At 35.2% G+C, this 72,089-nt stretch overlaps 1 protein-coding gene across 2 annotated transcripts; it reads right to left on the reverse strand.

Moving 5' to 3' along the window:
• Positions 1-15,364: 15,364 nt before the first annotated feature.
• LOC108456732 (probable acyl-activating enzyme 16, chloroplastic) lies at positions 15,365-32,546 on the reverse strand. 2 transcript variants are annotated; one of them, XM_017755357.2, is made up of 19 exons: positions 32,158-32,546; positions 30,874-31,065; positions 30,485-30,599; positions 29,480-29,567; positions 28,690-28,901; positions 28,183-28,301; positions 27,576-27,725; positions 27,299-27,366; positions 20,761-20,866; positions 19,623-19,781; positions 19,365-19,418; positions 19,201-19,281; positions 18,242-18,379; positions 17,501-17,660; positions 16,813-16,892; positions 16,552-16,697; positions 16,156-16,213; positions 15,919-16,062; positions 15,365-15,638 (listed from the first exon to the last, which is right to left on the reverse strand). In XM_017755357.2, exons 1-18 carry the CDS (start codon positions 32,410-32,412, stop codon positions 15,970-15,972), a joined length of 2,274 nt encoding a protein of 757 aa, XP_017610846.1. In that variant the 5' UTR covers positions 32,413-32,546; the 3' UTR covers positions 15,365-15,638; positions 15,919-15,969. The 2 variants fall into 2 exon arrangements, with proteins under 2 accessions (XP_017610846.1, XP_017610847.1); XM_017755358.2 differs by lacking the exon at positions 15,365-15,638 and having other exon boundaries at positions 16,026-16,062; positions 16,143-16,213; positions 32,158-32,540.
• Between the last annotated feature and the right edge of the window lie 39,543 nt (positions 32,547-72,089).

The raw sequence follows: 72,089 nt of genomic DNA on the forward strand, positions 1-72,089 counted from the left end.
AAAATCTAAGTCATTTTTTAAAAGTGAATCATATTAAATTGTTATTAATTTTAAAACATTATTTCTTGCAAAAGCTTTAAAAACATGTTGCGTGAACGTGGTGTTTTGAAAAACGTTTGCATTTTTGAAAACACGCATCCTACTACTAGCAGAAATAAATCAAAATAATTAAAACCCCAATATTAAAGGCTAAAAATTAAATAGGCCTTATTACAAAAACAAGTTACCCAAAATAAAACTACTTATGATTTAAACCCAATAAGAAAGTTCGTGTAGTTGTGTGGCCACCTTTGAGACCCTCACAACACCGACCCGCCTAAGCCTGGGGATTACCTGTACAGATAAACAGATGGGTGAGTTATGAAAACTCAGTGTTTAATCCCATATCAACACCAAAGAGTGAGCATAAATAGTCTGGGCCTAAGCCCAATTCAGTAACAGTTCAATTTTAGTTAAAGCCTTAGCCCATTACAGTATCAGTACCAGTGTGGGCCTGAGCCCATCTCAATGACAGTACAGTACAGTTATGCAATCAATAGATCCTACCCAACCAGCCTCTACACTCTATCTCCGTCCAACCCTACACTTCATGTGGGGATATAATCAACCCAACCATCCCTATACTTCAGGTAGTACTGGTTGCGGCACCAAACAATCTTTGCAACAGAGCTACCAGTACAGTACACTTCCTCCAACCGTAATTAACCCATCCCCATGCAACATGTCATGCATCATGTCATAATATCATTCGTGATCAATATATATATAATGGCATGCTCAAACATAGTCATACATATCATAGGGGCATATCAGTCATTTTACCAGGTAGGGGTATTTCAGTCATTTTACCAATTAGGGGTCTAGGTGCACTTACTGACCCAACAGTAGGTCCACAGTCGTCTCGGGCAACCCGTGCAACCTTTAGCAATCAAACAGTGAAAATGGGCCCATGCCTTTTGGCCCACGAAGCCCAGAAATGGGCTTAGCCGTGTGGATACACAACCTGGCCCAATATTCTCCCACACACCCGTGTGGTTCACCCGAGTGGGGCTCACACGGCCCAATTCAGCCCAAAATGGCCTCGGCCCATGAAATTGCTCATGGATGGCCTTAACGTTCATATGCCCTTTTTTAGGCATTCGGACTACCACACGAGTGAGCGCACACCCGTGTGGTATTGTCGGCACCTATCTCAACTTTTGTCGATTTACGAATAGAGGCAATGTTTTTACACACCTTGTTCTCAAAAACGTGCGAATAGCCCATGAGCACCAAAACCTACATTCAATCAAGTCATTATATTACTCATTTGACAATAGGGTTAACAACCCCTATTAATACTTATTGCAAAACAATTACTAGTACTTGCCTTGATTAATTGAATGTGGCTTAGCCCACTTAAATCGCTGACAAAGACTGATTTCAAGCTCCTTGGCGCAAATCTGCATTATAACCGAATTCTGTTAACTAATATTGTTCATACACATAGTTTGAAACAAATGCAAACCGCTTACCGAAAATGTAAACCAAGATTAGGAGAGTAAAGCAATCGCCTTACGCCCAACATGAAAGCCATAAACCCTCGATATGATGGAGGCAAAATATAGAACACTAACACCCCTATTCGCAAACAAAAATAGAGGGAGATAAAGAATTCGACCCAAGTAACCAAATGAGAAAAGGAGCAAACCGTTACCACAAAAAGAATTAAAAAAAGGAAGAATATGTAGTCGATCAATAGGGAATCGCTTGGGAAAGGGAGAAGAAGGGGAGAATCAACTAATAACCAAGGCTAAAAACAAAAAAAGTTTGAGAGGGATGAAGGAAAAGGTATTCGACCAAAGAGAGAATTGATTGAGAGAGAGGAGAAAAGAAAAGGCAATTGGCTAGCAAGAGAATTAGGGGAGAATAAACTCGAACCAAGCCAAAACAAGAAAACCCGAAATAGTCTTTGCTACAGTAGGTCCCAAGAAGAAAAACGAAAGAACTCGATGTAAAAAGAGTGACATTAGAAGCAAAATTTGGCAACCAGAGTACAAAAGAAAAAGAACCCAAAATGTTCACAAACCAGAAATAGAGTACTCAAACTCACCAAAGCCGAAAGTCTAGAGTGCCACAGTCCAAATTCGGCACACTACTCCCTCTCCCTTCACTTCCCACAATTTTCTCCATAATATCCTCCTAGAATTTAGCTACACAATCCCCCACACCCCTCAAACACTCCAACCGCCCACTAGCATCAGAGTTCCAATGACATTCAACCACTTACACGGCACAGCAGCAAAATAAAACACTTCTTGCGCAAAGCAGGACTCAAACTCAAGAACCTCAGTAACAGTAACACGCCACCTATCCCTTAGACCAGCAGGCCTTTCTGACATAAAATACTCACATTTATTTAAAAGGCCTACTAACTAAAGACAGGGTTAATTCATATTATAACAAAATTTTGCACAAGCCAAGGCTTGAACCCAAGACTTCTCAAACTCTTCCCAGGACACTTAACCACTGAAGCAGACATGCATTTGTGTGTCACAACCATTAAAAAACAAATACTTTAAGATTTTGAGGCATTACATTCAATGTTAATGATGTTGGTTGAGATTAATTGAGTTGAATAGTTATAATTAGATCAAGAAACAAGTAGATCGGTCGATAATCGGGGAAGGGAAAAGTTGTTGAATAATCATCATCGAGTACTGGTAGCTGCTACGAAGATAAGTTCGGAGTCCTTGAACTCAAACTTTGGTTACCTATTTTAATTAGCCTAATTGTATTTGTTATTAAATTATGTTTCAATATATATATGTAATTGAATAATTTCTATTGAATGGATATTTTATGAGATTATATATATGTGTATGATTATGAAATGGATCAATGAGTTATTATTTGCTATTTGAGATAAACGGTTGAAATACGAAAGGTGGTAATGTGAAATTCACAAATGATGCTTGTTATCGTTGGTTTATTCGACTAGCGCTGGACGTAAATGTTTGTTGGTATATCCAACTAGTGCTAGGCACACATCTGATATCATCAGTTTATCTGACTAGTGCTGGGCAGAAATGATTGTCTATTTATCCGACTAGTGCTGAGCACACATTTAATATCGTTGGTTTATCCGACTAGCGCTGGGCCCAACTCATTGTTGCTTTATCTGACTAGTGTTGGGCACACATTTGATACTGTTGGTTTATCTAACTAGGGCTGGGCGCAAAACCTTGTTACGGTCTATCCGCTAGGCACTGGGTGCCATTACCAAATTAATCCATGCTAGTAAATGAAGGTTATTATGAAACGAATATGTATGCTCATGTTGAACTCAATGATAGAAAAAATGGAATGAATATTGCATGATGTGTTTTTATATAGTTACGATTATAGAGTACAATAATAGTTCTAAAATTAATAAATGAATTCATTATTTGATCATTATTCTATGTGTAGGTTAGACACCTATTTTTGACTAACGACTTAGCATCCGGCATCAATCCCAAACTCAAGTTGGTGATTTTTATTTTTGAGTCTTGGTATGTATCTAGGATGTCAATGTTTTGAGTGATGATCTTTTGATTTTAATTAAATTCTAGTGAAAGTTACTTGTGTGGAATGTAGTCTTGTAAGCTTGTGAGTGATGTGTTACCTTAGATAAAATTTTTTATATAGTTGTTTTGGGATATTAATGTAAATGTTATTATATTATAGTTATACTATTAAATTGGTTGGTTTGATATGTATGCAATTGAGGTGGTTTAAGTATAATCTTTAATATAGGCTTAACTATCATTATTGAAATGGTATTATAAATGAATGTTTATCTATATTTGGTCATTTGGTGGATACTTGAGTGTGAATGAAAGGTTTGAGTTATGTATGTACTTATCTTACTTATTTGATTGTTTTAAACTTGTTTGAGGTGCCTTTAAAAGGCATATTGGTTAGGCTTAGGATAGATGTTATTTTGGCATGAAATTGATGTTTTGAATGTGTATTGAAATATAGGATTTGATATAGTTATGATATATCTTGTTGTTGAAGAAATAAGGTCTTGAATTGCATGTTTAAGGGGTTAATTTGCTGCACACAGCTTGTGACATGAGCTATCACTTGATTGTGTGCCATTTAAAAATATAGACGCAAGTTCCAACCGGGTAGACACACAGTTGGGACATGACCGTGTGGTCCAAGTTAGTGAGTTACACGACCTGACACACTGTTTGTGACACAGGCGTATGGATTAAGTCAATGAGTTACACGATTTGGGAACACGAGCATGTGGAATAGCCACACGGGCATGTGTGTCGATCACACGGCAATGTGTTAGGCCACACAGGCTGGCCTATGTTACACGGCCGTGTGACCCTTGTTTAAAAAATTTTTAGTTTACTTTAAAACTTTCTAACTTGTTTCAGTCTGGTCCTTGAATGTTCCAAATATATTTTTGTGACCTTGTATGTTTAAATTAGGATCCGTAACTATGTTTTCACCATGATTAAATATTGGTTTGACTATTGTGTATTGAATTGATTGTAAATGATTCTAAAGTTGATATTTGTTACAATTTGATTGGTAATCTTTCGTAACCCTAATTTAGCAATGGATATGGGTTAAGAGTGCTACATTTAGTGTTATCAAAGCTTTAGGTTTAGCCAATTCTCAAACTAATCAATGACTTATTCGACCAATTTCATGGGGCTTTTGTGTTTTCCTAGATAGATCTTCGTTCTAGAAATTATCATCTTAAGGTTAAAGAGGTCGATATATATAAGATTGGTTTTAGGATTCGTTATTGGCACTATGAGTTCCTAGTCATACCTTTTGGTTTGACGAATGCTCCGGCTGCATTTATAGATCTTATGAACAGGATTTTTCAGTTGTTCTTGGATTAGTTCTTTGTGGTCTTCATCGATGACATTCTGGTATACTCTAAGATTGAAGATGATCATGATGAACATCTTAGGGTAATTCTTCAGATACTCCGTAAGAAATAGCTCTACGCTAAGTTAAGCAAGTGTGAATTCTGGTTAAAGGAGGTAACTTTTCTGGGTCATGTGGTTTCTATTGAGGGGATCCGAGTTGACCCTAAGAAAATCGAGGCTGTGCTTGAGTGGAAACAACTTAGAAATGTTTCTGAGATCTGTAGCTTCCCTGGGCTAGCAGGTTACTATCGAAGATTTGTCGAGGGGTTCTCACTTATCGCAGCTCCTCTGACTAAGTTGTTGTGAAAGCACGCCTCATTTACCTAGACTAATGAGTAGCAATTGAGCTTTGAGAAGCTCAAATCTTTTTGACTCAGGCTTCTATTTTGATACAGCCTGAATCCAGTAAGGAATTCATGGTTTAAAGTGATGTGTCACATGTTGGTTTGGGTTGCATTCTGATACAATATGGTAAGGAAGTGACTTATGTGTCTCGATAACTTAAGACACATGAAGACAACTATCCCATGCATGATTTGGAATTCGCTACGATTGTCTTCGCCTTAAAAATCTAGAGGCATTATCTGTATAGTGGGAAGTATATCATTTACACCGATCACAAGAGCCTCAAATATCTCCTTACTCAAAAAGAGTTAAACCATAGACAATGTAGATGGATTGATTTGCTTAAGGATTACGACAGTACTATCGAGTATCATCCCGGTAAGGGCAACGTGATGGTCGTTGCTCTTAGTCATAAAGAATGCCTAATTTGAGGGCGATGTTTGCTCGCCTAAGTCTGTTTGATGATGGGAGTTTGTTAGTCGAGTTGCAAGTTAAGCTAACTTGGATTGATTAGATTTAGGTTAAATAGTTGGGGGATGATTCTTTGGTTTTACGGTTCTGTCAGGTGGAGGATGGTAATATGTCTAATTTTGGGCTAAATGGTGATGGGGTTTTATGCTTCCGAGGATGGGTCTGTGTTCTTAAAGACTCCGATTTGAGGTAGTCCATTCTGTGGGAAGTGATAGTAGCCCTATGTTATGTATCCTAGTGGAAACAAGATGTATTGTGATTTACATTAGTTACATTGGTGGTCAGGGTTGAAATGAGAGGTAACCGAATTTGTTTCTCGGTGTCTAACGTGCCATAAAATTAAGGCTAAGCACCAGTTACCTTTGGGTTTACTTCAACCCGTTAAGATTCCCCTATAGAAATAGGAACGAGTGACTATGGACTTCGTTAGTGGGTTGACCTTAAAACCCACTAGGAAGGATTCTGTGTTGGTCATCGTGGATCAGTTAACCAAGTCTGCCCACTTTCTCCTGTTAGGAAAAATTACTCCCTTCAGAAGTTGGCCAAGTTATATGTTTTTGAGATTGTGAGACTTCATGGGGTTCCAGTCTCGATTATTTCTGGTAGAGATCCTCACTTCACTTCTCGATTTTGGAGAAAACTTCACAATGCTTTGGGTTTGAGATTATACTTCAGCACTGCGTTCCATCCTCAGACCAATGGTCAATCTAAGAAGGTGATTCAGATACTAGAGGATATGCTTCGGAGTTGTGTGATCAATTTGCGAGGTAGTTGAGAGGAGTTTCTATCATTAGCCGAGTTTGCCTACAATAACAATTTCCAGTATAGTATTCAGATGGCGCCTTATGAGGCTCTGTACGGTCATAAGTGTTGTACTTCATTGTGTTGGACTAAATTAGGTGAGTGACAGGTTTGGGTCCTGAGTTGGTTTTTGAGACTGAGGATAAAGTTAGACTGATTCGAGATCATCTTCGGATAGACAAAAGTTTTATTTAGATTTAAAAAATAGGGATATTGAGTATTCTTTGGGTGATTATGTGTTTTTTAAGGTGAAGATCCTTCGATTTGGACGTAAGGGCAAGTTGGGCCCTAGATTCATTAGGTTGTACCGGATTTTGAAATGTGTAGGACTGGTTACTTATCAGTTAGAGCTACCTCCAGAGTTAGACCATATTCACGATGTGTTTCAGGTTTCTATGTTGAGGCAGTATCGGTTGAACCCATTTTATATTATTTTTGTTGAGGAGATTGAGGTTAGACCGAATCTTATATTCGAGAAGGAGTCGGCTCAGATTCTGGAATGAGACATTAAGGTCTTGAGGAGGAAGTCTATTCTGTTAGTGAAGGTTTTGTGGCAGAATCATGGCACTGAGGAAGACATGTGGGAACCTGAGGACTTGGTTCGACAGAAATATCCCCATCTGTTTGAGTCAGGTAAATTTCGAGGCCAAAATTTCTTTTAGGAGGGGAGAGTTGTAATGCCCTAAAATTTTAGTCTTGATTTGTTGGTTTTTGACATATGATTTGTCTAATGGGGTGGTTATGCATTAGGTATATTTGCTCAAGGTTCTGTGTTCAAGTCTTTGCATGCATAAGGATTATTTTTATTCTTTTTACCAAGTTTGTTGATGAGTTTAGTTTGAACTCTACCTGTGGGAAATTCTGATTAATTAAAAGAAGTTTGGGTTAGTTTTAAGTTAGTTTTTGTTTTAAATAAATAAATTACATTATAAAAAAAATTGGATTTTAATTTTATTTTAATTTTATTTTTTCCTAAACCCATGTTTCACGTTTCTGTTTTTCCCCAAATCCCAAGCCATCAGTTTCAATTTTGTTGCTATTTGGTTTTATTCTTTTTTTCCTTTTTGTTTCTTGTTCTTGAATTTCCTTTGATCTTTTGGGCTGCCACTATTTCATCTGTGGTTCTATTCTGTTCTTTATCAACGATCCTTACTTTCTATTATTGTTGTTTTTGAATCTCGTCAGGTAATTGTTGTACCTTCTATAGTAAGTTCGGTTTTGAAGAGTTTCTTTTCGAATCTTGATGTGGACTTGTTTTTATAGGGTTTGTGTTGGTGTTCCATTCAGTGTTTTATTAGGAGTTAATTTAACTTTGTAGAGTTTCATTCTTAGGTGGGAATTTTGAGGCGCTCACTCTTCCTCCAGCATCGTGATTTTGTGAAGTTGTTGCTCGTTTAACGTTAATAGTTTGGAGGTGTTTTAGCATATTAGAATAGTGGGATTCTTGGTTATTTCGTCTCGCATTACTATAATTAATCCTGCTATATGTCGTATTTAGGTTTGGGGAGTATCATGGTTGAGAAATCAGGTGTGTATCGAAAATGCAAAAAAACAGTAATCAATAAAAGCCAAAAAAGTTCACTGTTAATGCCACATGGACATGTGGTAAGCTGTGTGTGACACATGATTGTGTGACAATCCGTGCGTCAGACCATGTGTGACATACGGCCTGGGCTATATTGGGTCTTATGGACTACATGGGCTAGCCATGTGGGTCATGTGGGCCCAAAATTATGAAATTTTCCCTAGGGCCGTACACGTAGTTTCAATCAACCGTGGGCCTTCCGTAGAGTCGGTATGTGATTAAATGTAAAGAATGAATTTAGGACATTAGTTAATATAATTTTCTACTATCTGTAGGAGTAGTTGAGATGCCAAATGATAAGTAAACCTGAAAATTAATGTTAAGTATACGATTTGTATATGTTATGTTGCGCATATAAAACTGTAGCATGTTTGATTTCTACCTTGAATATTTCTGATATTTGTTATATTATGTATCTGCATCTGGGTTGGGTTGGAAATAACATGCGGAGGAAGTATATCTGTAAAAAGGCGAAAAATTGCTTATTGATCTGGCAGCTTAGCTGTTACTATTCTGTAAAGTGTCTTACCGACACTAAGTGGTGTGTAGGGTTAGATGGGTGTTTTACACCTATATGGTGTGTTGGGATGGTCGGTGATGGTGTGTAGCGGTTGGGGGTATGATTATACATTGTATATGTTCTGCTCCGTTATAAATTTGTTTCTGATAAATCTGTTTGATATGTATCAACTGTTTTAAGTTATTCGTTATACACTGAGTTTCAAAAACTCACTTTTTGTTTGACAGATATTTTCAGGTATTCCTCAAACTTAGATAGATTGGTGCAATTGGAAGATCGATTAATATCATATTTTTCCTAAATTTAGTTTTTTTTTTAATTTTTGGTATTTGAGTTTTGTAAGTTTTGGACTCTCTGGACTCTTTTGGACTTCTTCTTTTTGGGGGTTTTTGAACATATTTTCAGTTTATGCATGATAGTTGTTTAAACGTACTTTCTAAAAATATTAGTTTTTCTATAAATCAATCGATTTTGGAAACAACAAATCGGGTTTTCCAAAACAACAAATCAGTTTTTCCAAAAGAACATCAACCTAAGTGTTTCTGCTGCAAAGTAACTGATTTTAGAAGACGTAAATGTCCATTGTTTCAACTAAAAATCTAATAAAAAATAACTTCTATTATACCAAAGTTTTTAAGTAACAAAAATTGCGTTGTTTTTCAACATTTTTCGGAAAGCTAAATTTTCAACCATTTTACATAACCACTCCATATTTGACCATAACGTCTAGGCCAAGTTTGGGGTGTTACAAGTTCAATTTAGGTGCCGATATGATTGAATAACGTAGTAACGATCGTAATTTATTATGAATTGATCTTTTTTTTGGCTTTGTTTGAGTGGTTGGTGACCTCTATTTTGCATTTTACCAGTTATCTTGTAAATGTTTTTTATTGGTCCCGATTTAGTTTCAAACTTGTTCAAAGGTTTTTGTAAGCTGACTAAAACTCGAATTTGATTGTAATATATTTTTAACATGGAATTAACTTGTATTTATTGATTATTGAGTAATGTTGAATAAATTGCTTGTGAATGTTCCAGTTTACTATTGTAACATCCTATAGCTCGAGTCTGACGATTGGATCGGGTATAGGGTGTTTCAATATATGTTCTAATATATTTATTCACCACAATGCACAAAGATGGCTTTTCAAAGAATGTTGAAAATATGTGTTAGTTAGGAGTCATCTTCTATGATTAAGTATCTTGAACCAATGACATGAAATCTATTTATGGTACGGTTTTTCAATTGTCATTTTGATGAAATAACGTTTCCAACACTAGGTGGAGAAAATATATAGTTGGTGAAAGAAATTAGATGAGATGCATCATTATTATCTCATTTACATCCTTGAACAAATCAATGCGAACTAGAAGTTCAAAAATTAATTTATTTGTAAAATATTGTAAATCAATTGTTAAATGTTTTTACTAACCTTAAAAGAGTTACTAAATACTATATACAAGCTAAAAATACTCCAATTCATATTGACGTCCTTTTAGGACAATCTGCAAGTGAAAAATGAAAGAAACCATAGTGGACCAATCTATTCCAAAGATAAAAATCCTTGTAAAAGGAAACAACAAACATATTGATGGTCATATTATGTAGGCATGTAATACCCTTACCCGTATTCATTGCACAAAAATAGGGTAAAAGGTATTACCGGAGTTTACGATTTTTATTTTTATTTTTATTTTTATTTTTATATTCAATATAGCCCCTTTATAAATATCTAACCTTCCCTGCAATATTAAATCGAGACCAATCCACATCAACCAAACCAATTCAACATATTTTCAAGATAAATTCATGCATATTTATAAGATAACATCATCACATACCCAAAACTAGGTTTGTTAACCATACTAATGGCTAACTTTACATTCATTTCATGTTAACATTTACTTTATTAGCTTATACATGCCATTGATGTCCAAAATAAAGTTTCTTTAAATACCGAAATCCTGAGGTTGATAGTGTGATGTGTCTCCGACCAAATCCGACCTCCGAGTTCTTAACACTACAAAACAGGGGAAAAGGAAACAGGGTAAGCACTTTGTGCTTAGTAAGCTCATGTAAAAAGAATTATACTTACCTAATATTTTCAATACAACAAAAAAAACATTCATATATCCATTCAATACATTATTACCCTAACATGCACAAACTCAACATTCAAGTTAGTACAATAATTTCGATGTACCAATAATATATACTATGATTGATGAGCTCATCAATACATGATTTCCATTTCCTTATATTTTTTTTTTCATATTTATCCCGTTGAATTTCTTGGAGTTTTCGATGGATTTTCAGGGGTACACTTTTAGTGTACATTTTCGGGTCCGTCAATTCATATTCATGTGCGCACATTTCTATTTCAGAGAGCACACTCCCACGAACCTCATCCTTATAGCGGGATTACAAGTCCAGGCTAAATCTCCTGTAATATAAACTCATAGAGTATTGTCGGGATTACCAGTCTAGGCTAAATCACTTGCAATGACAATTACTCTAATTAGTTTGGATCTGAATTACCAGTCCAGGCTAAATTCAGACCCTAATTCGGATTACCCGTCTGAGCTAAATCCATTTTCCACATATTCTTCGGGAGGGCTATATCAGGATAGGATCACCCGTCCGGGCTAGATATTTTTTACTGTCAATTCCTTTTCAGAGATCCATCGAAATTTCCTTTCATTCAACCGGGATTTCTTCCCCTTTTTATCAAATATATCAATGTTTCATAAATTTTCATACAATGAACTTTCAAATCATATTCACATCAATAACATACATTTCAAGCATTTAAGAATATAATTCAAGTTACATGAACTTACATTGATACTTGTTCGTGTACAAAAATCTACTAATGACGAACAAAAATCTACTAATCCTGAACTTTTTCCTTTCCTCGATCTAACTTCGTATTTGAATCTTCTGGATCTAAATAAATAAATTTAATTATCAATTTAATACATTTCATGTTCATATGCAACAATTTCTATCATTTCATTATTATTATTTATAGTTTATTCAAAGCTGTCTATTTGAATCATAGTCACTAAATTATTTATAACTCGAGCTACAGAACTCTAAATTAAGATCCATTAATTTTCCTTGAAACTAGACTCATATATCTTCTTACCATAAAATTTTCAGAATTTTTGGTTTATCCAATAAGTACATTTTATTCTATAAAGTCACCCCTATTCTGTTGTCTGATAGTTCTGACCCTTCTTCATTAAAAATTAATTATCTCTTCATACAGAATTCGGATGATGTTCCCATTTGTTTTTCTTGAAAATAGAATCATTCAGGATTCTAGGCATATAAATTTAAGCCCCTAATTATTTTTATTAAAGTTTTTATGATTTTTCAAAATCAAAACAGGGAAACTCGAATTCATTCTGACCTTGTCTCACAAAATTCATTATACAGATCCATTGCTTACACCGTTTCTTCTATGAGAAACTAGACTCAATAAGCTTTAATTTAATTTTTTTTTCATCTTCTAATTCGATTTCTACAATTTATGGTGATTTTTCAAAGTTAGTCTACTGCTGCTGTCCAATATTGTTTTAGTGCAAGCTGTTTATTACCATTTTTCCCTTAAGCTTTTAATAAATAACAATTTCATCCCTACTCAATTAGCCTTTAAATTGAGCTGATTTTTCTCAATTAACACTTTATTTTATCACCTTAAACTATTTTACAACCTTTAGGAATCAAAAATTCAGCAATAGACTTTAATTCCAAACAGTTTCACAATTAGGTCCTAAAAATCAATTTTTATTGAACTTACCTAATAAAATCATCTCATACACAAATTAAAGCTTTAATTTCATTCTATTTCATCATAAAATTATAACACTCAACCATGGGGACTTTAAATTTCATCCATGAAATCAAAAACTAATGAATTTAATAGTAGGACCTAGTTGTAAAAGTCTTAGAAACACAAAAATTACAAGAAAAAGGCAAGGATTAACTCACTTGGTGCAAAAATTATGGAATACCAGCTTAGAGAACCCTCCTATGGCGTTTTTAGCTACTGGAATTGAAGAGAAATCTAGATATTTCCTATTTTGTCCTAGTTTTATTTAGTTAATTTTGCAATATTCCAATTTTGCCCTTAATTTATCAATTTTCCTGCTGATTTCATGCCCTTGCCGTCCAGCCCAAATAAATTTTGGGTCTAATTTCCTTTTAAATCCTCTCTCATTAGACACTTAAGCTATTTAATCATCCCATCCACTTTTACACCTTTTACAATTTAGTCCTTTTCATTTAATTAACTATCCAAACATTAAAATTTCCTAACGAAATTTTAATACCACATTACTAATATTTCATAAATATTTATAAAATTATTTTCAACTCTGTTTTACGAGATAGAGGTCCCGATACCTTATTTTACCCAATTTCTTCAATAATTTCTTTTTCTTACTAACCACTAAATCGGTAAAATTTTTCTATCAATATTTTCATACGATTTTCCTATCATATCAATTTTCATGCAAAAATATTGAAATAAATTTCTCTTTAAATCGAATTTGTGGTTACGAAACCACTATTCCGATAACTTTGAATTTAGGCCATTACAAGGCAAGCACCCAAGAAGAGACTAAGGATATAACTAATCATAAACCCCAGAAGAAATTAAAAGTATTTAAAAATAGTGATAATGAAGAGAACTCAAAATGTTATTTCACTACAAGAAAAAAATGAAACTAGAAAAATATAGTTGTTAACAACATTTTTGCTTATAATACTACTGTCGAAATAACAATAGAAAATGAGGATCTTGAACTTATGTTGAGAAATGTAGAAATAGAGAATATACATCAACTGAAAAGCCACAATTCAAGCATAATTGAATGGCTTGCAAAAGTGAGGTTTTTTGGACATCTAGTTTAAACACCTAAATGTGCTAAACCTTTAGAATACAAATGGGTGTTTGTGCAAAATGAAATGATTGAAATGAAGTCATATGATATAAAACACAACTTGTAGCACAAGGGTTTTTACAAAATCTTGACATTAATTATGAAGTGACCACCACTTTCATGTGGTGGTTACAGTCATGTTTAAATATCTTAACATTTTGATAGTATGTAAATAACTCGATATACGTTTAATGGATGTTGTTACAAAATATTTATATGGCTCACTGGGTAGTGAAATTTATATGAAAATCCTTGAAGGATTTAAAATACTAATAGAACACAAAGTTCCCTAGGAAAATTACTCAATTAGATTAAAGAAATGTTTATAGATTAAAACAATCTAGTTATATGTGGTGCAATCATCTTATTGGATATTTGCTGACAAAAGGTTATACAAATGATGGTAAAAGTATCATGGAGGCCCCTGTACTAAGAGTCAAATTGTATTTTGCCCCATTTACTCAAAATATGACAAATTAGCCTCTATACATTAGATCAAAGAGCAAATTGATTCTTTTGTTAAAAATTTCATCCATTTATACTATTAAAAATTTGTGTAGTTGACGGGATAACCAAACAGTGACTTGTGGTGTGCTATGTGTATCTCATGTTAACATACATGGACTAGTTTTTAACAATAGAAATTGAAGAAAATTTTAACAAAAAAGATCAATTTGCTCTTTGATCTAATATAAGGACTAATTTACTCATTTTTTGAGTAAAAAAGACAAAAGGCAAACCAACTCCAAGTATAGGGGTCTGTATGATACTTTTACCTACAAATGATTTGATTTGCTCATGGTTTTATGAAAGGATCTAGATTAAAATTCATGATGATTTTTATTTATGTTGACGATTTAAATATTATTAGAACTCCCGTAGAGCTTCAAAATAAATTGTTGAAAAAGAATTTGAGATGAAATATCTTGAAAAAAATACGTTTTACTTTACCTTGTAGGTCGAACATTTAAAAGATGGGATTCACGTCCATTAGTCATCTTCTACAAAAAAGATCTTAAAATTTTTTTACATGGACAAAGAACATCCATTAAGTTTCTAGTGGTTGTAAGATCACACTACATGTGAATGAAAGCCTCTTTCATCCTAGTGAAAATGATGAACTCATTCGTCTTGAAATATCATATCTTAGTGTCATAAATGTTAATTATTTGCAAACAACACAAAACTTGTTTGCAGGTTTTAGTTCTTTTCGAATACATAAAAGTTAGAATATAATGAAACATATATCCATATATCTCAAATGAACAATTGGAATGAGATTACTTTCTTCCAATGGTTCGAAATCTTAACTAGTTGATTATGTAGATATTGAATATTTATTAAATCTACATGAAGGTCAATCGAAAATGAGATATAATTTAGTTGTAGAGGGAAAGATTTAGACTATCTTATACACCATAAAGAAATATGTATAGCTCAATTAAATGGAGGATATATATATATATATATATATATATACTTGTAAAATTAGAAAAGACTATCTTCATTGATTTTACTACTAGAGAAAAATTTATTTATTTATCTATTGTTATACAAAATTTACTTCTACATATAACCTCCAAGTCTTGAAAATAAAAAATACCCCAAACCTTTTAAATAAAAGAAGAAATACGTTTACGTACGTTCGAATCCACAATTTATTTATTACAAAAATAGCAATGTCTCTAATAAAAATTCGATTTAGATATTACGGAATCAACAAATAATCATACCATATATTAAGTACATTTCGCATAAACACCAGTCAGATTATTTAATAATTATAAGATGACAATACTAATTATAGGATGACAATTAATTTATTATTTTCATTATTTTTAGAAAGATACATTTAATACATCTTTCTTTCTGTAAAATCTCAGCTTTATCAGTCAACTAATTACAAATTTAACATTTCAGTAGTTCATCATCAATTTGTCTCCACCACAGATCACAAAGTGTGTACTATTTTGAAACCAAACACCCATTTCTCATTTCATCTTTATAATCCCCTTGCTATTTGCATCAATTTTGAGAATCCCGCCTAAACAGAACACAAAATGAAATCGATTAGACCCACAAAAGTCAAGTAATCAAATCTATGTTGCTCAATCGTGGGTGCAAGTGTCGAATAAGAACAAGTATCGGCACATGTATGTTTAATCTATGTTAAGTATTTCAATTTATTTGAAAGGTAATTTCCTCACACCCATATATATATATATATATATATATATCAAATATAGATGTAGACACAGGTACTTTGCGAAAAATGAAGAATACTAGAGTTCCCTAAAGATGCAGAATTGTTGGGGGGAACTTACATAAGAATGGTCATTGTAGTCTTCATGTATATCATATGTTGTAAAAGGAATTTACTTGTACAGATTGGCTATTTCCTCCTTGTATTTCGCTACAACTTGGTCTCTTCTTATTTTCATGGTTGGGGTCATTAAGCCGCTATCAATCTGCGACAAGGTTTTGGATTTATACTTAAAATCTAACATAATATATGCAGAATTGCAGATCAAGCACATTCATTTCTGACATGTAAGTCTAACCGTAAAAGGTTCATCCACAACAAGGATTGGTCCGACTTGAAATGAACACTCCGAGGTCCTGCATGTTAAGAATCAAGTCAGACAACAGCCTTCCACTCAAACCCCAACGGTTTTGTGATTTGGTCAGAGGGGCAAGTTGCATTGGTAATATTGGAATCTATATCTACGCAGCATGTCATCCAACTCTTCAATTTTTTTAAAGTATTTGCGTCCAACAAATTTGGACATAGTTACAATGATACAATCCTCTAAATATATAAAAAAAACTTATAAAAAGAAAAAAATAAAAAAAACTGAACGTATCATGTTGGACATATACTTGTATCCGACAAAATGACACCAGTAGAGGCTCTTAAATCCTGACAAAAAGATTTAAACTGAATTTGAAAAGGTTACCATTTGCTTAATTCTTCATATAGCAGGCTTGTCATTTTGTCCCTGCCAAGATCTACAGCATCTGGATCTACGATAGAGGATACTTTTGCAGCCTGAAGTACCTCATCTTTGTTTGGGACAATGATAGCTGCAAGGCGTCGTTGGTCCTGGAAGGAAGATGTCAATCAGCAATGACAAGTTCTAAATCAAGTCAAAATACCTAAATAAAAGAAATGCAAAAGCCACAAGCAAACTTCAGAGAAAGAAAGGTGTCCAACTTGCCTGCCCTACGACCACAATCTGTTGAATAAGACTGCTCCTCATGGCAGCTTCTTCAATCTCTAAAGGTTCAACATTTTCACCTATTTTCTCCAAAGAAATATTTTTAGTTAATAAAGGAAAGTACAGTGAACATGTGTGTAACAGAACTCAGAAAAAGAAAAGACTTCAAAGTACAGTTGCAGCATTGGAGTTCGACTTTGTTAACTTCCACAATGTGCTTATCACATAAAGATAAAAGACACAGCACAATCTCTCAACCTATAATCTCCATTAAAAAAACCCATGTCTGACCACATGAATTGAGCCTAGGTGACTTTAATCAGGTATGAAGGATATTGAAATCATGCCATATGCTAAGAAAAGATTTATATCGTTATAATCATATTGAAGGTCGAACTTGAGTATGAGATCGAGGCCCAAGCAGTTAAATCATGGAAAGATCTTTGTCAAAATTATAACTCTATAACTATAGGCTTATAGCAAAGAGATAAATGTGGTCTTACACTAAAAGTGAGAGAAGAGTGCATACAGAAAACCATTTGATACTCTTTAACCGAACTAACCTAAAATGATAAGCATATAGGACCTAAATGACCAAATCAAAACCACAAGGAGATGATTGTTTCACATTTCTAGTAGGAAGGTCGTGCATGCATTGTTATACAAGCTAAGTAGGATATAAGTATACCGGAAGAAAGAACAATGGTGTCCTTGGCACGTCCTTCAAGAACTATCACACCTCCACAACGACGACTTCGCCCGACCGAATGATGAGGTGCAATCCAACCTATATCACCAGTGTCTAGCCAACCATCTTCATCTAGAGCTTGCTTAGTAGCCAAAGGATTCTAATCCAAACCATAACAAAAATACGTCATCCTAGATGTGACAATAACTCATATGCAAGTCATATGACACTGATAAACAATGACAGTTTGATTTGGAATTCCTAGAACAGTATAAGTATTCTATTCTTATGAATTTTTTCCTTTTTAATCTGACAAAAAGGAGCCCTCTCATCCTGAGCAAGATGCAACTTTCCAGCCAGCCCTGCTTAGGATGCTGTCCAATATTGCTATTTTTTTTTTTTTTTCTGAAAACAATATTGGTTTTCATTATGCATAATAAGATTTATGCATGCTATTTAAGAGAAGCAACATTTGAGTACCTAATGCAATTGTTTAAACCCAAGCGACATGAACATTTGATCATAGTTTGGGTACTAAATATATAATTAACCCCATATATATATCTCACTCGTTCTGAATCACTATGGGCTAATGACTAAATTTCTAGATTTTTTTTCCTTCTCTGCGTGAAATATAACTAAAGCAGATAGTAATACTAAATCAGGCTGCATGCTGTAAAAGCTGCACAAGAAATATGTTTTCATTGGTTAAATCTTGACAAATTTTGAGTCACTGTTTACCTTATAGTAACCTTTCATCACCTGTGGCCCCCTAACCTTTACAATGCCTCTGGTGCCAGGCGGGAGAACCTCACCAGTTTTGGAATCTACAACTTTGAATTCAGTGTGTTGAATCGGATGCCCGATTGAACCAATAACCTTCAAAAGTCAAATCTAGAAGATTGTCACATAATGGAATACTCTCAAGAGGTACACTATTTAGACATAAAGAACAGTACATGAATAAGACAAAGATTACATGAAGACAACCTTAAAATTATGGTAAAATGTAAAATAGTGAGAAGAGTTTATGGTCAAAATGGTTGTTCAACTCAGTATAGAAAACGGTAAATGATGTGCAGAAGGTTTAGATACTTAGAATTTTGAAAGAGTTACACAGTTGAACTAAGTAAGATATATTTAACGTGTAACAACAATAAGACAACGACATAGATTAGTAAGTTAATGCAACTAGGCAATTCAACAATTATGTATTTAACAAGGTTTTGCAACCCTTCAGAAAATTGAGAAAGAGATGCTTACGAGGTTGCACCAGGAAAATCCAGGTTTTCGTTCTATTTCAAGAATATTATTCTAAATATGTTTTAGACATGAATGCTTCAAAAAAACAAAAATATGAAGAGTCAGAGAAACAAAACTTCAGATTATCCAATTAATTCCAGTGCAGCTAAAAAGAAAAAGTTCCAAACCGCTAAACTAAGACTTTAATCCAAAAGCACCCCCATAGATCCTTTTCTTTTGATCAAAATTGAGTGATTTACATTTGAAATGACCTCATACACATTTCTTAGACAATGCTATGGGTTTAGCAAAGTCGGTTGCTAGTGTGCAACTACTAATTCTCTTAGAGAACTTCTTTACATTGCTTATAAAAAACCACATGCAATATCACAGGTGGCATGGAATAAAGATAGTATCAATTAAAAATTATACCAGAAGAAAAGGTAGAGGTGCCTTACATTACAGTAAGGTCGTCGACAAGCAACGACAGGGGATGATTCTGTTAAACCATATCCATTCTGCACTGTTACACCAATTGCCTGCTTGTATTTGACTCCATAAATTAAGAGATAATGACTACTAATCTTTTGATTCGAAGAGTTAAAACGTATTAGCATCTAACCTCAAAAAACTTGTCCAGATGCATAGGCAAACTTCCACCCCCATTTACGCCAGCCTGGAGAATGATTGAAAATAGAATCAACAAAAACCTGAACAGATATACTGGAACTGAACAAACAACAATATAGATTCGTCAATTTTTTTTCTCCATCTTTCCTTTTTCTTATTCTTTTTTTAATAGCATATACAGATTCTAACTGGTTGATAAATAATTGAGAAGAAACTTTGATAACAAGTTTATATAGAGAATAGATCAAACCTTTGATATTCCAATAGAAGAGTGAATTTTTTGATAGACAAGCTTCTTTGCTAACACATGCAATGGCCACAATATTGCAGCAATAATTCTTGCCCATAAACAATCTAACATGGATGCAAGATATGAAGGTTGCTCCGTATTCCTTGTTAGGTATAGCCCCTGTTAATGAAGCAAAATCAAAACCCAAAATTGACCATAGACAAGTAACTGAAGAACATTAAAATCCAATGGGTTTTATAGTTAGAGCAGAAAAGGCATTCAGAAGAACTACATCCGTGCACTGAACCTCAGTAAATGTCACATCCAGTACATGATACAAATAGATGATAGTTCTGACTTTCTTTAGTCAGTTTGGTTGTTCCATAGGCTGTTAGACTAGTCACCATATGCTGATATAATACAAGTTGATCTCGATTGGATATGCGAAGACAAGAGACCAACTGGGTGACATCATCACAAAGACTCTAAATGGGACTCTACTTGAATATCTCTATAACATTTATGCTCCTGCTTTAGGGGGAGTGTTACGTAGATATATCGTGACACTAGGAATCAATAGCACATAACCTTCGGGATTGACTCTTAGCTGATTCTTAGGGATTTGATAGATTATTATTTTTAATTTATTACCTCTTGTAACCACTGTAACATGCATAAACAGGCTTGGTCTAAGAGAAATAAGAATGAACAATCTTCCTTACCATCCATGTTTTACTACAAAATAACTTTATTGAAAGACGATAATGCGTAAATAATAATTTTATTAAAAAGGGAGTGGTATTTAAGGGTCTGTTTGGTCTTACTTGAATATATGGCATTAGACCATTGAAAGAATTATGCATATCAGATTAAATGAGCACCTAGTTCCCACTTATCTCAAGTTTTAGGGTGTCTGAAGCCTTGGCTGAATATATCGCATCAGAGAACTGAAAGAATTATCGGTATCAAATTAAATGAGCATCTAAATCCCACTTATCTCAAGTTTTAGGGCTTCATAAAACACAACGAAAGCTATTAAAAAGTGACTCTGCATTAGAAGAAGATAAAGCATAAAAAAGGAATCTGCAGAATTTAACTTTAGTTTCATAAAGTTGTAAGAAGCTAGAAAACATGAGTAAGACTTGCTCAGTATTATCACCTCGTAAATTCTCTTGAATTCCATATATGCCAAGCTGACCCTTATGAATGAAACTGCAATTAATTTACGAATAGTGGAGCTTGTTGAAATCTGCTTTTGAATCCCACTGCAAGGTGATCCAAAAATAAAATAATTAAGGCTGCATTTAGAATCAAATGCTTTCCCTACCAAATAAGTTGAATTGAAGACTCTGTACAGTTGTATAATTATCATTTACGCTTTGTTTAATAAAGTGGAAAGAAAATTAGAAAGATAGTGATGAAATTAGAGATGCATACTCTAGTGTATTGAGGAAAAAACTCTCTCAAAATATGTATTTCTTACAAACAAGTACAACTATATATACATGTAGCATTGAATCAACTAAGGAAATAATATCTCTTAATTAGAATCTCTACACAAAATCAGTTGTAATCTCTAAAGATACTATTCAATGCTATCAAATAATCAAAGATTCTCAACACTCCCCCTCAAGTTGGTGCATAGATGTCTTGTATGCCTAACTTTAAAAGAAGATTATGACTTCGGATGCTAGATAAGATAGACTTAAGGCACCACTGGCTATTTTTTCCTTGATAAAATGACGATCTATTTTGATGTGCTTGGTTCTATCATGTTGTACTGGATTTTGAGCTATGCTGATAGCCGCCTTGTTGTCACAGTACAAGGTTGATCCTTTTTCATTCAACAAATTTAGCTTTTCCAATACCTTTTGCAGCCATAAAAACTCAAAAACACCTCGAGCCATGGCCCTATATTCAGCCTCTGCACTTGATCGAGCCAAAACACTTCGTTTCTTGTTCCTCCAAATGACTAAGTTTCCTCCCACAAGAATACAATATAAGTTTCCTCCCACAAGAATACAATAACCGTTGTAGACCTTCTGTCATCAAGAGAGCCAGCCCAATTTGCATCTATAAATACTTCTATCTTGAGATGACTACTTTTTGATAAGAGAATACATTTACCCGGTGTAAACTTCAAATAGCACGAAATTCGCAATACTGCCTACATATGAGCTTCGCAAGGACCATGCATAAATTGGCTTACCAAATTAACCGCATAGGCTATATCAGGTCGAGTATGAGCGAGATAAATCAAACATCCAACGAGTCTTTGATATCTCCCTTTATCCACTATTTCACAATCCCTACTTGTAATTTGTGATTACTCTCAATAACTGATTCTGCTGGTTTGCAAAATAACATGCCAGTCTTTATCAAAAGATCTAAGACATACTTTCTTTGGGAAATAAAAATTCTCTCTTTCGATCTAGTCACTTCTATTCTGAAGAAATATTGTAACTTTCTCAAGTCTTTGATTTCGAATTCCTAAGCCAATTGTTTCTTAAGTCGGGTCATTTCTTCCTTGTCATCTCTTGTCATAATTATATCATCAACATAAATTATAAGGAGAGTAATCTTACCCTTGTGATGTTTTATAAAGAGGGTATAATCAGCATTACTTTGTTGATAGCCAAACGACATCATGGTCTTACTAAATCTGTCAAACCAGGCTTTGGAAGATTGCTTTAATCCATATAGTGCCTTTTCCAATCTACATACCTTCCCTTTGGTATTTTTATCCTCGAATCCTAGAGGTAAGGGTGTTCAAACTTCGGTTAAAATCGAATTAAACAACCGAACCAAACTAATTAGGTTAATCGGTCGATTAACCGATCTAGTTCGGTCGTAGGTCGGTTAAAAGTTTTTTAGAATATCGGTTAATGGTTAATTCGGTTCGAAATTGGGTAATTAACCGAACTTCATAAATAATATTATATATTATATGTATTAGGCTATTACTAGTTCGGTTAATTCGGTTAATCTAGTCAAATGAACATGATAAATTTATTTATTTTATATGTTTTATACTTGTTTTAACCAAAAAAAAAAACATATAAATTTCAGGTAATTCGGTTAACCAGCTGAATTAACTGAAATATTTCGATTTGGTTAATTTTTTTTGAAAAAAATTGATTCGGTTAATTCGATTAATACTAGTTTAGTCCAGTTAACCAATCAGTTAACCGTTTGAACACTCCTACCTAGAGGAACTTTCATATACCCTTCTTCTTCCAGGTCTCCATGTAAGAAGAAATTCTTTACATTAAATTGTTGTAAGTCCTAGTCGAGATCCGTTGCACATGATAAAAGGATCCTAATTGTGTTCAATTTAGCAATTAGAGCAAATGTTTCTTGATAACCCACTCCATATGTCTGAGTGAATCCTTGCGCTACGAATCTGGCTTTGAGTCTTTCAATTGAACCATCAACCTTACAAACACCCATTTGTAGTCAACCATTTTCTGCCCCTTAAGAAGATTAACCAGTTCCTGCGTCTCATTTTTTGCTAAAGCCCTCATTTCTTCAATCATGGCCTTCTTCCATCTTGGATCAATGATAGCTTTTTTCCAATCCTATGGAACAGACATAAGAGAAAAAGACAAACCAAAAGCTCTATAGGATGGGGATAAGAAATCATAAGAGACAAAGTCAGAGATAAGATGTAAAGTGCAAGTTCTAACACCTCTTTGTCGGGCTATTGGTAATTCCAAATAAGTTGAAAATGGAAGTAAAGAAAACTCACAATGAAGAGTTAAGGAATAAAGCAGATTGTATGATGGCATATTCTTTCTTGGTTTTTCTAGTTTATGTCGTTAAATTAGGCCTATCCAACAACCGTCTACTAGTTTTCTCTTGAACCAAAGTCTCTACTGGAACTAAATTCTCCCTCGGAAGAGTAATAGAAGAAGATGTCATCTCTTCAATGTCAATAACCTCGCCCTGAAGAGATGGTTGTGATGAAGAAAAATAAGGTTCATACTCACGAAATATTACATCCATACTTACATAATACTTTCTAGATGGCGGATGATAACATTTGTAACCCTTCTATGTAGGAAAGTATCCAATGAAAACACATTTGATTACTTGAGGATCTAGTTTGCTCCCATGTCAAAGATGAATGAAGCAAACACAACCAAACACCTTCGGCGAAACTGGATAATCCGTCTTGCCCTTTAAGGTTTCAATGAGACTTTTAAAATCAAGGACCCGAAGAGGCATCCGATTAATAAGATAAGCCATAACCAAAATTGCATCCCCCCAATAAGGTTTTGGGAGAGTCATAGTGAATATAAATGATCTAGCAACCTCCAAAAAAATGCCAATTTTTTCTTTCGGAAACACCATTCTAGGCACTTGTACTTGGACAACTAGTCTAATGCAAAATCCTATATAATTCCAAATAATCATTAAATTTATACTCTGTTCCATTATCAGTTCGCAAAATCTTAACCTTAGCATCAAACTGAGTAGTAATAAATTTATGAAAAGAACGAAAACACGAGAAAACATCACTTTTGGACTGTAATAAAAATACCCATGTCATCCAGGTGCAACAGTCAATAAAAGTAACAAACCAACGATTACCAAATAAAGAAGTAAGGCGAGTAAGGCCCCAAACATCCAAATGAATAATCTCAAAAGGAACAGTACTTCTATTATTTTGCAAAGGATAATTGTTTCTTGTATGCTTAGCAAACTCATAGGCATCACAAACTAAAGAGTCTAACTAAGTTCTTGAAAATAAATTATGAAACATCTTGACAAGAACAATAAATTATGGATGTCCTAACCGTTTATGCCATTTAATTATCTCCCGGTTGACATCTTTAATGTCTCCAAATAATGCTTAAGACATACTGGACAATCGATCCAGAAGATATAAGTCATCACACAATCTATCACTGCCAATCGTCTTCCCTGTCTGGAGGTCCTGAAAGACACAGTGATCGGGAAAGAATTTAAGTTTACAATTTAAGGCTTTAGTGATAGTACTAACAAATAAAAGGTTAACCGGGAATTTAGAGACAGAGAGGATAGAGGATAATGTGATATAGGGAGTACAAACAACAGAACCTATTCTAGAGATGGAGGTAAATGAGCCATCAGCTAGTTGCACACTATCTTTATATGGACAAGTAGTATAGTTAAATAAGCTTTTCTTTGACCCTATCATATGTCTATTTGCACTGGAATCAATAATCCAAGAGTCAAAAGTAGATGGAGCACTTAAAACAATACCTAATTTCGCTTGATTAGACTTGGCAATCGAGGTAGAGTCCAATTGAGACAAGAGGTGTCGAATATGTTGAATCTCGTTCGAGGTAAAACTTCCAGCAAAAGTAGATTTATCCTCTGTTGTTACAGAGTCTGACAAATTTGCCTGAGGCTGAGAATTACCCCTTCGTTTTCCACCACGACCTCAAGTGGGGCGACCATTCAATTTCCAGCATTAATCTTTAGTGTGCCGAGACTTACCACATTAGTCACACATCAAATGATCCTTGGAAGACTTATCAGCCGATGGACCATCCTGGTTAATAATGAGGTCAGCTTTCTCTAAAGGTGGATTATAGAGTACGACGACATGACGACTCTCCTCCTGTTGTACATAGAAGTATGCCACATGGAGAGAAGGGAACGGAGTCTTGCCAAAAACTTGAACCCGAATCTGATCACACTCAGTATTCAACCTAGCCAAGAAATCAAAAACACGTTCATTTTCCACCATCTTCTAAAATTTTTCGGCATCCTTGGCACAATTCGCTTGAAAATCTTAATAATAATCAAGTTCTTGCCACAATCTACTTAATCCAACAAAATATTGAGAAATCATTAGCTCCTCCTGTTTTGTACCATGGACCTTATTATGAATCCCAAAAATTTGCGCATCATTCCTAGCACGAGAGTAGGTGAGAGCAGCGCATTCTAAATCTTTTACGTAATATCAAGCAGCAAATAGGTTTTGGAAATATATGGTTGCATGGAGTTGATAAGCTGTGCCATAATAAGAAAGTTTGTTGAATCCCAATGACTAAAGGTTGAATTAGTTAGTTCAAGTTTCAACGATTTACCGGTGATATATCCCTGCAAGCCACGAGCCTTGATAAATAAGTAAGACCTTGACCAAGTAAGGTAATTATGTCCATCAAGCTTCACAGGGCTAATTTGCAACGAGGGATTATCGGTTGGAATCACAAACTTCTCGTCTATAGACATAATGATGGGAGAAAACAACTAAATCCCAAAAAAATCTACTTGCACAATTAGAACAAAAAAAACACCAAATAGATCCCACACAAAAAAAAAAAAAACTTAGCCAAAACACACCACCACTTAAAGGAGAATAACCAAAAGAGAGCAAAGAGCACAGCGACAGCATCGGAAAAAACACGACGGCAGCAGGTGAAGTCCACGCGCAGCACGTGAAACAGAGCTGCAGAAGCTTGCGATGGCACGTAGGGCCCACGCACGGGTCTTCTAATCACCGGAGTCTAAGGTTTCGCCAACAAGTGGATGCCGACTCCAGTGGTAGGGCCGGTGAGAGAAAAAAAATAAGGCTAGGGTGAAAAGTACGAATTTTGTGTTTTTAGGGTTTTCGGAAAAAAAAATCAGAAAAAAAAATCTCAAAAATTAGATAAAATCTGATACCATGATAAAATTAGAGATGAATACTCTAATGTATTGAAGAAAAACTCTCAAAGTATATATTTCTAATAAATATATACAACTATATATACATGTAGCATCGAATCAATTAAGGATAAAAATCTGATAACATGATGAAATTAGAGATGAATACTCTAATGTATTGAGGAAAAATTCTCTCAATGTATGTATTTCTTACAAATATGTACAACTATATATACATGCAACATTGAATCAACTAAGGAAAGAATATCTCTTAATTAGAATCGCTAAAAAAAATCAGCTGTAATCTTTAAAGATACTATTCAATGCTATCAAATAATCAAAGATCCTCAATAGATAGAAATTTAAAGTAGAAAGATAGAAACATAAATTTTCTTTTCATAGGTGTACATAGCAAGAAAGATGGAAAAATAGAAAGAAAAAGTTCTGATCAAAAGATTAGAACAAATTTTTCGTAACTGTAGAAGAAAATGAATCAATCCTATGCAGTTCTATTCAGCTTCTTGCTGAATTAGAACAAATTTTTCATAAACTAGAGATGTGTTTTCAACAATCTTTAGAAGACAACGTATACCGGTCAACCAAGCTAGTTAAAGAAGAATTATTTAGTTGTGTAACTGAGTGCTATAAAACTGGCACCTTATACATTGTACATCATCAGAAGTTTTAAAAGCTAATGAGCGATTGCTTCTCAATGTCATAAAAATATGAGATAAAAAGCATCAAGGAAACTTTACGAGTACAATCTAAGCTCTACTCAAAAGATTACTTCTTTGAAAGAGTTCTCTTCACAAGATTGTAAAATAAGAAAAATTAAATTTGATTTTATAACATTAAAAAAAAGCATGCAATTTTTTTTCCACAAGATAATGATACCACGATAGAGTTTATCATATTCATGGTATATACTAGAAGGTTGAAACTAATGCAACACATGATATTTGCAGTGACAAATATGAATCAATGATTTCACAGAAAAGCATCCCAATTAACTTAGCCAGAGGTGATTAATCAACATTGAAGAAATCCGAATTACATACCGATAGAGTGTCTCATACACTAAAGGTACAGAAATCAGGTATTGTGGTTGATAATGTCTCAAATCATCCTACAAAGCAAAACCAAAATATGTAACCGACATATAAATAGGTAATGAACTAATAAACATACAATGCTGGGAACCATTATATAGTCCAAGCAGAAAAGGGTAGACACTAATATAACTGTTTTGTCATTCCCCCATTATTTAGAGTGAATTTAAAGAACTTTCATGTTTTTAACGCAAACCCATAATCATATACAACTAATTAACAATACCTTCAAATTTCTCACGGTTGTGTATACTTGCTCAATTCCATGTGTAAATGTGAAATACTCGCAAGCTCGCTCATACACGTGCCAAGTAGGAAGCATGCTTAGAAACCTATCCCCAGCTTCAGTGGGTACAACATCCCACAAATTTTCTATCTGGAAAAATAATTCAGACAGGAAATAATATTATATAGCAACTTAAATTAAACAAGATGTTACTTTCAATGAAAAGAAATGAAATAGTCGAATGCTCTCTACTGAAAGATAAGCCACAAATTCTCAGATTTTGGCATTTGGCATCATGGGCCAATCTAGTTTTCAAACAACCTGGACCTTGAAGACCCCTGGATCAACAGGTCAACCTAAGCTTGGAGGATAAAAATAAGTATGAAACAAGTTACAAAAAGTGAAATTTCATAAATCAATGGTTAACAACAGAACAATTTCATAGATACATCAGCCATTTTTCTGTATTAACTAATTCTTCCTTAATATGTACTAGCATACTAAATCAGATGATACAAAATGGTGCAGTACTTGATTGAAACTTTGTTCTTATGGTACTTTCCAAAGTAAATACCAAAAAGCTATATATTCAGTAGTAATCAGTTACCTGGTGTAATAAATTCTTATGTGTAAGCATAACGCCTTTCGGGTTACCAGTGGTTCCACTTGTATATACAATAGTAGCAATATCATCTGAGCCAATGATTTCATATTTGCAACCTTGTCCTGGGATCACATTTAGCCAATTGCTATAATTCTATCAAGGAAATTGGCAGATAAGCTTATAAGATATGCGATTCATATCATTGATAGTGTCCTTTTCCCCCTGTAACATGCTCCTAGTTTCATATCTATAACTGTTATATTCATTTTAATTATTAAACATCATAGTTATCAAGTGTCATCATGTACGAAGTGGATACTTACAACTGGATGAAATTTTAGGTAATAAGGATGAAGAACATGGTGGACGTAGATAGAAAAAGTAATGAATACAATTTACACGCTAGGCAACAAATAGTAGAACAACATGGAAAAGAATATGAAAAAACATTATCAAATATGAAGAAGTAAAATACATTATCCGAAACTTGAACATGGTTAATCAACTTACTAGCATCATGAGAATCAATATGAGCAACACGGCTCTCTCTTCCTAACTCTATGATCTCCTTATAACTGAATATAGGCACACTGTGTGTTTCACCACTGGAAAGGCATACTTTCTCCCCCCAAAGTAGAACAATAAATCTCATGGTTGCCTTGGAAGAAAATGTTCCGGCAAGACGATTGAAAAATTCAGGATTGTCAACAACAAGCCCAACACTGCCAAAACATGTAATATTAATCACAATGAAAGCAGAAAAGTTCAGAAAATGAAACACAACGAACCACTTATAACTTCAAAAAATAAGAACAAAAGATGATCAGAAGATAATAGATTTGTGTGATTTTGCTTATGTGCCAGTGTGTGTTATGCATACATGAGAAATGATTATTAACTGCTAATGAGAATAATTATTACTTCATTGAAACATCTTTTCTCACGATGATATGCAGATTATATTAAATTATCAAATTAACAGTAGAAAATCCTAATCATCGCCATTTAAGGGATAAATCCCACTGGAGGAAGGCTCCAAGAGACGTCCATGTAGATGTAAACTCAATGCAAATTGATACATGAGTGCCCGATAAACACGAGATAGGAAGTATGTGTAGGATGACATTGAAATGAAGCCTACTGCTAATTATATCCAATTTAAGCAAAACACAAAATTTCAGGACATCTTTTGATAAGATAACATGAAAATTAGAGAAGTGCACTTGAAACATGACAATTCAAGTTTACTTTTCTTAAAGAAAAACTGAAGTATTTTATAAAAGCACTTATGTAGTCAAACCTTTCGGAATGATTATATATATGTAAAAGCTCTTCCACAGCTGATCTTGACCCCCTGACAACATTAATTGCTCCCATTGCCATTATACCTTGGTCAATTAAAGCACCCAAATTATTCAAATTTCAGAAATTTAACTAGCAATAAGGTAAATAGTGAAAGATAAAAGAGTTCCTGCATACTGTACTCATAGCAGTTTAACAATATAATAATGAATAGCCTCACTACTTCCTTAACAAAAATAAAAAAGATTCAAATTGATGTCTATAGGAAAATCTTTTACCTCCCACAAGATAAAATCAGATCATAAAACCAGACACACGCCTTGAAGGTTATAACTTAAAGCATGCAAAACACACAAGAAAGTTCCAATTTTATTCAGTAAAAAAAACACTTAAGTGAACCTGGTATTTTAGTATAAAACAACACAGAACTGAATTTGGTGATGCTACAAGGCTCAAGCATAAGTCACCTAGTTCTAAAAATAGATAGCGCAAATTCATGGGGGCCAATAGGTTGTTTGGGTTTTGAATTGATTGGAAGTGGAATATCTACAAATGAAATAGAAGATGTATGGCCAGGTCTTAGTGAAAAAAGAAGGTACGAGAGCATAGCTGAATAAGCTTTAACAGATATGCATAATTATTGCTTGAATACAAATGCCCAGTTTATCCCCTTGATTCAATTGCACACGAACCAACATTATTCAATCTGTGTGCCAATCTGCTCTCACTTGTGATATAGCATATAATCTCTTCATCCTATATCATCTCTACAGCAACAGATTTATGTGCCTTTGATTCAAAGCAAATAAAGGAATCTATCTAAAGCAGAGTCCTGCTATCAAAAACATAAAATATTGAATCCTTTTAACATAATAATACAAGTATTTTAACCTAGCGATGAAATTATTAGATTATATATGCTGACAAAAGTACACAACCAAGGAGCCCTATTTCTTTAGCCTTGGACTTAAGCAGTTAATGGAAAATCACAAATTATACACACCTTGATCTGCAGCAAGCCATCGGCATGAATTATCAGCAAAAAGTGCAACCTTTTCTTCTGGGTTTACTCCAATAACCCTTAAACCTTCAGTGAAGTCCAATATTTCCTGCTCCAACTGCAGTATGGAAGGAGTTGAAAATAAGGCAATCGAAAAGATATAATGACTGCAAAACAGGAAACAATAGAATGGAAATTGGAAACTGGAAAAGCAACATTTTCTATTAACTAAAAATAAATTTTGAGATAATAAAACGAAAACAAATTATGAAAGAAATTAGTATTCAAATATTATTTTAACAAATTATGCAACGGGATTCTCTTTATCTATTTCAATATATACACTAATTAGTTCTTTAATAACTTGATATAGAAGAAAAGAAGTAAACTACCTGTTTATAAGTCATGGTAGAAGGTGGATCATGATATGGATCCACCACTGCTACTCGATCGCCATGCTTTTCTGCTGAAGACCTCCAAATGTCGGGGACTGCTTTCCATTCATCAGAGGCAAGTGCACCATTACTTGGCAGTGATGCTTTTTCTAGTAAAGGTGAACATCTTCTAATTTGGCCCTCCTGTGTCTAACAGATAAAAATAACATAGATAGATGGTAAGAACACCATCTAACTCCGTAGGAACAAGTATGAAAGACTAAAAAGTTCACAGCATATATTTTAAAAGCTTTAGAAAAAGGTATTTTGACATCCATTTAAAAAAATAAATAAACAAAATTAAATTGCAATAACATCAGCAAGCTCGGTTAAGTATAAGAGTATGGTACAGGATCTACATGAAATTGAAAATATTAAAGTTTCAAGGAGCAAATTTTAAATCAGGTAAAGCCGACAAGGTGCAGACCTATTGACAGCAATGATGCATAAAAATAGCCAATCCAAATTACAAGTGAATGCAATGGCATGATCTACATGGTGTTCCAGTAAAAATGAAATACTAAACCATCTATAATGGAATGCAAGCAATGCCCCTACTAACTAGGAACACTGCAGCATCAATATTGTAATACCTACAAGGAGAAGAAAATACTTGTTTTTCAACAGAGCAAGGCAAGAAAATCTTAAGATACTTTTTGGTAGTTACTTTTGGTAAAAGAACTTGAAGAAAAAAGCGAACTAAGAATTTGAGAAACAAAAATGAGAATTGTGGGAAACAAAATCCATGATTTTAATTCTATATTATTATTCCATATATTGGCAGTAGAGTTTTTGGACTGCAGAGGTGGTTTATATGAATATCTCATATGCAGAACAGTTATAGTAGATTTAGAGTTGGATTTTATTCATTTTAATGGATTAGAACTTTGATTTCTAATGCTAGTTTTTCATTTACCTTAAAAGGCTAATAAATAGTTAACGGGAAACCAATAAAAGGAAGACTTAATAACAAATAAAAGCCAGTAAGGACCATTTGACAGGCTGACACTCTCTCAAGGGGTGATGTCTAGGATTGGTGACTTTAGCTAAACTCAAGTTAAATCCAAACTCAGAAGCATGAAGTCCATTCAAACAGGATCCAAGAACAGAAGTGATTCAAACCAAAAAAACAAAGAGCCGAGCTGAACTGAATACATCCAAAACCATATGTTGACACAATTCTATATCATCTGCTATGATCCCAACAATAATTCAGTAAAAATTAAAAGAGTTATAGCGTACCTTGGATTCACAAAAAACTCGAGATTTAGATGGTGAGAAGACCGGGAAGCTGAGTTCAGGAAGCTTGGAGGCCAAAATTCTGGGGCTGTGTAACTTGGAAGGAGAGAAAAGAAAGTGAAGAGAGTGATTATAATAATCAAATGAAGAGGTGGAGGACAACAACGTTGCCATTCTCGTTTCACAAGAACAATAATAGCAATTCCAGGAGGCAGAAGAAGAAGGTGGTTTTATGGGATTTATCGAAGTTCCCAACATTTTTTGACATTTAAAAACTAAACGTACATAGAGAGACAGAGACCAAGAAAAGGCAAAAAAGTAATGGGGTTGCTGTCAGGATTGAAAGATGGGATCCCGTAGACGCCCAATGCTAAGCTTTTCTTTATTTTCCTGGAAAATGATTTTGTTTAAACAATTATATGTAAAATATTTTTTATTATTTCATAAATTTTCATAAAACTATTTTTAAAAATTTACTTTTAATAAAATAAATATAAATATATTTATTATAAAATATTATAGTAATATTTACTTTTTATCAGCAAAATTTATTTTATAGTAAATATCATATATAAACTCAATAGTAAATTAAAACTTAATTTAAATTATATATATAAGAGTGACAGTAATATATTAAAATTAGATTATATAATTAAAATATTTATATTTTATACTCTAAAAATTTATTATTAAATATTTATAAATTGTAAAATATATTTATTATTAAATATTTATATAAATATTTTAATAATATTTTAAGAATATTATTTAAAATTTATTAAATAATAAATTATACTAGATATATTAATAATTTATTATATTATCAAATATAAAAAAATTAGTTATGTATGTTTGGTGATATTGAATTTTATTTTTATATTTTAAAAATTAAAATAAAACTATTGTTTAGATAATAATATTATGGTTGGTTGAAATTAATTTTTATATAAAATAAAATTATTTATAAAATTATTTTTAAAAATATTTTTCTAAAGGATAAATTAATTTATGAAAAACATATTTTCTATATATTTTCTGTGCTAAACTATTTTATATAAAAAATATCTTTCATAAATTATTTTCTGCAAAACAAACGTACCCTAAATTTTTCTATCAAAACCAAAAATTAAAAAATGGAAATTTATTTATCATCATTGAGATAACATGTTGTAGAAACAAACAAATGAAAAAATTAAAAAGAAAATTGAGAAAGTGACTGTTCTAGAAACGTTATCCTAAAAATAGTATTTGTTTTATATGTAATTAAAATCTATAATGATAACAGGATATAGAATATTTAAAATTAAAAAAAAGTATTGGTATCATAATATGTAATTTCAAAATATTCTACAATAAAATTAGGCTTCTGTGGTTAAAATATTGTTTTCGTGGCTGCTTCCTTTTAATGGCCGAATCTTCGGATCCATCCTATTCGATAGTTTTCTAGCTTTTACCTATATTCAGCTGAGCCTAATTTTTACTTAATTTATTAGTTAGTAGTATAATTCTATTTAATTTAAATTATAAATTTATATTATTAATATAATGTTGATATATTATGTGAACAGAAGTGGAGAAAGAAGTGGTCGATTGTTTGGAATGTCTCCCGTAGAGAGAGTCTTTGAAATTTTATTATATAAGGGGTTAATTGGGTCAGATTATTTTTTTTATAATTATATATAACAATTTATCCCTCACTTTGTCGAGGAAAAGTTGTAAAGTGACTCTTCTGAGATAAGTTCACACGTGTGAAACGTTGATTTGTGACGTACTATATAAGTTCTAATTTGAAACTTTACTAAACAAATTTTGTTGTCCAATAGTGTGGTACAGGAGTCCAAATTGTATTGCAAAATAATGCGAACTGTATTTTCCGTAAATAAAGATTTGTTCCCCGCCTTGTTTAAGAAATTAACGAGCTTTAAAAACAACAATCATGATCATGAATAAGCAAATTGCTAGAAAATCAAGGGTCGCGATATTAAATAAGCGGACCATAAAAATCTCACCTGTGAACGTAGGTCAACGAGCTGTTAGAAAACCAAAGGTCGCGATATTAAATCAATGACTATAAAAATATCAGCCGTAAATGTAGGTCATGGAGCTATTAGAAAATTGAGGGTCGTGATCTTAAATCAGCGGACCGTAAAAATATCAACTGTGAATGTAAGTCAACAAGCTGTTAGAAAATCGAGGGTCGTGATCTTAAATCAACAGATCATAAAAATATCAGCTGTGAACATAGGTCAGCGAGCTATTAGAGAAAAATAGGTCGCGATCTTAAATCAGCGAACCATAAAAATATCAGCTGTGAACGTAGGTCAACGAGCTGTTAGAAAACCAAGGGTCGTGATCTTAAATCAATGGACCATAAAAGTATCAACTGTGAACGTAGGTTAGAAAGTTGTTAGAAAATCGAGGGTCGCGATCTTAAATCAGCAGACCCTAAAAATATCAGCTGTGAACGTAGGTCAGCGAGCTATTAGAAAACCGAGGGTCGCGATCTTAAATCAGCGGACCGTAAAAATATCAACTGGGAACGTAGGTCAGCGAGCTGTTAAAAAACCGATGGTCGCAATCTTAAATTAGGAGACCGTAAAAAAATCAGCTACGAACGTAGGTCATCGAGCTATTAGAAAGCCGATGGTCACGATCTTAAATCAATGAGCCGCAAAAATATCAGTTGCGAATGTAGGTCAGCGAGCTGTTAGAAAATCGATAGTCGTGATCTTAAATCAGTGGACCATAAAAATATCAACTGTGAATTTATGTCAGCGAGCTATTAGATAACTGTAACACCCCTATACCCGGCCCGATCGTATGGACCCAGTATAAGACTATTACATTTGGTGCCAAAATGGTTTTGGCTAGACACTATTTAATTTAAACATTTATACATAGTATTTTAACTTATTTAACCCAAAAATTATTAATATAAACATGTGGGGTCATTATTGGATATTAGATTATGTTTGGAAATTATTTTAACACTGTTTCTACTGAAAACAAGGGAAAAATATCTATACCAAAACAAAAGGTATCGATACCTTAGACTTAGGAAAAATATCTATACCACTATGCGAAATCAATACCAAAATGACATTCTGGAACTCTTGAAATTCAAATTTTGATGAAGGTATCGATACCTTAGACTTAGGTATCAATACCTAGCCTTCAATATCGATACTGGTGTTGAAAACAATACCAAAATCACATTCTATTTTGGAAATTTTGTATTTCAAAGCCTAGGTACCGATATCTTGGGTAAATTTTGGCAAAAATCAGTTTAAAATTTCACTAAAACCCTCTACAATATATTGGATTCAACTCAACACTTAAGACCAATTCAAGATGTATTTAAACTACTTAAAACAACTCCAAATCGATCACAATTATCACATTAACATACCACATTTACAAACATACTTATAACTTCAATAATTCATTTTATATAGAACCAAAATACTTCAAATAAAAACCAAAATAGATAAAGTTTCAAGAGTTTACATTTTAGTCCTTAACACTTGGGAACACATTTAGTCTACCTATGTACATGCCATTGTAACTCAAAATATAATACCTATTATTGGAGCTATTTGGGATGTGATGAGATGAGAGATCTCCTAGTCGGACTTTATCTCTTCGAGTCTAATTGTACCTACGTGTTAAAATAAACGCGATAAGCTGGTGAAGGCTTAGTAAGCACTACAAGAATAAATTGGTAATTGAATCGTAACTTATTATCTTAAAATTATTCAATTTAATACATGTTTACACACATACTAAATTCATACAATTCTACATTTCTTTAACAAAATTTAACTTACCTTTGAAAGTTACTAAACTTAACTTAACACTTTAATGATTCACTTTTGTTTACATTTCATATCTTTAGTCTATAATAGACTTTTATAGAACATACCAGATATACGGAACAAATACAGAGGTGCATTATCATGCACTAATGAACAGATAGCACTAAAGTACTAAACAGAGAGCATGAATGTGCTAAACGGAGAGCACTAATGTGCTAATAATCGGAGAGCGCACTAAGGTCCTTTAATGTCATGCCACTAATATCTTAGTAGTTTTAATTTTGTCTACTTAGGAATAAAAGTTGAATTTCAAACATTTAAATACTTTACATAAGTATTTCAGAAAATATTTCACATTTCTCCATCATCTACAATTTATTCTCCATTTTACAAATCCCAAATATCACACCTTTTTCACACATATACTTTTACCACAACATTATTACTTAGTGTTCAAACAATATACCATTTCATATTCTCCACCTATAATTTTCTTTATAAATTTCATAATTTCATAATCTAATCTCTTTTTTATTATTTATTTACAAATTTAAACATATATTTTACATTTCTATTCTAAGTAATTCCATACTACAATATAAGTATTTAAATAAAAATAATTTTAAAAATCTTGCAAGACTTACAACAAAAAGATTGAGATGATGTATTTTCTTATTCTTTCACTCCTTAGCATTCTCTTTCCTTTTTTCTTCAATTAGGTCCCTTCCTTTCTTTTCTTTCTCTTCAATTTCATATAAAACATATAACATTTATAAGTTAAAAACCACAATTAGGTGACTTTCCTATACTATTTAATAAAAATAAACATATATGGTATGATAATTTCATCATCTGTTACCTTAGTTCTTTGAACACCCAAAACTCTAACTCATGCTTTTCTCTCTTTAAACCCATTTATGGAAATTTTCTCATGAAATAAAGTTGTTCACTAGCCTTCTCTTTGGTTTTTACTAAAGAAATTTCAAAGAAAAAAAGGAAGGTTTGAAGCTTGAATGGTTCAACAATGGAGGAAGGACAAGGGAATTAAAAGAAAAGTTGGATGAAACTTGGGGGGGGAAGAAGTGACGGTTTGGGGGTTGAAAAAGATTATATCTTTCATCTTCTTTTTTTCTCCACTTTTCTATATCATTCCACTAAAATATCTCACCTTTTTAATTAATGATAAACCATAATTTATACATATTTTTACCTCATGCTTAGCATATTTTTGGATGACTTATCCTTAGATTTGGTGAATTTGATGCTCCTAATTCTTTAATTTCATTTTTTATACTCAGGTGAGCATAGGAGAGTAAAAAGAACGAGAAACGGGCCGGAAACGGAGAAAACAGACCAACATGGGAAATCAACACGGCCTGGACTTCCTCACACGGGTAAGCCACACGGCCGTGTCCATTTGGCAGAATCAAAGCACGACTTACACGGGTAGACCATACACCCGTGCCTATGTAACAGCCTTGAACACAGATTGGAGAAATCGCACACGGGCGTGTCCCTGTCGAGCCCAAGTTTAGTTCTATTCGGACAAGGCCACTCTTGAGGGCTTTTGGGCATTCTAAAGCCTATTTAAATACCTGAGCAAGCACTTAGAAGGGGGACATGAAGTAGGAGGAAAGGAATTACTCAAGGAAAGCTGATTGATCCATCTCAGAAGCCGGATCATCATTAAGACTAAAGATTTCCCTTCAATTTCCTTCAGGAGTTTTGGGTTTTCTTTATGTTTTGTTATTTTTATTCTTTTGAGATGTTTTCTTTCATAAATATGAACTAAATCCCCTAAATACCTAAGGGTAATGAAACCTAAGACGGATCTTGTTATTATTATCTGAATTGTATGATAAATATTTGACTTGTTCTTAATTATGAATTCTTAATTCTTGCTTTAATATTTGAGGATATTGATTCAAGTATTGATGTGCTTATTCAGAGGAGCAAATGTCCCTGTCTAAGAGTAGATCTAACATAATTAAGTGGAGTTGATTACACGCCTAGAGATAGGGTGACAAGATTTTGCCAGATTAGGGTGAAACCTAATAAGGGAATCCATAGATCGAGTTAATTCAACACTAGGGAGTTAATTAGAAAGAGATTTCAATCAATCAACCTAGGGTTAGACGTTGTTAGTCTCAAGAGAGATAATAATATAAATTAGGGATTTTTGCGGATCAAGTCAAGTGAATAAATCGTCTGATTCAAAGTCAATAACAAGTGAAGTCTAGGTGGATTTTTCCCTTAGGTATTGTCCAAATCATTCAGTTTTCCCAAAAGTTATTTCCCCAATTTTCTTTCTGTGCATCCTTAGTTTAGTAATTAGTTTAGATAAACAAAACCCTTAATTGTTTAGGCTAGATAATAAAAAGAAAGTTAATACTAGTACTTTTAGTTCCTTTGGGATTCGACAATCCGGTCTTGTTAAAACTATACTACTGTTCGACAGGTGAGCTTGCCTTTGTCGTGGTATTAGTTAGTTTCGAGAATAGTCAATTATAAATTTTTAAAACTTATCGCGATGAGCATATCAATTTTTTGGCACCGTTTCTAGGGAACTAATATATTAGGAACACTCAATTTTTATTACTTTAGCTCAGAAATGACAGCTCGCCAAATTGATTTCTGAATGACCACAAGGTAGCTTACCGAATAACACTGAATCTAACCCAAGGGAATAGATCAATGCAATCACCATTCAAGATGAGGAAGGGTTAGTCGAACCTGAACCAGAACCGAGGCAAGGAATTGTGGGAAGTAAAAGTAAAGGTGAGGTGGACCACAGTAAACAAAAATTGATAAGTAAAGAGTACAAACCTCGTGTGCCATACCCCAATGCAACGAATAAAGACGGAACAGACGAACAATTTGGTAAATTCCTTAAACTTTTAAAGAAATTACATATTAACTTACCATTTATTGAAGCTCTTTCGCAAATTCCAAACACAGTCAAATTCTTAAAGGAGCTTTTAACAAATAAGCGGCAATTGGATGAGGCGTCGCATGTGGAGTTAAATGCAGTTTGCTCAGCCATACTACAGAATAAGCTGGGCAACAAATTGAAAGATCAAGGGAGTTTTACGATTCCTTGTTTAATTGGTAGCTTAGATGTTAATAATACTTTGGTTGATTTAGGGGCTAGTATCAATGTCATGCCTTATAAAATGTTTAAACAACTAGATCTTAGGAAACCCAAACAAACTAGGATGAGCATTCAGTTAGCCGATAAAACTATCAGATTTCCTAGATGTATTATTGAAGATGTACTCGTTAAAATTGACAAATTCATATTCCCAGTTGATTTCATTATTCTAGACATAGAAGAGGATAGTAATGTGCCTTTAATTTTAGAAAGGCCTTTTTTAGCAACTGCTAGAACTATAATTGATGTTGGTACAGGTGAACTCACACTTCGTGTGGGTAAGGAAGCAATCACTCTTCAAGCTCGTAATTCAACTAACACATCAAATATCGAGGGTGATTATACAAATTGTACTACTAATACTGACCATGTGGTGCAACCTTCTTTATAGGAAACACGTTCGAAGAGCGCTCATGAGCCTTGTTTAAGTAACAACAAAGAACCAATCTATGAAGAACGAAGGCTACAAATTGAAGAACTAGATGAATGGCCAACACATAAACCAAGGACACACGATAAACCAAAACCAAGCCATGACGAGCTCAATATTTCACCAAATAAACTTAAGGTTGGAGACAAAGTACTACTAGATGCAACAGACTCTCGTATTGCCACTTCTGAACCTAACAGAGTAATCCCTCTTACGGTACTCAGCATTTTTCCATACGGTACAGTCGAGGTAATTCATCCCAAATTTGGCACTTTTAAGGTAAATAGTACTCGTTTAAAACCTTATTTTGATGAAATTGATAGCAAAAATGAGGAGTGTAAACTTCTTGCACCACCGTGATCACGCAAAAGAGAGGTAAGTCGAGCTTAGACTCTAAATAAGAGCTTCTCGGGAGGCAACCCGAGCACTAACAGTATTGATTGCTTTAAAATTTTAGTTTTTAACATCTAATCACTAACTGAGTCCTTGAAACACAGGTTTTCTAATCCATACGACCAGGTACACGGGTGTGCCTTAGGCTGTGCTCACACCACGGGTGGAGACACGGTCGTGTGAAAATAGGGTAAAATTTTTCACTAATACGGGATACGATAAGCTTCCACGACCGTGCGACTTGGCCGTGGGTGAATCTGTCAAAACAACACGAGCGTGCGACACGCCCGTGTCTAGAAGCCGTGGTTGAAACTGAGAAAACAACATGGGCGTGCGACACGCCCGTGCCCAACATCCGTGCTCAAGACTGATAAAACAACATGGGCGTGCACCTATATACACTGGCATGGGAGAAGCGAACGAAGTAGGACACGGTCGTGGGACATGGTCGTGTGACACGGCCGTGTGCACTAACACGTCCAAAGGACACGGGCGTGGGGCGAATTTCAGATACGCCCAAATTTGAAAATCATGATAAACATGGGCTGAAATAAGGGTACACAGGCGTGCCCCACAGCTTGTGCCCCAAAATCTATATAAATCCCTCACTATTCATTTTCCCTTTCCCCAAAATCCCTAACCCTAGCTGTTGCAACTCCTGTCCACGTCCTCCTTACCACGCCTATGTGCCGACCACAGCATCACCATTGACGACCCAAGCTCCTTCCTCTACCAAGCTATTGTGTTTGTTCATTCTTTCCTCTTCATTTCGTTTACTAATTTGATTTTTCTTGACTGTTAATCTTCATAGTTATAATAATAGCCATGCTTATGCTCTTTGTTTCTTACTATTCTAGTTGATGGATTATGGTACATTCATTCTTGTGTTGCCATGGACTTCAATCTATTTCCCATATTATTATTCCCACATACATTCATTCACTAGTCATTATTCTCGTATTCCTATTCGTAGTAATGACTTAAAATATCTGATCAGGTTATCTTTCAGCATAATTGTTTTTAGTACATGACTCCTATAAAGTATCTCTATTTAGTTCTAACATGCATTGCATATTTTTCCATGCTATCCTTAGGGAGTAATTTTATTTTTTTATTATTGTTTATTTTGTCTTGCCATTGCAAATATCATGTCAAATCGTAGTAAGAAAACCGCTGTCCCCCCTTCAAAGAAGAAGAAAAGAGCAGTGTCATCCTCGGGTCCTACCGCGGAGATCAAGCACCCCTTTATTCAGTTCCCCTTAGGACCCTAGGAAGAACTCTTTCAGATACTTCGGGCCCGACCCCTAGGTGCGGGCTGCTGCATTGACTAAGCTGCACTTGAACAAATCTAACTGGCTAACGCAGTCCGAGCCCTTCTGTTGACTAATCCATGGGAGCTCTTCTTTGGGATCATCGAGCCGACGTGCCTCAAGCTCACACTGGAACCCTATTCGACCTTTCACTTCCAAACCTTTATGATAGAGTTTGATGATCCAGGAATGGTCCAGTTCCGCCTTGGTGGTTTGGTTTTCTAGTTAAGCGTACCTGAGTTTAGAATCGTACTGGGACTGTACACGGAGGAGTTCATGGACGACAACGAACTTGACACCGTCCATCTCCATATCTATTATTCTCCTTCGAAGTGTTGGAGTGCTTTAGTCCTTGACTCGGCCACCTATGATCCTAGCCGCTCTAAGGCATCAGCCCTCGCTCCATCCCTGCGGTACCTACACGCCATCTTGGCCCATACTTTGACAGGACGGTGAGAAAGCACCAGCGTCGTTAACACTCACGATGCCTATTTCTTGTAGAACATGGTGAACGGGCACGTCTTTCGACCTTGCCTATTTCATTACCCCCGCCATTCGCCATCAGACGAAGCGGCATAGGAGATGAGTCATCTCCATTGGCCCCTATGTAACTAGACTGACACGGTACTTCGAGCTCCTCAACACAGCAGCACAATCATCTTTCCTCACCCTTATCAGCCAAATGTCCCCACAGGGCATCTCGAGCATGCTTCATATGAGGATGATCGAGCGACGACATGGAACTGACCCTCCTCAGTACTGTCTCGTCCAGTCAGCTGAGCAGGAGGACCCAGAGGACATTCTTGATGATGTCCCTCCACGAAACGAGGACCCACCGTCTCAGCCACCACCCATCCATTGTCTAGTTCATGCGGCGACTTCATACTCTGACATCTCTGAGCGCCTTACTCAATTTGAGCAGCAGTGTTTTCAGCACTTTGATTATATTGATGCTACTCTTCATCAAATTTGTCAGCACCTTCACATATCATCCCCACCACCACCTCGCGAACCATCCGACAATGACGATGTTTAAAAACTTTTTATTTATTATTTTTATTTTCACTTTTATCTTTATTTATCTTCTTAAAGTACTTTTTATTTTATTTTCCTTTAATACTATTTCATTTTTAGGCTTTATATTTTTTATTGAACAATTTATAGTTTCGGCTATTTCATTACGAGTAATTATGCCTCTTTATATTTCCTAAAGAGTTCTTGATTTTATCACAGTTATTAAGAGCTCCAAAGCTCACCATCACTTATGAACTTGAAAATCTACTGGAAAAAGGTTCTCCATGATTGCCATGTCATGCCCGACCACCACGATAACCTTTTCGCTAGACACTGTGGTTGTGGAACCCAACCTCTACCACCACCGGAGTCTCCTCCTCCAATCTTATCATTGCTTTGGCCGATTATTCTCCATAACTCCAATTCAAGGAGTTCATTCATCATTCAAAAAGTTTCACTTCTCTCCCTATCTTATGATCTTATATCTATATCGTCGTAAATCTAACTTTGTACATTAAGGACAATGTACATCTTAAGTGTGAGGGGGTTGTTTATATCTTTATCAGAAAAATCCCTAAATTTTGTCTTATTCTCATGTGATCTTCTCATATCAGTATTAGAATGAATTTTGATTAATTTATGATCTTTATTGATATTTCTTGAATAAAAACTTAGGCATTCATGCATTGATGGTTTAAACTTTAAGGAATTAGAGAATCAAGCATGATAAGTTGATTTTTGAGTTTTAAAAATTTTTAGGTTGTTTCTCCAAGTTCAGGTATTATCTTGAGTTGAAATTCACAGGTTTAACATCAAAAAGCCATAATTTTTGTAAGATCTTGAACCTTTAAGAACATCTATTATTTCTTTCATGCTCACTTTTATTGTTGTTTTGAGTACGTCAATAATGATTTGTTATTCTAGAACTTGCCTGATTATACATGTCAAGACCACACCTTTGATTTGATATGTCGAGATGATAAAGGCACTTAGGTTTAACCCACTCACTCCATAAAAGCCTACCTTCATAATTAACCATTAGTGAACCCCCTTTGATCCTAACAAGCCATTTATTGATTTACCCTTAATATTAACCTATAATCCATTTTTGTTGAAATCCTCTCAATTTGATCCCTATTTTTGTCGAGATTTGATTTGAATAAATTGCTTAGTTATGTTTTATCTTTGATAGTTAGTCTATGTTATGTGTTAATTCTTGTTCAAAAAAAATACAATACATACATATATATATATATTAGTAGTAATTCGTTATTTTTGAGCTTAAGTGTTCAATTCCATATTCTGAGAAAAAGCTCACTTGTATACGATTGATAATTAGTTATTTTTCTAGTTAGGTAATTTTTCAATTCAATCTCGATTCTAACCTTTTCTTTCAGCTTACGACCACACCCCCTAACCAAAGCCACGTTACAACCCTCTAAAGACCTTTTGATTGATGTATCATCTTAATATATAGTGGTGGAGATTTGATTTTCATGCAAGCCTATGGTAATAACTTTTCATATTGACTAATGAGTGCTTCATTTATTTTCCTTAAACACCTCGAGTGATTTGAGTGGATCTTTAGTGAGGATGTTAAAACTTTGTGATATTTTGAATCAAAAGTAATCACTTAGATGAGGGGAGACACCTATGTTTTCGTGATAAAATGCTCAACTTGGAATGTTTGAAACTTTGATGTTCTTCTAGTTGAATTCTCAATGTATGATTACTTATGGTTTATTTTTAGATATTATTGATAGGGATTATAATTTGAGAAGAACTTATTTTGATTGTGAGTTGAGGATTTTGCTTGAGGACAAGCAAACGCCTAAGTGTGGAGGTATTTGATAAACCATAATTTATACATATTTTTACCTCATGCTTAGCATATTTTTGGATGAATTATCCTTAGATTTGGTGAATTTGATACTCCTAATCCTTTAATTTCATGTTTTACACTTAGGTGAGCATAGGAGAGTAAAAAGAGCGAGAAACAGGCCGAAAACGGAGAAAATAGACCAACATGAGAAATCAACACGGCCTGGACTTCCTCACACGGGTAAGCCACACGACCGTGTCTATTTGGAAGAATCGAAGCACAACTTACACAGGTAGACCACACGCTCGTGCCTATGTAACAGCCTTGAACACGGATTGGAGAAATCGCACACGAGCGTATCCCTGTCGAGTCCAAGTTTAGTTCTATTTGGAAAAAGCCACTCTTGAGGGCTTTTAGGCATTATAAAGCCTATTTAAATACCTGAGCAAGCACTTAGAAGGGGGACACGGAGTAGGAGGCAAGGAATTACTCAAGGAAAGTTGATTGATCCATCTCAGAAGCTGGATTCATCGTCAAGACTGAAGGTTTCCCTTCAATTTCCTTCAGGAGTTTTGGGTTTTCTTTATGTTTTGTTATCTTTATTCTTTTGAGATGTTTTCTTTCATAAATATGAACTAAATCCCCTAAATACCTAAGGGGAATGAAACCTAAGACGGATCTTGTTATTATTATCTGAATTGTATGATAAATATTTGACTTGTTCTTAATTATGAATTCTTAATTCTTGCTTTAATATTCGAGGATATTGATTCAAGTATTGATGTGCTTATTCAGAGGAGAAAATGTCCCTGTCTAAGAGTAGATCTAACATAATTAAACGGAGTTGATTGCACGCTTAGAGATAGGGTGACAAGATTTTGCCGGATTAAGGTGAAACCTAATAAGGGAATCCATAGATCGAGTTAATTCAACACTAGGGAGTTAATTAGAAAGAGATTTCAATTAATCAATCTAGGGTTAGACGTTGTTAGTCTCGAGAGAGATAATAATATAAATTAGGGATTTTCGCGGATCAAGTCAAGTGAATAAATCGTCTGATTCAAAGTCAATAACAAGTGAAGTCTAGGTGGATTTTTCCTTTAGGTATTGTCCAAATCATTCAGTTTTCCCAAAATTTATTTCCCCAATTTTCTTTCTGTGCATCCTTAGTTTAGTAATTAGTTTAGATAAACAAAACCCTTAATTATTTAGGCTAGATAATAAAAAGAAAGTTAATACTAGTACTTTTAGTTCCTTTGGGATTCGACAATCCGGTCTTGCTAAAACTATATTACTGTTCGACAGGTGCACTTGCCTTTGTTGTGGTATTAGTTAGTTTCGAGAACGGTCAATTATAAATTTTTAAAACTTATCACAATATGCATATCAATTAAGATGGTCAAATTGCTAATAAGTCCCTAAGTCATCCATCTTTATACTTTTACCCATCATCATTACACCTAATAAATATCTACTTGGCTAATTACCACTTTGTCCTTCCTCATCTTTCATATTTCCTAGGATGACTCATACAACATCTTGGTTAAATTTTCTTCTTCATCCTGCCTTCCTTTTCTCTACTACTATATATCTCCTAACTTATTATTTTTCCTACTTTGGCCACAACAAATTCTCTATTCTTTCAATTAAGTCAATGTACCTACTTAAAATTTTTCTACCTAAGGAGTATTTTCTAATTTCTTATCGGATCTAAATACTTCCTAATTTAATACACAAAATTCCTATTTATTATATTTCAAAAATTTTGCACTAATTCTTGACCCGATCCATTATTATACCAAACCCTTAGTTAAAATACGGATGTTACAAAAACTAAGTATAATTATCTGTACCAAAACAAAAAGGGGTATATAATTAGAGCATAGAAGGATCAAGAATCCATCTTTGCTGGATTCTTGTGCACACTCACTGAAAATGTAACACCCCAAACCTAACCTAGACGTTATGGCCAGATCTGGAGATGTTACTGCAACATATATGAAAACCCATAATACGTTTGATTTGAAAAGATGTCGTTTGCTCTTATTTTGCTAAAATCCGGTTTATTAGAGAGCATTCTTTTATAATTGAAATTGATGAAACCATTGTTTGTTTATAAATATTTTAAAACCTTTAATTTTACAGCGGTGTACATGATTTATTTTGCTTTTGTAAAATGAGATTCGTTGTGAGAAAAACTTTGGTTTGCAAATAAAACGAATATCATCAGAAATGCGTTAAAACGAATAAAAATAAAAAATAAAAAATAAAAATCCAAACCCTTAAAACAGTCCAAATCAACTGAAATAAATACAAGTAGTTTTAAAGTTACTTAAATAACTAAGCTCTCGTTGCACTGACCTACTTATGTCTAAAGATTACCTAAGAATCAAACAAATTGAGTGAGCTTACATGCTCAGTGTATAATATATAACAAAATCAATAGATATCATTTCAAGGTTCCAATCAAACATATCTCATAATCAGATACAATATTAGAACATATCAAATGCAAATTTATATTCCTACCCCCATCGACTACACACCATATTCAACCATCCCAACACACCATATAGGATATTAAATACCCATCCAACCTTACACACCGCTTAGTGCCGGTATAACACTTTTCAGAATATTTGCATCTTAGCTGCCAGACTAATAGGTGATTTATCGCCAAATACACATGTGGCATGCCACTAGATATGGTAGATAATTATACTGCCCACACTTCCTCCATAACACAAATCACAACCCAAATGCACATGCAGAACTTACAAATGTAATATATTTACATGTCATGCATGCTTTATAACCGATACAGATCATACTTATCAAATAACAGTTCATGCTAGGCATCTAACATATTAATCATGCATACACATATCAAATTTTACACTTTTAGAACATCAGAAATCATGTTTTAAAGCTTAATTTATGTCATATAGACCCTACGAAAGGCCTACATTCAACCCGAATGACGCTTACAGACCTAAGGTAAAATTTTAGATTTTTGGCCCACATAGTCTCACACAAGCCCGTGTGGCCCATACAACCTAATTGGCCCAGGCCGTGTGTCTCACATGGCCACGTGGTGTCGAGAGTTCCAATTTTTGGCTTTCGTTTTTTGCTGTTTTCTTGGGTTTTCATTACATACCTTGACTGTTTTTTATGCGAATCACACATGAGGCTTCCAAACCCTAAAAATGTCAAATAGATCACAAAATTAGTAACAAAAACAGACAATTTAGAGGATATAGTCCTTGATATTTCCTAAAAAAATACCATATGAACCCACAAACGAATAACCACGTAGCCACAATAGCCCCAAATCAAAATACCCTTGCACGAAAACAACCACAACACGAACTTAAATAGTTAGAGGAACGTGAATCTCGAGGTCATCACTGATCAAAGATTTACACATAACAAAATTACACTACAAAAAGGAATACAATTTCGTCCACCCACAACCTCAAGCAAGCACTTGATAAAAAGCACTTACACGTATTGATTGAACAAAGTAATGGCACGACGGAACTTCAGAAAAATAGGAGTAGAGGAAAATAATATGATAACAATTGAAAATCCCTTGCTAAACCAAAACCCACGTGAAACAGGGAAAGAAATAAAAAGAAACTGAAGCAAAGAATAAGGGAGAGAGGAGAGGAACGTGTGTGAGGTTTTTGGGAAAATAAAGTAAAAATACAAAAATCTCTTTTTGTAAAGCAACCCATATATTTTAAATAAAATCTAAATCCTAACCAAATTAATTCTTCAACCACCTGATAACTTACCCTAGAATTTGATTTAAACACAATCTTTGATTCTTGGACGACATAAACAAGAAGTAAAAATATTTTCACTTGCTTGTGTAGAGATTTGAACACAAAAAGCTAACATCTTAACACTAGACTAACAAGCTTATTTTGACACAAATTTAATGAAAACATAATTAAGTCATAAGGACCAAGACAGGTATAGGGACAAAAATAATAAAATTCCAATAGATGAGATTTGAACCCATAAACACACCACCAAAGCCCTTAACCACTAAAGCAAATACTTAATTATAACAAAACTTAACAAATCAGAAATTCATATAAATGCAAAATATTTATTTTATTGAAAGCAAATGTCTAGATATACCATTCTACCATCCTTCAAATCAATCTACCATTCTACCATCCTTCAAGTAAAGAACAAGGAACAAGGGGAAAAATTAACAAATAAAAACAATATAAACCATTTTCAGCATGACAAACTTCTCTTTTAAGTCAAGAGAATAACAAGTAAATAGAAATTCACCTCCTTTAAGAGGAACTTAAGCATATTTAAAAAATAAAACAACAAATCAAAAATCCCCAATTAAATAAAATTTCAAACATAAATGAAAGGAGAACTAAATCCATAAAGTTTCTAAAGGTATTAAGGGATAAATATATAATATCCACCAACAACAATCGGGGAAATTTCTTTCATTCAAGATTCATGCATTCACTCACATAACTATAAACTAACTAATATTTTCTAGCATAATTATAAGTTTCTAATTTTTACCTCTTCTATAATGGACACATAATCCAACTTGATAACAACAATTTTTATCAATAAACCAGTACCTTTCTTGATTCTAGATAATTTGATAGCAGCAAGTTATAGTTTTTTAACTCTGATAGTAGTAGACTAGAATAAGAGATGACTATAAAAGTAATATTACTACCTAGTTAACTTGGAAGTCTTAGAAATTTTAACCTATTATACATAGAAAATGTAAAATTCAGTGGCGTACTAAATCTGAGGTAATATGGAATAAGAAGGTTCTTCGTGTATTAGTGTATTAATCAAACTTATTTTACGCTGGCTCTTTTGGACCTTTTTGGTTAGGTTGTGTTTCCATACTATAACCTTGTCAAGGTTCAAAGTTGTGAGGAAATGAAACAGAAACAACAACAACAGATAACTTGCACCAATACAATACAAAACAAAACCTAATTTTTGTTCTTCTCAAGGATGATAGGCAACCAATATCTCTCAAAGTTTAATTTTTTCCATTAATATGGGATTTATTCTCCTATTCCAACAAACAAAAAATATCTAAACTTTTTTTTATCATCTCTTTGATTTTCACAGCACAAACCACCCAAATTGGTTTTTCGGGGAATTTTTTTTTAAATTCAGTTTCTTTTAACTACACTACATGGTAACATAACAAATTTAACAAAGGTGAATTAATTTTAAACTATACTTAGTGCGTGGAGTAGGATTCTGGTTTACTGGGTCAGCAGTAATCGCAGGAGGTAGCAAATTTTCCTGATTTTCAGCCATCTTCTCGGTTGTGGTGTGAATGTCGTCCTCTTGCTCTTCCTCTGTGTATCTTAGGCTTCATTTTATTTCTCTTTGGTTTCTGCGAGCTGTGTGATCGATCTCACTATCAAAAAGTAATAGTCCCGACGGGTTTCTTCTAGTCATGCACTATAAAAACCTGCCAGAAGTGAATAAACGAAAAATTAGAAAAGAAAATAAAAATTTTAAATTGCAATAAAAATAAAATGGCTAAAGTAATAAAAATTGACTGTTCCTAATTTATTAGTTCCCTAGAAATGGTGCCAAAAAATTGATATGCTTGTCGCGATAAGTTTTAAAAATTAATAATTGACCGTTCTCGAAACTAACTAATACCACGACAAAGGCAAGCGCACCTGTCGAACAGTAGTATAGTTTTAACAAGACCGGATTGTCAAATCCCAAAGGAACTAAAAGTACTAGTATTAACTTTCTTTTTATTATCTAGCCTAAACAATTAAGGGTTTTGTTTATCTAAACTAATTACTAAACTAAGGATGCACAGAAAGAAAATTGGGGAAATAACTTGAGGTGAATCATAGTGTTTCCATTTTAACCTCGAGATCTCACAAAACTCTCAATTTTAAAGTTTAAAATTAATTCACCTTTGTTAGGCACTAAGCTATAGAGGTGATTATCTATATAAGAAGACTAATCATTGTCCAACATACCTTTTAATATTATATATGTACTTAATATATATATCTACATGTATTTATGATTTCATGAAACATGTAGTGAACTTTTGTACACATTAATCACTATCAACAATATCAAAATAGGAAAAGTACATATTTTTCAACTTGATCACTTTAGCAATTACAATAAATTCTATGATGTAACACTCAAACCTGGCGTAGATGTTATGGCCAAATTTGGAGATGTTACTGCATATTCATTCGAAAACCCAATATTCGTTTGTTTTGGAAAGACGTCATTAACTCTTGATATGTAAATATCTTATTTATTTGAAGCAAATCTTTCTTAACTATTTTAATAAAAACATTGTTTATATATATTTGTATATTTTTTAAATGTTTGAGTTTACAGCAGAAAAATCTTATTTGGGTCCAATTTTGAAAACACGGTTTGTTATTGTAAAATCAAACGTTTCGTGGATCAAAATTTAAGCCCACCAAAAATAGTAAAATAGTTAAACCAGAAAATAAAATCCAAAAATTTAAATAGTCTTAAAAACATCTCAAACAGTCCACCAAAATCAAAATACTATAGACCAATCCATTTTGCATATTTTAACAAAAGTACTTAACCGAGCTCCCGTCACATCGATCCATCCTAAGTCTGTGGGTTACCTGAAAGTAATAGACAAACATACACTGAGTTTTGAAACTCAGTGTATAACAATTATAAGCAGAAATATCAAAAAAAAAATTCAGTCATGCTTTTAGAATTCAAACAAATTTATATCATATACAGAAACAGAATCAAAACGGACTAGATGCAGATTTACAATCCTACTCCCACCTGCTACATACCATCTCTGACCATCCCAACACACCATATAGGGTATTAAATACCCATCTAGCCCTACACACTGCTTAGTGTCAGTATGACACTTCTCAGAATATTTGCAGCTAAGCTGCTAGTTTATTAGGTGATTTATCGTCGTTTACAGAAATATGTATGGTTGTGCCACCATATACCGTAGAGGATATCTGCTCACACTTCCTCCATATACATAAATCCCACCCCAATGCGCATATAGAATTTATTAGATATCAGAATACAAATGCTGTCATAACATATACAGATCATACATAAAATTTTTCAAATCACACATAATATGTTACAGAATTTAGTTATCACATACCATTCCAAACATGCGTACATATATCTAATTTTACACTATCAAATATAAAAGTTCGTGTTTTATAGCTTAATTTATAACATACTGACCCTACGGAAGGCCTACGTTTGACCCAAACGACTTGTCAAGCCTTAGAGGAGATTTCAAATTTTAGTGCCCACATACCCGTGTGGCCCACAAGGCCTCATACATGCCTGTGTGGCCCACACAGCCCAATAGGTCCAAATTGTGTGTCTCACATGGTCTAGCACACGGTCGTGTGGTGTCGATAGTTCAGACTTTTGGCTTTCATCGTTCGTTGTTTTTCAGGTTTTTAGTTACACACCTGGTTTGATTCTGATGCGAAATCACTCACAAGAATTCTAGAACCTAATAAAAAGATTCAATGATTAACTTAGCAACAATTCATGAAATTAAGTCAAACAAAAGTATTGAACGCAACGTCCTTAACCGACCCACAAAACATAGTCGAACCCTTACCGAAGAATAAACAATAACCGCGCGATTCAAGTTGCCAGAGGAATACCAAGTGTCCCTTGATCCTCTCATAAAAAGACACCGATATAATTAGAAACAAAACCCAAAGTAACAACCGTTTGTTTGATTGGGCATAACAATCAATAAAATAACAAAATATCAAATGTACGATAGACGAATTGATCTCTTGCCCAATACACGAAAATACACGAGCATGAAATCACTAAGAAAGAAAAATATGGCAGCGCCACTTCAACAATTAGAGAGAAACAAAACAAGAAGTGAACAACCCTTGCTTGGGATAAAACAAAAAATGATAAATAGAGAGCAAGAAAGTAGAAGAAAGGTCTTGATATTTTTCTTTACAGGAAACCAATTGAATCACATAAAGGAGAATTTGGGGGGAAAGAAAAGGAGACGTGACTAGGGTAGCAGATTTGTAGGAACATTAAACTCTTTTTTTTTTTAAATTTTGAAACAAAATGATATAAGATAAAACAAAAATTAGATAAAATAGAATAAAGAAACTATGCCCATAGTCCTAACTACCCCAATACACATCAAACAAATTTCTTTAACTTCAAATTGAATTCAAATTCCCCTAACCGTGCAACCTACAAAATGATAACAAAAAATATATTAATTCTAATAGCTTACGTAGGGATTCAAACTTAAAACTCACAATACACACATCCAAGGCCCTCAACTATTGAAGCAGGTACTTATCATATAAAAGAATTTCACAAATCAAAAATCAAAACTTTGGGGCGTTACAACTTTCCTCTCTTAAAAGAAATTTCGGCCTCAAAATTCTACCTTATTCAAACAAATACAAATACTGTTGTTGAATTGAATCCTTATATTCCCAAGTGGCTTCCTCATTGCCATAATATCTCCACAAAACCTTTACCAATGGGATGGTTTTCCTTCTCAAGACCTTAACATCTCAATCTAGAAACTGAACCGGCTCTTCCTCGAGGTCAAATCCAATCTTACCTTAATCTCCTCAACAAATACAATGTGAGATGGGTCAAATCAATACCGCATCAATATAGAGACGTGGAACACATCATGAATACGGTCCAACTCTGGAGGTAGCTCTAACTGATAGACGAACGGTCCCGCACATTTTAGAATATGGTACGGTTTAATGAACCTAGGGCTCAACTTGCCCTTACATCCAAACTGAAGGACCTTCTTCTATAGAAATACCTTAAAAATAATATGAGCACCCAAAAAATACTCGAAATCTCTCCTCTTCAGATCTGAAAGCTTATGTCTATTAGAAGCTACCTTTAAACGATCTCGAATCAGTCTAACCTTATCCTCAGTCTCAGAAACCAACTCAGGACCCAAAATCCATCGCTCACCCAACTCAGTCCAACACAAAAGGGTATGACACTTACGACCATATAAAGCCTTGTAAGGTGTCATCTGAATACTGGACTGAAAGTTGTTATTATACATGAACTCAACCAGTGGCAGAAACTCTTTCCAACTATCTCGAAAGTCGATCACACCACTTTGTAACATATCCTCTAGTATCTAAATCACCCTATCAGATTGTCCATCTGTCTGAGGATGGAACACAATATTAAAGTCCAAATGAGTACCCAGAGCCTCATGAAGTTTCTTACACAACTGAGAAGTAAAGTGAAGATTCCTATTAGAAATAAACGAGACTAGAACCCCATTAAGTCTAACGATCTTGAAAATATACAACTTAGCTAGTTTCTAAAGAGAATAGTCTGTCCTAACATGAATAAAATGAGCGGACTTGGTTAAATGATCTAGGATGATCCAAACAAAATCATTCTTAGTGGGTGTTAAGGGCAACCCATTAACGAAATCCATAGTTACCTATTCCCATTTCCAAAAAGGAATCTTAACGAGCTGAAGCAAACTCGAAGGCAATTGATGCTTAGCTTTAACTTGCTGATATGTCAAACTACGAGAGATGGAATTTGTTACCTCCCGTTTCAAACCAGGCCACCGGTATAACTTTTGGATATCCTGATACATCTTATTCCTGCTGGGATGCATAGCATAAGGTTTACTATGCACCTCCCGCAGAATAGATTACCTCAAACCAGAATCATTAGGTACACAATTCAGCCTCGGAAACACAGAACCCATCACTGTTTAGCCTAAAATTAGAAGTACTACCTTCCTTAACTGACAAAATCGCAAAATTAAAGAGTCATCCCCTAATTGTTTAACACAAATCTAATCAATCTAAGTCGATTTGACTTGCAACTCGACTAACAGACCCTCATCATCAAACTGACTAAGGTGAGCAAACATCACCCTCAAATCAGACATTTCTCTACAACTAAAAGCATCAACCACCATATTGGCCTTACTAGGGTGATACTCAACCGTACAGTCATAGTCCTTAAGCAACTCAATCCATCTATGTTGCCTAACGTTCAACTCTTTCTGAGTTAAGAAATACTTGAGGCTCTTGTCATCAGTGTAAATGATACACTTCTCACTATACAGATAATGCTTTTAGATTTTTAAGGCGAAGATAACTGTAGCTAATTCAAGATCATAGTGGGATAGTTGCCCTCGTGTGACTTAAGTTGTTAGGACACATAGGCCATTACTTTACCGTCTTGCATCAGAACACAACCCAAACCAAGATGTGATGCATCACTATAAACCATGAACTCCCTTCCAGATTTAGGCTATATTAGAACAGGAGCTTGGCTCAAAATAAATTTAAGCTTTTCTAAATAATTGCTACTCAAAAGTCCAGACAAATAGTGCATTCTTACACAACAACTTAGTTAGAGGAGCTACGATAAGTGAAAACCACTCAACAAATCTTTGATAATAACCCACTAAATCGAGAAAGCTATAGATCTTAGACACATTCCTAGGCTATTTCAAATCAAGTACAGGCTCAATTTTCTTAGGATCGACTCAGATCCTCTCAAAAGACAATAGGTGTTCTAGAAAAGTTACCTCTCTTAACCAGAACTCATATTTGCTCAACTTAGCTTAAAGCTTTTTCTCACGCAATATTTGTAGAACTACTTTAAGATGCTCATCATGATCATCCTTAGTCTTAGAGTATACCAGAATGTAGTCAATGAATACCACAATGAACTGATCCAAATACGACTGGAAAACCCCCATTTCATAAGGTCCATGAATGTAGCCAAAACATTCATAAAATCGAAAGGTATGACTAGGAATTTGTAGTGCCTATAACGAGTGCTAAAAGTAATTTTATGAACATCAGTCCCCTTAAACCTAAGCTGATGGTACCCAAAATAAAGATCTATCTTAGAAAACATAGAGGCCCCATGAAACTGATCGAACAAGTCGTCAATCCTCGAAAGTGGATACTTATTCTTTATTGTCAATTTATTCAACTGACGGTGTTCTACATATATCTTTATTGTACCATCCTTTTTCTTTACGAACAGAATTGGTGGTCCCTATAGAGACACACTAGGCCAAATGAACCCTCGATCAAGAAGTTCCTAAAGCTGAGTCTTTAATTCCATAAGCTCCTTCGGTGCTATACCGTAAGCAGCAATGGACACAATAGCTTGTAACAGCCTGATTTTTAGCTAAATTAGAATAGTGGTTTTGGAACCACAAATTCGAGGTCAAAAAATTATTTTAATATTATTTTATGTGTTTACGACATAAGATTAAATATGTGTGAAAATTTCGTATGTTAATTTTTTCATTTAAGTGGTTAATTTGAGAAAATGATTTTATCGCGTAAAATGCAAAGTTGCATTCTATTTTATAAAGGTGTCTATTTGATATGGATTATTAAATGTGAGGTCCTTATGTTGTAAATAACCCATTAATAGTGGGAATGGACATAAATGGGTATGTATTAAATGATTTTATAAAAGGTTTCATTAAGGGTAAAATGGTAAACTATGTGTTAATGATAATTAAAATAATACAAAAGCTAAAATTCATCTTATTTCATTCATCTTTAACCGAAAATCAAGAGAAAAGAAGCCAAAGATGATGTTTTAAGGTTCGTCCATATTGAAGCTCAATTGAAGGTTCGTTTTTGTTTCGTTTTTGATGATTTCTATGTTTTTGTAATCATTGCTTAGTAATCTAGCTAGCCCATGCTTCAATTTTTGAAAGTTTTGATGATTTTAGAAGTTTCCATTTATGAATTCATGTGTTCTTGAATATTTGATGATGGAAAATGAGTATTTGTTGATAGATTATCATGTTTTGTAAAGTGATTTTTAGTGAAATTGCATAAAAAGGACTAATTAATGAAAAGTGTAAAATGTGTGTTTAAATTTGTGAAATAAATGAAAATATGGGTTGATATGAAGCTATATGAAATTCAGCTAGCATGAAATTAGAAAGAAATTGTGTAATTTTGTGTATTTATGAAATATGGACTAAATTGAATAAATGTGTAACTTTAGGGGTTAAAGTGCAAAAATGCCTAAATATGTGTTTATGGGTGAAATTGAATGTGTTGATGAATAAAAGGGTTAATTTTGAATGTATATAGATCAAGAACGAAAGAAATCGAATTTAGATCGGGGGAAAATGAAAGTTATCGAATAGTTGATTTCGTCCATCTATTCTAACTATGAGGTAAGTCCATATGCAAATATACGCTTTTAAATTAAATTAGATATGTATTATTCATCATTTAATTGCAATGAGTATGAATGAACAACTACGAGTAAGAAACAATAGAGTTATGACATCCGGAAGTCCTGTACGAACCTTAGGAATGCTTAGGATGCAAATGTGATGACATTAGGTTTATCGAGATGAGATTACATGTAAGACCATGTCTGGGACATTGGCATTGTATTGTGATTACATGTAAGACCATGTCTGGGATGTTGGCATCGTTATATGATTTCGTGTAAGACCACGTCTGGGACGTTGGCATCGGTATATGAAAACATGTAAGACCATATATGGGATATGGCATTGTATGAGATTTACGAGATATCCTAGTATCCTTAGTGATTCCAAAGGGTTCAACGGGCAAAGTCAAGTCAAGATTGAATATAAGATTAAGTAAGTGATTCAGGTACGTACGAGACTCATATGAGAATTGAAAAGAGGAAGTATTTGATGAAATTTACATGTGAATTGGAATAGATGTACTTTGAGAAAGGTTTGTGTAACTAAATGTGTTTAGTTATAATTTTCGTAGTTGATGAGAATGATGTTGATTATGGTATAGATTTATTTCTATATGGCTTACTAAGCTTTTAAAGCTTACTTTGTGTGTTCTTTCCATGTTTTATAGATTATTAAATCTAGCTCAGACTCGAGGATTGTCAAGAATACGTCATCGCACTATCCATCATCTCATTGGTACTTTTGGAGTTTTGTATATATATGGTATATGGCATGTATAGGCTAGTGTCGTTTTGGTATGTTTTTGAGTCATGATTTCAGCCATGAGATTTGACTTGTAAATTGTTAATGTGTATGGCCTTTAAAGTTGGCTTGAATCATGTGTTTGATAAGTGATGTATGTAATGTATATAATGCCTTATATGTTGGCTTGATATGGTATGTTTGTCATAGTTGTGAATATAAATAAATGGATATTGATTTGGTTACTTATAAATGCTTAAGGAATGGTATAAATTGAGGTATAAAAAATGTGATAAGTTGAAGGGTAAATGCATTTTGAAGTTATGTAAGTTTGATGATTTTTGCATATTGAAATGGTATGTTTTGGTTGTGGAATTGAGTGATTGTAATGGTTGTGAATAGATGGTATAATATGAATATGAATTGGCATGTTTTTTTTTTTGCAAAATATGTATTGAAATGGTATCATATGGGTTGCTTTGTGTACATGTGAGTAGGGTAGCAAATTGGCTTTTCAAATGACCTATTTTTGTCCACACGGGTAAAGACATGGGCGTGTGCCTCAGCCATGTGCGACATACGGTCATGTTACACGGTCGTGTGTCCCCTGGGGTACCCTTCGATTTAAAGTCAATATACCCTACAGTTTTGACATGGCCTAGACACACGGGCATATCTACTGGCCGTATGTGGCACATGGGCTGGCACATAGGCGTGTGGTTGGTCGTGTGACCCAAGTCAATAACCCCCCTTAGATTTCACACAGCCTGGCATACAAGCTTGTCCTCGGTCATATGGTGCAAGTTAGTATGTATGCCCTGTTTTCACACGGCTTGTGACACGAGCGTGTCTGGTCGCCGTGTGAGACACACGGCCTGTTCACACAAGCCTATAACCTTAAAAAGTTTGAAAATTTTCTAAGTTTCCTAAAGTTTGCAAATGTTATCAGTTTAGTCCCTAACCACTTCTAAGCATGTTTTAAGGTCTCGTAGAGCTTTATAAGGGACAATATGAATGATTTGAATGTATTTTGATTATGAATGTATATATGTTTGAATTTTGTTGTGATTGATAGGTAATGCCTCGTAACTCTAATTCGGCTAAGAATACGGGTTAGGGGTGTTACATTTAATTGGTATAAGAGCTACAGTTTAGTCGATTCTAGGACTAACGTAGCATGTGAGAGTCTAGCTATACATGTTACTGCATGTTACTGCAAGTTCATTCAAAAACCTTGTATTCGTTTGTTTGGAAATGCATCGTTAACTCTTGATATGTAAATATCTGATTTATTTGAAACAAATCTTTCTTAACCAAATTAACTAAAAATTTGTTTATATATATTTGTATATTTTGTAAACATTTGAGTTTGCAGCTGAAAAATCTTATTTGGGTCCAGTTTTGAAAACATGGTTTGTGACTGTAAAATCAAAAGTTTCGCTGATAAAATTTTAAGCCCACTAAAAACGGTAAAACGGTTAAACCAGAAAATAAAATCCAAAAATTTAAACAGTCCCAAAAACGTCTCAAACAGTCCATCAAAATCAAAATACTATAAACCAATCCATTTTGCATATTTTAACAAAATTACTTAACTGAGCTCCCGTCGCACCAATCCGTCCTAAGTATGAGGGTTACCTGAAAGTAATAAACAAACAGAGAATTAGTTTCGAAACTTAAGGTGTAACAAATATAAATAGAAATATCAGATAAAATTTTCAATCATGCTTTTAGAAGTCAAACAGAAATATATCATATACAGAAATAGAATCAGAACAGACCAAATGAAGATTTACAGTCCTACCCCCATCCGCTACAAACCATCCCTGACCATCCCAACTCACCGTATAAGGTACTAAATACCCATCCAGTCCTGTACACCGCTTAGTGTTGGTATGACACTTCTCAAAATATTTGCAGCTGAGCTACCAAATTATTAGGTGATTTACCGTCGTTTATAGAAATATGTATGGCTGTGCCACTAGATATGGCAAAGTATATATGCTCACGCTTCCTCCATATACATAAATCCCCCTAATGTAGATACATAATTTATTAGATATCAGAATACACATGCTCTCATAACAGATACAGATCATACATAATATATCACAAAAGCTACTTATCACATATCTTTCCAAATATACATACATATTGACCCTACGGAAGGTTATGTTTGACCCAAACGACTTATAAATCCCCAGGGAAAATTTTAGATTTTTGGGCCCACAAAACCTAATTGGTCCAGACCAAATGCTTACACTGTCTAGCACACGGCCTGTCACACGGCCATGTGTCACACATGGCCGTGTGGTGTTGACAGTTTAGATTTTTGACTTTTGTTGTTTGATATTTTTTGGTTTTTTTTACACACCTGGTTCGATTATGATGCGAAATCACTTACAAGAATTCCAGAACCTAACTGTAACACCCCGAATTTGGGCCTAGAAGTATTGGGCCTTGAGTGGGGGTCCGTAAGGAGGTTGTATATAGGTATTTAATTGTGCAATGAAATGAAACAATTAAATGTTTGCTATTAGTGGTTAATGGCTTTGAGAAGTGTTGGAGAAATCTTGGGTTCAAACTTGGGCTTTAGCAAAAATTTTGGTATTAAGTGAAAAAAAACCTGGATGCTTGGATGAAGGTTTTTAAATTATTGTGGTAAATAAATGACACAATGAAGCTTGTAGTCTAGTGGTTGTGGCGTCATTAAAGTTGTATGGGAGCCTAGGTTCAAGCCTTGGCTCTTGCAATTTATTTTGTTTTTTTTAAAGGAACACGGACTTTGGCCTTTAGACCTTATAATTAATTGGGGATAAAATATGACACAAAAAGCCTTGTGGCTTAGTGGTAAGTAGCGTGTGGAGCATTTAAGGAGAGGCATAGGTTCGAATCCCATGGCAAGCAAAGAGCATTTATTTTGCTAACAGGGGGCGGCAAGAGTTGGTGTTGAATTTAAACTCTAATGTTGGAGGATCCCACATCGGAAGCTAACATAAGAGTGGTTGTGAAGTCGGCTTTAAATAGAGAGAACCATGAGGAGAGTAAAGGTACCTTTCTTGGTGATCCCTTTCATTGTATGGCGTGCTCGTTTGGGTTGGGCGTCGGCTAAGAGTGCTCGGAGTGTGGATTAACTCCAGTCTCCTATCGTGTGTATTTCTTACTACTCTAGTCATAGGATGGCTACTTCGGGCCGCGATGGGTCGAAAGGGGTCATGTGGGCCTAATGGGCCTACAAGCCCAATTGGATAGGTTGTTTGATTGTGTAGTAAATTTGGGCTAGGCTAGGTGAATCTAATATTTGTGGCTAGATTTGGGCTAAAAGGGCCACACGAGCGTGTGGGCCCATTTGGGCCGAGAATGGGCTTTAGAGCCATTAGTATTGTTATCCATGTTTAAAATACTTTGGTTTATAAAATTACCAAAATACCCCTAGTTTGTAAAATTACCAAAATACCCCTAGTTTGTAAAATTATCAAAATACCCCTAGTTTGTAAAATTACCAAAATACCCCTAATTTGTGAAATTACTGAAATACCCTCGACCTGTAAAATTATTGAAATACCCTCGACTTGTAAAATTACCAAAGTACCCTCGATTTATAGAATTACCGTTTTACCCTCGATTTGTAAAATTACCGTTTTACCCTCGATTTATAGAATTACCATTTTACCCTCAGTTTACAGAATTACTATTTTACCCTCGATTTATAGAATTACCGTTTTACCCCTAATTTACATAATTACCATTTTACCCTAGATTTACATAATTATCGTTTTACCCTCGATTTACAGAATTACCATTTTACCCTCGATTTACAGAATTACCATTTTACCATCGATTTATAGAATTACTGTTTTACCCTTGATTTACAAAATTACTGTTTTACCCTTGATTTACAAAATTACTGTTTTACCTCGATTTACAAAATTACTAAAATACCCTTGGTTTGTGAAATTACCGCAATACCCTCAATTTGTAAAACTACCAAAATACCTGTATGGTAAAATGACGAATATGCCCTTATGTTTCATTATGACCTGATGTGCTTAGGATTTACATATATTGATATTGGAATAGTTAAGTTTGAGTGATGTGGTGGTTATCGTAGGTGATTGATTTTGGAAACGTTTCAACTTCAACCCGTAATGTGTGTACTAACCCTCGTAATAGCTTAGATTAATATTTCTTTGAAAAGTCAAAGCTTCATATTTTAGTGATTTAGGAATTAATATTTAGATCTATTTTCTACGCATGTTTAAGTTGGATTCACAACGGATATAGGGTAGGAAGGTATTTGGAACGTTCTTCAATGAGTAGATCTCTTGGTAAGTATTCGAACCTTCTTTCCATTTGTATCTTGTGGTTTAAGAAAAGCTGAAAACCCTCTCGTCGACTAAGGCTAAAAGGGTTTTGGTGTTATTTGGTTTGTTGGTGCTAGTGAGGATTAAAGGCTACCGATCGAGGAGTGTGTGAAAAGCTTGGATCATCGGAGTGACTAAATCTAGTCATCAACTTCGGTAAAGGTATGAACCCAAGGGCCATTGTGGATGGTGGCCGAATGTGTAAGTGATGATAATAGGTAGTTTTCGATTTGGTTTAATATTAACATGGTCTAATCTATAAGTGGTTGATTATAGGAGAAATCGCATAGGAGATCTCGTCAAGGAATATCGCAAATCAGGTGTGTAATGAACCCTTTTCATAGTTTAAAGGGATGAATGCCGAAAAGCCGAAATGCCGAAATTCTGGCATTTCGAGGACTTGTGAGCAAGCGAACGCTCACTAGTTAGTTAGAATCGATGAGATTATGATCAGGAACATTGGAAACGGTAAGAACATGATTTTTGGCATTCACGGTAAGTTGGGCCTCGAGGGGCTGCAATAGGGCCCAATAGGCTTTCGGGCCCATTTGGGTAAAATTGGTAAAAAACGGAAATCTGTTAAATTGCATGATAAGACTGTTAAAACCGTTATGGAATATAGGCTAAGTGGGCCTAGACGACGAAATTGGCTAAGTAGGGCCCATTAGGGTTTTAGGCCCAATAACTCGATTTCGCTAAAATGGGCCGTAATCACTTTTTGCACCCATGGATTGTTAGTAATCGTTAATGAACATGGAAACCCTAATTTTGGTAAAATTACGAGATTACCCTTATAATATGAAAATGACCGTTTGCCCCTAGGTAAAATGACCATTATACCCCTAGGGTTTATGTATGATTTTAATACATGGGATTTTGATAAATATGGTATGTATGATATGCACATGAAATGTATGCTATGCACATGATATGTATGATATGCACATGAGGTAATCATAAATGCATTGGGTTGGGTTTTATATGGATGGAGGAAGTGAAAAGGGCTTATGCCCTGCTTATCAAAAGGGCTTATGCCCCGCTTATCAAAAGGGCTTATGCCCCGATTATCAAAAGGGCTTATGCCCCGCTTATCAAAAGGGCTTGTGCCCAGCTTATAAAAGGGCTTATGCCCCGCTTATTGAAAGGGCTTTTGCCCCGATTATTAAAAGAGGCTAGGCCTCCAAGATATGATAAAGCGACTATGCCGCTAGTGGAGAGTTTGGCGGGGTGGGTCGAGTTAATCCCCACATGGTGTGTTGGTTGGTACGGTGGAGAGTAGCGGATGGTGGGTTGAGTAGTCTCCCAAATGGGTTGCATTCTTTCATTGAAATTATATGTGACATTGAAATGGGCCTAGGGCCATACCGCTTACTGATAATATGAAATATGAAAAGGCTTCGCCCAAGAATATGAAATATGAAAAGGCTTCGCCCAAGATATGAAATATGAAATATGAAAAGGGCTACTGCCCCGAGGCATGATTGAGATTGGATTTGGGCTTAGACCCAACAGTAGTTATTGTTTTGGGCTCGAAAGGGGCTTGTTGCACATCGAGTTTCCAAACTCACCCCTTTCCTTAACCTTGCAGTGAGCCTTGATGTGGGGACTTGGGCGGAGAGGATTGAGTGGCCACGGTGATCATCTTTGGGCTTTTAAACAAGTATTGGTTTTCATTTTAATTACTTTAATTATTATTTACTTTTGGGTTGTAATAAGGCCAATTTTAACTTTCCTTTCATTTTTTTCCGGGATTATTTTTAATTTTAATAACTTTAAAAAAATTGGTTAATAATTATTCAAATGGGCTAGACTTAGGACGTGTTTTCAAAATGATACTTGTTTTCAAAATATCTCAACACCACGATTAATCGATTTATCAAAGACGTCCACTTAAACAAATTTAAACTCGATATAACAAAGTGTGGCTATGGTTGTGGGCATGTCTAGGATTGGTTCCAATTAAAGAGCTTGGTACTTAAGCGACCTTCATGGCTCACCTCCTCATCTCGGATACCTACCGGTGCCCGCTTTCCATACACTTTGTTAACTCAATAAAATGTATGGTTTTAAAACACTAAAACGAACGTGGGTTTTCAACTCCAATGTGGCACGCCGATTCTACCATAACGTCTGGGCGGGTTTGGGGTGTTACATTTAGTGGTACCAGAGCCAGGTTGCAACAACTCTACTGTGGATCGGTCCAAAATTTTTCAAAAATTTAGGCCTAAGAAGGGTATTTTTGGAAATGGTTTTTAAAAGTTCATTTTAAAGATGTTTTGCGGAGTATATATGTTAAAATGGTCCAAGTTTTTTTGTTTTAAATCAAGAGTTTCAAAATAAAGGGTGTTTTCAAATCAAAGTTTTTTCTATTTTCGGTGATCAAAAATATGGTTTTTGAGTTTTAAATGGATTGAGAAAGAAGTGGCGCACTGAATCCCCGGCACCAAGTCTGTAAGTATTTCTGTTCCTCATATTACACTGTATTAAGATATTACTGTAGATAGAACTGAGACCATATCATGACATTATGACTAGGGCAACCCTAAAAACTCTAGAATACCGAGACTGTAGCTAGGCTACGATTCTGTGAAAATAGAAACTTTAAAATACTATCTCTGCATAAGACATATGAATAAATAGTAAAATTTTTGAGATCTTTGTAGTTAATTGATATGTGTAATTGGTAATGTAGAGTATTGATATGGATTCGAGGGTAAGCAAAGTCTACCAACTTCGGTTGCGGTAACTTCTGAGCTTGGTATGCGAGGCACCGCCGAGTTAGTAAGGCAAGTGGTAGAGGAAGTATTGGATACCAAACTTAAGGAAATTAGGGAAACGCTTCAAGCAGGGTGCATGGAGTGTCAGAAAAAGGAAGGATTCTAGTTCTTAGAAAATCAAGCCTCGTTCTGTGAAACATGTTAAGGCACGACCAAACTATCCAATCTGCAAAGACTGCAACAGACGTCATTCGGGTGAATGCCATAGGAAGACAGGAGCATGTCTTAGATGTCAACTCCAATGTGGCACGTCAGATTCGGCCATAACGTTTGGGCCGGGTTTGGGGTGTTACACTAACAATAGGATTTAATTGATTAACTTAGCAATGATTCACGAAATTAAGTCAAAGAATAGAATAGAATGCAACATCTTTAATCGACCCCCAAAAAATAATCAAACCCTCACCGAAGAATAAACAATAACAACACGATTCAAGTTGCTAGAGGAATACCAAGTGCCTCTTGATCCTCTACTAAAAACATACTGATATAATTAGAAACAAAACCCAAAGTAACAACCACTTGTTTGATTGGGCATAACAATCAACAAAAGAACAAAGTACCAAACATACGATAGACGAATCGATCTCTTACCCAACACATGAAAATACACGAGCATGAAATCACGAAGAAAGAAAAAATGGCAGCACTGCTTTAACAATTAAAGAGAAACAAAACAAGAATTGAAAAACACTTGCTTAGGATAAAACAAAAGACGATAAAGAGAGAGCAAGAAAGTAGAGAAAGATCTTGATATTTTTCTTTATTGGAAACCAATTGAATCACACAAAGGAGAATTTGGAGAGAAAGAAAAGGAGACGTGACTAGGGTAGCAGAGTTTTCAAACATTAAACTTTTTTTTTCACTTCAAAACAAAATGATATTGTAACATCCTGATTTTCGGGTTTTTTGCGATTCCTGATATTTTAAGTAATTTTCTAAAATTTGGTATGTGATTATGAAATTCATAATTTGGGTGTGTAAATGGGCTTATGGAAGGCTTATGAGTTAGCCAAAACCGGTTGAATTTTTAAATTTTGGACTTAGGAGTTAGGGGTTCGGCTAGGTGCCCTTATATTAAGTTGTGGGTAAAGTGTATCACAAAAGAGCTTTGGTAGAGTGGCAAGGGTGACGCCACTAAGCTCCTAAAAAGGTGGCGTGTGGAGCATAAGGGAAGACACAGGATCGATTCCTGTGGTGGCAAATAAGATTATTTATTTTTATGTGCGGAAGGGTAAGTGTTGGAACCTAAGTGGATTCTCAGAAGAGGAGAGTTGGATCAAGTCAAATGCATGGATTAAGGAGGGATAAGGGGAGAGATTTTAGGGATTTGAGAGAAGGATAGAGCTTAGCTGTTTGGAAGGGGTTAGAGAGGGGAATTCGGCAGAAGGGTATTAGGTTAGTAATTTCGGTATTAGGGTCTTAGCTGTGCCGTTTTCTCCTTTGTTTTAGTTTTTCTCTTCTTTCTTCTTCCCTGTCCGAATCTACCATCTTTCCTCTCATATTTTCTCCCTTTTCTTATTCAAAAACAAGCCCATTACTTTCCTCTACTCATTTATTGTTCTTTCCTTAATCTCTACTTCTACCGAAATACCGCAAAAAGTCGAAATCAGTGAAGATAGGGGGTGCCGATTCTTTGTGACCAGCAACCTTTTCTTTTCTTTTTAATTGTTGCCATCCAATTCCTTTACCTTTTAGGCATCCGGATTCAAGAGGAGAAAGACTGTGGTAAGTGCTCAAACTCTAAACAATTCCTAGTGTAACTTTTGGCCAAAAGCCGAAACCCCTCTAGTTTAGGGAGGTGGCCGAATGTGGGTGTAGGCCTTATGGGGTCTTCTTTTAATATTTTTTGTGGTTTATTTAGTGGAGGAGCAGCAAGGTGTAGTGTCTACTTGGAGTAGCTTGGATCACCGGAGTGGCTAGACCTAGTCATCAATCGCGACAAAGGTAAGATTCCTAAGGCCATTATGGATGGTGGCCGAATGTGTAAGTATTAGTATTAGATGATTTTTGGTTTGGTTCAATTATGGGAAGTTGATTATTAACGATAGATTATAGGAGAAATCGTGTAGGAGATCTCGTCGAGGAATATCGCCAAACAGGTGTGTAACGAACCCTTTTTCATAGCTTAAAGCGATAAAATGCCGAAAAGCCGAAATGCCGAAATTCTGGCATTTCGAGGACTTGTGAGCAAGCGAACGCTCACTAGTTAGTTAGAATCGATGAGATGATGATTGGGAACAATGGAAACGGTAAGGACGTGATTTTGGCGTTCACAGGTAGGTTGGGCCTCAGGGGCTGAATTAGGGCCCAATAGGCTTTCGGGCCTATTTGGGTAAATTTGGTAGAAAATGGGAAATCTGTTAAATTGCATGATAAGACTGTTAAAACCGTTATGGAATATAGGCTAAATGGGCCTAGATGACAGAATCGGCTAAGTAGGGCCCATTAGGGGTTTTAGGCCCAATAACTCGATTTCGCTAAAAATGGGCCAGGATCACTGTTTGCACCTATGAATTGTTTGTAACCATTAATGGACATGGACACCCTAATCTTTGGTAAAATTACAAGATTACCCCTATAACATGAAAATGACCGTTTTGCCCCTAGGTAAAAATGACCATTATACCCCTAGGGTTTATGTATGATTTTAATACATGGGATTTTGATAAACATGGTATGTATGATATGCACATGACATGTATGATATGCACATGATATGTATGATATGCACATGATGTAATCATAAATGCATTGGGTTGGGTTTTATATGAATGGAGGAAGTGAAAAGGGCTTATGCCCCGCTTATTAAAGGGCTTATGCCCCGATTATCAAAAGGGCTTATGCCCCGCTTATCAAAAGGGCTTATGCCCCAATTATTAAAGGGCTTATGCCCCGCTTATTAAAAGGGCTTTTGCCCTGATTATTAAAAGAGGCTAGGCCTCTAGATATATGATAAAGCACTATCTTTGCCGCCAAGGAGAGTTATGGCGGGGTGGGTCGAGTTAATCCCCACATGGTGTCTGTGGTTGGTATGGGTGGAGAGTAGCGGAAGGTGGGTTGAGTAGTCTCCCAAATGGGTTGCATTCTTTCATTGACATTACATGTGTTATAAAATGGGCCTTTGGGCCACAACGTTCTGATAAAGGCTTCGCCCAAGAATATGAAATATGGAAAGGCTTTGGCCCAGTGTTATGAAATATGAAATATGAAAAGGGCTATGGCCCAAGACATGTTGAGATTGGATGTGGGCTTAGGCCCAACAGTCGTTATTGTTTTGGGCTCGAAAGGGCTTATTGCACACCGAGTTTCCAAACTCACCCTTTTCTTAACCTTGCGTGAGCCTTGATATGGGGACTTGGGCCTAGGAAGGATTCAGAGTGGCACGGTGATTGTCTTTGGACTTTTAAATAAGCGTTGGTTTTTTAAATTTCCTTTAAAAGTTATTTATTTTTGGGTTGTAATAAGGCCATTCTAACTTTCCTTTTATTTCTTTTCGGATTATTTTAATTTTAATAACTTTAAAATTGGTTGATAATTATTCAAATGGGCTAGACTTAGGACGTGTTTTCAAAACGATAATTATTTTTAAAATATCTCAACGCCACGATTAATTGATTTATCAAAGACGTCCACTCAAACAAATTTAAACTCAGTATAACAAAGTGTGGCTATGGTTGTGGGCATGTCTAGGATTGGATCCAATCAAAGAGCTTGGTACTTAAGCAGCCTTCATGGCTCACTTCCTCTACCTCGGATACCTACCTGGTGCCTAGCTTCCATACACTTTGTTAACTCAGCAAAATATATGGCTTTTAAAACACTAAAACGAAACACGGATTTTTAACTCCGATGTGGCACGTCAAATTTGGCCATAACATCTGGGCCGGGTTTGGGGTGTTACATTTAGTGGTATCAGAGCCTAGGTTGCAACAACTCGGCTGTGGATCGGGTCTAAAAATGTTTTCGGAAACTTAGGCCTAAAAAGGGTATTTTTCAAAATGGTTTTTTTTTTAGATGTTTTGCGGGGAATATATGTTAAAAAGGTACAAGTTTTCTGTTTTAAATCAAGAGTTCAAAATAAAGGGAGTTTTCAAACCAAAGTTTTTAAATTTCTATTTTTGGTGATTAAAAACATGGTTTTTCAAGTTCTGGATTGAAGAAAGAAGTGGCGCACTGAATCCCCGGCACTAAGTCTGTAAGTATATTTTCTTTATGATATATGATATTATGAATGGTATTGAGACCCTACTATGATACTTTAGCTAGGGTAGAGCTGTAAACGGTAGGAATGAGACTGTAGCTAGGCTACAATGATACGAAAACAATCCTTGAACTGCTATATCTCCATAAGACATTTTCTTAATAAACAGTGGAACGTTATACTAATTTCATAAAAATCGCCAAACAGAAAATTCGATATGAGTACAAGAGAAGCTCATGGACGAGGCCGCGGACGTGGTCGCGGAAGGGTGCAAACTGAATCTTCATCCTCAGGGCATAGGCCAGCTGAGGAGCCATCTGTGCCACAAGCAACGGAGACTGGGTCTTATGATCGGGCTGCGGGGGATGACGCTTTATCCCAAGCCATGTTAAGGGTTTTAGAAAGAGTGGCTGGAGCTAGTACTGGGACGGTGAATAGGGGGTTTATATCGGAGCGACTCCGGGCCAATGGAGCAGAAGTATTTAGGGGTGTATCTGGAGTAGCCCCAAATGTGGCGAGAATATTGGCTAGAGGCAATGTAACGCATCATGGACGATCTAGACCGCCGATGGAGCAAAATCAAAGGAGCGTGTCATTTGCTACGGGACGATGCATACCGTTGGTGGATCACCGTAAGGGAGAGTACCCCAATTGAGCAAGTAACCTGGGAATTGTTCAAAACTGCTTTTAAAAGGAGGTATGTTGGAGCAAGCTATGTGGATGCTCGTCGGAAGGAATTCTTGAATTTGACTCAGGGTGATAAGACTGTAGCAGAGTATGAGGCAGAATTTTTGAGGCTGAGTCGATATGCTAGTGGCATAGTGGCAATCGAATATGAGCGCAGATGTCCGCTTCGAGGATGGTCTCTGCGATGAGCTTAGGATATTGATAGCTCCACAGAGGGAGCGTGGTTTTGCTGCATTGGTAGAAAAGGCTAAGATAGCCGAGGAGGTGAAGCTGAGTGAGCGACAGAATCGTGAGAAGGATCGACCCAGATTCAAGAGGGATTTTAGACCCTCAAGTGCCACGAATCGAAATGTTAAAAGAGCAAGGATGGAGGAACCGGTTCGAGCAGTTCCAGTAAATACTTATAGACCGCAGGCTTGCAGGGATTGTGGTAAGGTGCATATGGGGGAGTGCTGGAAACGAACTGGAGCATGTTTTCGATGTGGGTCTAAGGAGCATAAGTTCAGAGAGTGTCCTCGGAGGACAGCTCAGGAGCTAGCGATAGAGCAAAGGGATGTCCAACCACGGCGAGGAGGACCACCACCACAGAGGGGTCGTGGGCAAGGTAGAGGTGCCAATGGTAATGGACGAGGACGTGGGGCACCTGGCAGAGGTGCTGGACATGCTGAAGCTCGACAACCGGCGTTGGTTTATGCTGCACGACGTTGTGAGGAGGGAGACGCTCGATGTTATAACAGCACGTTCTTCATTCATAGCATGTCTTACACTGCTTTGATTGATGTGGGTTCCACTCACTCGTATGTTTCTTGTGATGTATCTGGGGCTTTGGATGTGCGTTCTGAGGAGACTGTGAGTGGGGTATTGGTAATAAGCCCATTGGGACATTCAGTTAAGGTAGATAAAATTTTTAGGGCAGTACCGTTAGTGACATAAGATAAAATCTTTGAAGGAGATTTGATGGAGCTGCCATTTGGGGATTTTGATCTTATCTTGGGAATTGACTGGTTAACTAAGCACAAGGCGACGTTGGATTGTGCTGCAAAGAGGATGGTACTAAGAACTGCCAAAGATGTGGAGATAATGGTCATAGGGGAACGGAGGGATTATTTATCCAATGTTGTTTCGGGGTTAAGAGCCGAGAAGTTGATTCGGAAAGGTTGTGAGGCGTACTTGGCCCTTGTAAGTCAAACGGGACTTGAGGAGATAACGGTGGAGTCGGTTAGGACTATTAAGGAATTTCGGGATGTATTCCCGATGAACTTCTGGATTACCCCGAACGAGAAGTCGAGTTTGGAATCGACTTACTACCTAGAACGACTCCTGTGTCCATTGCGCCGTGTCGATGGCACCAAAGGAGTTGGTAGAATTGAAAGCTCGATTCAAGAGTCATTGGATAGAGGGTTTATAAGACCAAGTGTTTCTCCGTGGGTGCACCGCATCTGTTAAGTAAGAAGAAAGATGGGACTATGCGAATGTGTATTGACTATCGGCGGTTGAATAAGTGACTATCAAGAACAAGTATCCGTTACCAAGAATCGATGATCTGTTCGACCAATTAAAAGGAGCCTCGGTGTTTTCTAAGATCGACCTTCTATTGGATATCATCAATTAAGAGTTAAAGAGGGGATATTTATAAGGCGGCGTTCGGGACTCGACACGGTCATTACGAGTTTCTGGTAATGCCATTTGGGTTGACTAATGCACCGGCGGCATTCATGGATTTGATGAATCGGGTGTTCCAACCATACTTGGATCGGTTTGTAGTCGTTTTTATTGACGATATCTTGGTGTATTCGAAAACGAAAGAGAAGCATGATGAGCATCTTCGTGTAGTGCTGCAAGTGTTAAGGGAGAAGCAACTTTATGCAAAGTTTAGTAAGTGCGAGTTTTGGCTGAAGGAAGTTACCTTCTTGGGGCATGTTGTGTCTACCGAGGGGATCAAGGTGGACCCTCGGAAGATTGAAGCAATTTTGGAATGGAAGCCATCGAAGTCGGTAACAGAGATTCGAAGTTTTCTGAGGTTGGCAGGTTATTATTTGAGATTCGTGAAAGGATTTTCTGTGTTGGCAGCACCATTACCGAAACTTATAAGGAAGGGAGCACCTTTTGTTTGGACAAATAAGCAGCAAGAAGCTTTTGAGAAGTTGAAGAAGGTTTTGACGGAAGCGCTAGTTTTGATTCAGCCAGAGTCTGGTAAGGATTTCACCGTGTCTGATGATCGTCACATGTAGGTTTGGGTGCGTGTTGATGCAAGAGGGTAAAGTGGTCGCTATGCTTCACGACAGCTTAAGCCGCACGAGGTGAACTACCCTACGCATGACTTGGAATTGGCAGCGGTAATCTTTGCACTCAAGATATGGAGGCAATACCTGTATGGAGAGAAATGCATCATCTATACGGATCACAAGAGTCTTAAGTACTTGCTGACTCAAAAGGAGCTGAATCTTAGGCAGCGAAGGTGGATAGAGTTGTTAAAGGACTATGACTGTTCGATTGAGTATCATCCAGGTAAGGCGAATGTCGTGGCTGATGCGCTAAGTCAAAGGGCTGTGGCGGAATTAAAGGCGATGTTTGCTCGTCTAAGTTTGTATGACGACGGAAGTTTATTGGCGGAGTTGCAAGTAAGACCGACTTGGGTAGAATAGATTAAAAAGCAACAGTTGGAGGACGAGTCGTTGGTTTCTCGGTTTCAGCAAGTTGGGAAGGGGGAGAATCCTGACTTTGGGTTAAATAGTAAGGGAGTTCTTTGTTTTCGAGGAAGAATTTGTATGCCGAAAGACTCCGACTTGAGATTGATGATTTTGAAAGAGGCACATAATGGACCTTGTGCTATGCATCCAGGAGGGAGTAAGTTGTATCGAGACTTGCGAGAGCAATATTGGTGGCCTGGGCTTAAGCGAGAAGTGACCGAATTTGTAGGGAGATGTTTGACATGTCAACAAGTGAAGGTCGAGCATCAACTACCTTCGGG

The sequence above is a fragment of the Gossypium arboreum genome, chromosome 10 (assembly GCF_025698485.1).
Source record: "Gossypium arboreum isolate Shixiya-1 chromosome 10, ASM2569848v2, whole genome shotgun sequence".
Classification (NCBI taxonomy): Eukaryota; Viridiplantae; Streptophyta; class Magnoliopsida; order Malvales; family Malvaceae; genus Gossypium; species Gossypium arboreum.

Excerpts from the sequence above, each read along its gene's own strand:
- LOC108456732 (XM_017755357.2), bottom strand. The coding sequence starts at position 32,412 with ATGTTGGGAACTTCGATAAATCCCATAAAACCACCTTCTTCTTCTGCC. Across the intron at positions 20,867-27,298 it reads GTGTATGAGACACTCTATCG|TGGGATTCAAAAGCAGATTT; the intron begins GTATGTAATTCG and ends ATCACCTTGCAG. Across the intron at positions 19,419-19,622 it reads CTTCTATTGGAATATCAAAG|GCTGGCGTAAATGGGGGTGG; the intron begins GTTTGATCTATT and ends ATCATTCTCCAG.